At 47.9% G+C, this 70,871-nt stretch overlaps 3 protein-coding genes across 3 annotated transcripts in view; all 3 read left to right on the top strand.

Moving 5' to 3' along the window:
* Positions 1-17,046: 17,046 nt before the first annotated feature.
* Positions 17,047-39,026, top strand: EIF4E1B (eukaryotic translation initiation factor 4E family member 1B). The gene is made up of 7 exons (XM_075343425.1): positions 17,047-17,064; positions 19,865-19,959; positions 23,114-23,209; positions 25,018-25,081; positions 26,322-26,435; positions 27,723-27,862; positions 38,774-39,026. The coding sequence occupies exons 1-7, from the start codon at positions 17,047-17,049 to the stop codon at positions 38,886-38,888; spliced, it is 642 nt and encodes a 213-aa protein (XP_075199540.1). The 3' UTR covers positions 38,889-39,026.
* An 853-nt stretch (positions 39,027-39,879) lies between these two features.
* LOC142302367 (uncharacterized) lies at positions 39,880-47,612 on the top strand. The gene is made up of 3 exons (XM_075343424.1): positions 39,880-39,943; positions 46,272-46,428; positions 46,559-47,612. The coding sequence occupies exons 1-3, from the start codon at positions 39,880-39,882 to the stop codon at positions 47,610-47,612; spliced, it is 1,275 nt and encodes a 424-aa protein (XP_075199539.1).
* A 2,640-nt stretch (positions 47,613-50,252) lies between these two features.
* TSPAN17 (tetraspanin 17) overlaps positions 50,253-70,871 on the top strand; it is a 111,848-nt gene continuing 91,229 nt past the window's right edge. Inside the window, exon 1 of the mRNA XM_075344654.1 lies at positions 50,253-50,570. Coding sequence (XP_075200769.1) covers positions 50,484-50,570 — 87 coding nt within the window. The 5' untranslated portion in view covers positions 50,253-50,483. The remainder of the gene's footprint in view (positions 50,571-70,871) is intronic.

The following is a 70,871-nucleotide window of genomic DNA, read 5'->3' as shown; positions in this document are numbered from 1 at the left end:
CTGATGTGTATGCAAACCCATTGATTTTAATCGGTCTGTGTATGTCCGTGATTCTAGTACGTATAAAAACTGCAACACATGTACCAGAATCACTGACGTGTGAAAAAGGCCTAAGGTGGAGTTGTGCCGAATTCTGCAACTTTTTAAAAAAAAGTTGCAATTGATGAATCAGGCAAAAATATCTAAAGTCTCTAAACTGGGCCCACAAGGCGGAAAACAAAGCAAAATTAACAAAAAAAAAAAACCCCACACAGGTGAGCACATATAAAATAGACTTCACAAAATGTGAAAAAAGAATGATGAATTGGGTTGAAACAAGAACAAAAAAAACAAAACAAAAAAACAACACAAAACTAAAAAAACAGGCACATAGATAGTCATGAATCGGGCAGAACACATGAACAGCAAGTGTTTTTTCAATAGAAATTAATAGGAAAAATCTTACAAGCATTGTTTTAGAAATGTTTTTTACTATTTATGGAGTGGACCCACTTCAAAAGACTCCTCAAAATATTTGATTTGCACATATGACGCGCCCACGGGATCTCTGGGTTCACCACTCGTCACTGGGCCAGTGATGTTTGGGCTTGTCACGGCGTCCTGGCCCAGTTCTGTGACCCAGTCAGAGTCACTGAAGAGGATGGAGGGGTTGGGGATGACGGGAGTAGTTGTCTCATGACGCCACCTGTGGTATGTGGCTATGAGAGGAGCCGCCACTGCGGAAAGTCTCTCCCTTCTGGGGTGGATGGTAATGCAGCTCGGATGTTGCAGCTCTCCACAGGTCGAGCTAGGCCCCAGGGAGGATGATGGTGGTGGTGGTGGTAGTAGTAGCTGATTGCGCAAGGATGGCGACAACACCAAGAATTGCGGTTCAAGCTTTTACTCACTGTAATATCATCACCCTTGGAGTGCCGGTTTCCGCCATGATGGGCCCCAGTCGATCCCGGATAATTCGGAGGTCACCGCCAGCGTAGTGAAGATGAGCCTTTCTCCCAGAGTTTCCTCCATCCCAGGTTTAGAGGGCCCAGGCTGAGCTTCCAGCCGCAGGCACCCTAGTTAGCTTCCTTCCTCAGCGGTGTGATGTTGCCTGGACCGAGGTCCTGACATGACTCCTTGCCTGTCCTGAGCTGACTGACTATGTGTGAATGTTGCTCCTTCTTCCCCACCTGTGTAGCTCCACCTCTCAGGTGCTAACTAGTGAGTTGAAAGTCCCGTTCCCATGACTGCCACCTCCAATATCTACCCTAGCCAGCCCCAGTCGTTGGCTACTTAAGCTGTGTGTATGGATGAAATGGGATCATATCGGCAATTGACCTCCTCCTTAGGGCCGTTTCACATTTGCGCTATTTTAACGGATTCGGGCTCCGTTACAAATACAGTACAGATCATTTATTTACAGTGGAAGCGCGACATCGTGTGGACACAAGAGGGTACTGCATGACACACACACGCGCCATAGTAACGCGCTTCCAATGTAAATAAATGAATTGTACTACATTAGTGACGGATTCCGTTTACGTCAAAACACCGCAAGTGTGAAACTAGCTTTAGGCCTCTGTCACACGTTCGTACCTCTGTACGTGTTTTGCAGTTTTTTCACATACCGGAGACATGTACACACGTACACCAATGTTACCCTATGGTAACAGGCACATTAATGTAAATCCACACGGAACGTGTGTCCGTGTGGATTGTATGTTTGTACGTGTTTAAAAAACGCCGACATGTCCGTTTTTCTCCAGCATCACGGGTGTCACACGGCCCGCACCCGTACCACATGGATGTAGTGTGGATGCGGTCCCGTGTCATTATGAGCATGTTCAGGAGGTGGGCGTGATGTCACGGGCACTAATCTCCGCCCCTCCGCTCGGCCGGAAGCAGCATCAGTGGGGAGTGGGCGTGGCTGGAGCCGAAGATCAGTACCCTGGACAGCAGCAAGGATCATGTGAGTATGTAAATTACCGGTTCTCCATGTGTTATCACGGATAGCCAATGGAGAACACAAGTGGCCCGCACGTACCGGAGACATGTACTTACCTAACGCAACACGCAAGGAAAATATGTGTCTCTCGGCACGTGTGTGATTTTCACATGAGTGTGGCAGAGGCCTAAGGGCGCTCTCACGCATCCTGCTTTTCGCCGGTTTAACGGATGCGGCGCAAGCCAGCACAGTGTATACAGTAAACTGACAGCGCAACAACCGCCGGTCAGATGCTGTCATGTGACCGGAGCATGTGACCTGGAAGTTGCGGCACTGCCACTGTACTGTATCATACTGTACTGGCAAGCGCCGCATCCGTCAAATCAGGGAAAAGCCGGATATGTGTACCCAGCCTTACCCTGAATGAATACTGCACCTGAAGTGAGGCGCAGTACCCTGTGGCGACTGGAGCCTCTGGTGTGCCACACATACTCTCACAGTTGAAGCAAAGTCAATGGGATTTTATGAAAACTCATGCCCATAGTGCATTTAAAGCTGTTGAACTTTGCATTGTTTCTTCGTAGGTTTCAATGGGGCGATTAAAAAAAAAATCAATTTAAAAACGCAATGGCATTTTTTAAATGGGGAATCCCAGCTATTCTGCAGTAAAAAAAACCAAACACATTAAAACGCTGTGTTTAAATTTTATCAAATAAGCAGCAAAATGCATTAAAAGTGCATAAAACACACAATAATCACACCAGCTTGCTATACCTTTTTTTTGGATCTGACAATTGCAGAAAAAAGCCAGTGGAAAAAAAAATGCAGAAACATGGGCTTATGCTGGTTTCACATCAGTGTTTTTCTGCCGGTCGGCAAAAAAAATGCAAAACGCATGTTACCGGATCCGTTGACTGCTCAATGCAATGTCAATGTACTTGCGGCAACATGCGTTTGCATGCGGCTATGTCAGGATCCGGTGAGTTGCAGTTTTTTTACCTTTTATCAAAAACGCAACTTGTTGCGTTATTCACCTCCATTCAAAAACTGCATCTCACCGGATCCTGTACATTGCAGCAGTAGCTGCAATATATTTCAATGGACGTCTCTCTCTCTCTCCTCTCTCTCTTCTCTCTCCTCTCTCCCGTCTCTCTCTTCTCTCTCTCCTCTCTCTCTTCTCTCTCTCCTCTCCCCTCTCTCCCCTCTCTCTCCTCTCTCCTCTCTCTCCTCTCTCTCCCCTCTCTCCCCTCTCTCTCCCCTCTCTCCCCTCTCTCGCCCCTCCCTCCACTCTCATCTCTCTCCTCTCTCTCCACTCTTCTCTCTCTCTTCTCTCTCTCCTCTCCTCTCTCTCCTCTCTTCTCTCTCCCCTCTCCTCTCTCTCCTCTCTCCTCTCCTCTCTTTCTCTTTTTGAATCAGATTTCCATCAGCGTTTTGGATCAGATTTTCATCAGTGTTTTGGATCAGACCTGTAGTCTTGTATTGGCGAGTTTGCTCTGTGAATCGCATGGGTTTTTTTTTACTGACCATATGGTCAGCAAACCAAAGCAGGATATGTGAACAGCACCATAAACTATATTGGGTACGTGTTCTATCTAAAAAAAGAAAAAAAACTGATATAACATGTACAAGAAAAACATCCTACCATTAAAGCCTCTTAGACATCCATTTTTCATGTACATGTTGCATCTGTGTTTTTCACAAATAGGTCACTTATCCATTAAGGCTATGTGCCCATGGGAGTTTGTACCTGCGGATATATCCGCAGGTACGTTGGCAGGTTTCCCGCAGCTGCTCCCCGAAATCTGCAGCTATTTATAGCTGCGGTAGTACAGCGAAATAGCTGTGGTAAACCTGCGTGCAGTCGTGCGATTTACCTGTGGAAGTCCCAGCCTCTATCTCCATAGTGGAGGGCCGGGATTTCCACAGGCATTTCCGCAGAAAGAATTGACATGCAATTACATGCGGCTGCGGGACATCCGCAGCATGTTCCGCAGCCGCACATACCGCAGCATGGACACAGACACTCCCCATATCCCATAGGATAACATCGGGAGTGTCTGTACATGCTGAAACCTGCGGATTTATCTGGAAAATCCAGAAAATCCACGGATTTTTTGCAGATAAATCCGCAGGTTTAATCTCCCGTGGGCCTATAGCAGTTTTTCCTAAACTCCAGTCCTCATGGACTTCAGCAGACCTTGTTGTTTTCAGGATGTCCTTAGTATTGCTCAGGTGATGAAATTATTATCAAAGCAATTCCCACAGGGTCTCCCGCCTGTGCCATACTAAGGCTAGCTTCACATTAGCGTTTATCTGCCGGCAGAAAAACTGAAAGCGCATGTTGCCGGATCCGTTGACAGCACAATGCAATGTCAATGGACTTGCGGCAACATGCGTTTGCATCCGTTTGGATGCGCCATTTTCTGGCTCCTGTGAGATGCAGTTTTCTACCATGTTTCCAAAACGCAACATGCAGCGTTTTTTCCCTCCGATCAAAAACTGCAGCTCACCGGATCCTGCACTAGCTGCAATGTATTTCAATGGGCACCGTATTTATTTTTCCCATTTGCGGTTGCCTGCGGCTGGAATGATCCTTTTTGCCGTTGCAAACATAGTCTGAAGCAGATAGCTTTCTTTCTAGATGCTCAAAATCTTTATTTAAACATAATATATATATATATATATATATATATATTATGTTAAATATATCTATATTTATATTTAACATTAACATCTATCAATATTCATTCATCTATCTATAGCAGTGTATCTATCTTCTTTTTTTGTTTGTTTTTTAAAATTTAAATTCAACTTATCTATTTATCTATCTACCGATCTATATGTATTTCTTTCCATGATCTTGCTCACTTCCTATATATATATATATATATTTCTATGCATCTGTGGCGCCCTGGACTAGCCAGGTAGCCACAGACAAAACACACCCCCACCCCCACCCCCAGACAGTTACATTAGTCAGACAAAAACCCTTGTTGCCCCCCTCCAGGGTCTGATGTCCACACCAGGTGGGGCGGAGCCAGGCGGTTGGCCCCACCCACCGAGGAGTTCACAGGCCTGGAGTCGGGAAAAGGAGTAGATCAGTTTAGGAGGTGAAAGTGAGAGGTCACGAACTGCAAGTGTCTGGGTTGGAGCCCAGGCACTGACAGCAAGGTTGGCAGACGGTGGTGGCCGTCTGCAGGAGTGACGGATCTCTGCGGAACCGTAGGACCGGGGTTGGGCGGTGGCCCACCGGTACCGAATCGGGGACCGGAGTGAAGTTAAGCACACAGGCAGGGCCATCGGACCCTGACCAGGCTTGGAGCCGCCGACAATAGTCAAATCCGAGTGTGACAGGAACCCCAGGGGTTTCCTAACTACCCAAGTCCCGTCAGAAGGCAACCATCTGCACCGTGAGGATATACAGCCACCGCCACAGGCTAGAGATCCAAGGGCCAGCGCCTGCGGGCAAAACGGGCTCCTCCGGCACCTATACGCCGGGGAGTGGACTACCGTTGGGAAGCCATCGGAGTCAACACAGTACACAAAGGTGCAGGGAAAGACAGCCACCATCACCTGTCCGGGGAGAGACACTGCAGCCGGCTGCGGGACCCGTCCATCCAGCCGTTTGGTTTACCGGAGACTTTGTGCATCTGTTGCTGAGTGAGTACACCAGTGCCATCTGGCACCGCGCCGCGCTGTCCCTGCAACCCTGCACCTCACCAACCTTGCCTCCCCGTTACACCACCGGGCCCCGGGACCACCAACCCCTACCCACGGAGGGGGAAAACAACATCCCAGCTGCTCCCTACCATCGCTCCCGGGATCCCCGTCACCAGCAGCGGTGGTGCCCATCTTCACCACAACCCGTGGGTGGCGTCACGGACTAAATCCCCAAACAAACCACCCCTTTTTCACTCACGGGCGAGGAACGCCGCCCGAGTCCCTGGATCCGGCCCACCACTCGAGCCACCGAGCAGCAGCAGCAGCGCCGGACCCGAGCGTTAGCGAGCGCAGCGCCCTGCCGCCCGCGACAACTTGGCGTCACGAACAGGATAGAACCAGTCTACCTACCGGTAGAAGTGCGCCTTGCAGTCCCCGCCGGCGGCGTCCAGCCGAAAAATTTGAAGCGCCGCCATCTTTGGCGCGAAGATTTCCCGCTCGAGCGTCTTCCCCGAGCAGGGAAGGCGCGAAAGCGAAGCCCCGCCCCCAAAGAGGAAGTGCTCTAAAGAACCAAGGGGGGACGGGAAAAAGATGTCTGCACCCGACGGAGCCATTGGAGGAGTGGCGGTCGCAGCCGCAGCGTCGCCCGCAGATAGAAACGGGATAGCCCGTGCTCCGGCCGCAAGAGCGGGGGAGGACACGGGTCCAGCGGTCGCCCAGGTGATGCCGTTCTCTCTGCCCTAGGTGCCTGGTGCTACCTGGCTACCGCAGTACGACGGGAAGCTTGATGATTTGCAGGTGTTCCGGAAAAAGATTAGCCCGGTCCTCGATTTATATCCCTTGAGGACAGGCAACGGGCAGCGGTAGTGCTAGGGCAGCTAACCGGCAGGAGACGGAGACCTGGACCGACGCGGACCGGGCCTCAGTGACTATCATTTTTGAGAAACTCCAAACCGCTTTTGAGACCCGCACGGAAGCAGAGCTGCGAATGCAGTTTTATCAGTGCCGACAGCGGCCTGTGGATAATATAAGAGATTATGCCTTGCGCCTACAAACAGCCCTCTGCGCGCTGAAGTGAGTGGATACCATTAACGATGATGTGGACAGCAATAAGATGCTAATGGAACAATTCTTGCAAGGGTTGGTGTCCATGGAAGACTGCAAGCAGCTACGGCTGTGGGCCCTGGAGCACCCTAATCTGGACTTTGCAGTATTGAAAGAGCGGGCCATCAAGGCCCTGCAAGCTCCAACGCCAGACGCCCCTGAGGCGGCCCCATGGCTGGCTGAAATTGCTCCCATCACGGTGACCCCGCCTCTCCCGGCTGTACCGGCCCCTGCAGCACCCGTCGGGATGATGGAGGAGCTGGCTGCCCAGGTCCGCCGCATGGATGGAGACCTAGCCAAGATCCTCGCCGCACTCCAGCTTCTGGCGAGAGTCAAGCCCCCAGAGAGGATCCAGCTCGCCGACAGCCCGGAGGACGTCCCCTGGATGCAGCGGAGGACCAATGACTCACGGTATGGGCCTCCTATTTGTTACAGGTGCAGCAAGCCTGGCCACTACTCTAGGCGATGCCCGTTAAACGAGCAACCCCTGGGGCCAAGGGCCAATCCTCAGGAGTAGACATCAACGGCCCCCCCGACTGGCGAGACCGGTATGTCGGAGCTTGCCCCATCATCCCTCCGGCAGTTGACGGCATTCCGCTTATGGCCCTATTGGACACAGGATCACAGGTAACCACTATACCATATACACTGTACCAGCAGTATTGGGGTACTGATGAACTTGCCCCCTCTGATGATAGCCTGACCCTTGTTGCGGCCAATGGACTCCCTTTAACCCAAGTGGGATACAAACAAGTGACCCTGACTGTGGGACGTGCGGAGCTAAAACACCAAGGGATGATCGTGGTGATGAATGAACCCAGTGACCATAACCCAAAAGTGATCCTAGGGACCAATGTGATGGAGCATTGTATGAGTGAGGTGCTGAGTTTGTTACAGCAGTTGGCCGCCACAGCAGGAGGAGGCCGACAGAGGGCTGTGCAGCGTGAGATCCGGGCCCTCCTATATCGGCAACAAGTGAATTCAACGGGTGGAGAGATTGGTGGCGTAAGAGTGATGGACGTGGCCCCCTTGGTAGTGCCCCCCAGAAGCGAGATGATGATCTGGTGCAGGGCAGCAGTGGGCCCCCAGGGGCGCGACTACCCGGAGGTGGTGGAACCCACGCCTTCCGAACACTGGCCCATGGTGATGGCGGTCAGAGGGGTGGTTGACATCAAAAAGGGGAGAGTGCCTGTGAGAGTGCTGAATTGTGGAAAGGAAGAAGTTAGGCTTCCCCGTTACGCCACACTTGCCAAGTTGTTTACCCTAGACCCTCACACCATTCACGAAGCCGCCCCGCCTACCTCAGCACCCCCTGCCAGTAACTACCTAACCCCCGAACAGCTAGAGGAGTGGTGCCACTACTGTACATATATGCACCGAAGCCACACCCATGCATCACAAAGAGGGGGTACACCGGGTAGTACAGGAGTATGGACAGGTTTTCAGCAAGCACCCACTTGATTTCGGGAGGATTAAAGGGGTTCAACACCATATCCCTACAGGCCTACATCCACCCATCAAAGAAAGGTATAGGCCCATCCCGCCAGCATGTAAGGGGTGGACGGACCCCTGGTGTGCAATAGACAATTAATGGACAGATCTACCTATTGTCCTCTTTCTGCAAATCCTATTCAAGATTTTAAGAAATCTTTGGTGCGGTTGCTGGACAAATACGTGGGGCTGGGTTTTCTGTCTCGCTCACAGGCTGATAAACTAATTCCTCCTTTTCCTACAAAGCCCCACTGGTATTGCATACCAAAGATACATAAGAGCAGGGATAATCCACCTGGTCGCCCAATAGTGGCCGGCATCGGCTCTTTAACAGAGCCTTTGTCGCACTATTTGGACTGGCTGTTAAGACCAATTATGAGTCATATCCCCTCTTATGTCAAGGATAGCAGTGATTTTTTAACACTGCTAAAAGGTATGACATGGCAGGAGGGCTTTGCTTTAACCTCGATTGATGTGGAGAGTCTGTATACCCGCATTCCTCAGAATTTGGGTATACAGACTGTTAGGGATTTGGTGGCGCAGACTGGAAAAGATGCGTTGTTTTGCAGTTTCATTGAGGAAGCCCTTGATTTCGTTTTATCTAAAAACGCTTTCATGTTTTTGGACAGTTGGTACTTGCAGTGCAGGGGTACCGCTATGGGTACCCCTGTCTCTTGTGCCATGGCCAATATTTTTTTGGGCTCCTTTGAAAGCAAATATGTTTTTTCTGACACCAACCCTTTCTTGAAATATATTCGCCATTTTTTGAGGTATGTGGACGACATATTCATAGTGTGGGCTGGCACTGAGGTCCTTTTTGCAGATTTCGTGTCCTATCTCAACACTTGTAACACTATGAATATGTCCTTTACTTCCTCATATGGTGGCGATACTCTCAATTTTTTAGATATTGAGGTTTCTATCAAGGAGGGCGATATTTGTACAAGGTTGTTCAGAAAGCCGACGGCATCAAACTCCCTTCTTCATTATCAAAGTGCCCACCCCCTCCACATTAAGACGGGTTTGCCCTACAGTCAATTCCTGAGAGTACGTAGAGCAAACAGTTCAGAGGAATCTTTTTTTCAACAATCTCAGGAGTTGAAGATTAGATTGCATCAAAGAGGTTACCCAAAAAAACTGATTGATTCAGCCTGTGAGAGAGCTAGATCAGACGGCGCCACGTCTATCCGTAAAAACCGCACCAGAAAATGTGTTGACAATTTGGGTAGGTTTGTCTTTAATTTTAAATTTGGACCTCTGGAGCATGCCATTAGAACTGCTCTTTGCAGAAATTGGCACATCTTGAAGAATGATCCGGCTTTATCTGATAGGACAATGTCCAATCCTTTGGTATCGTTCAGACGATGCGGCAATTTGCGGGACAGACTTGTGAGGAACAGACTTACCAATTCGACAACCTGGCTAGACAAATGCTGCCCACCAGGGAATTACCGGTGCGGTCAGTGTCGTTTTTGCAGCCAGCATTTAAAAGGTCGCTCCGTACAAGTCGGCCCGCACTTGCACACTGTCCATCAATTCATCTCATGCAAAACCAAGTTTGTGGTCTATGTGGTGCTCTGCCCTTGTGGCAGGTTCTACATAGGCAAGACTATAAGATGCTTATATGTGCGATTCAGGGAACATTACAGTTCAATAACATCAGGGAAAGGTTCTCCCAGATTAATTTCCCATATCCAGGATTGTCATGATGGTGACCCCGACGTTTTGCGTTTTGCCGGCCTTAAAAAGGTCTCCCTCCCTTTGAAGGGGGGCGACCTGCACAAATTGTTGCTACAAGAGGAGGCTAGGTTAATTATTAATTATGGGGCACAGGGCCCCCAAGGGTTAAACGATCGTGTGGATCTATCTGTGTTCCTATGATAGTTCTGCCTGTCTATCACCCATTGCTTCATTTTATTCAAGTGTGTTCTTTTATATGTTTAAAATTTGTTGTAAATTCATGCATGGAAATGGATACATGTATTTTATATGCATACACAAATCTCCTATTTGTTTTTATGTGGTCTGGGGCAATCTGTGAGCACTCCTTTAAAAGGGGTGTAGCCGTAGCTCCACATGTGGACCTGTGGAAGCCCAATTTGGGCGAAACAGCTGTCGTCCATTCTTGAGGAGCCAGCTCACAGTGTGTCTCCAGCCCTCCACTCTGCACGTGTTTGAATAAAGAAATCCTTCACAGCGGATTGAGTGCGGTCTCTTTCTACTCTCACGCTTCATCAATGGATGATGTGATTGTATACTCCCAGATGTACGAGGCCCACCTGGAGCACCTGGCTGAAGTGTTCGCGTCCCTTGCCAAGTATGGGATGAAACTGAAGCCCTCTAAGTGCCACCTACTGAAGCCCAGGGTGCAGTACCTCGGACATGTGGTGGGCATGGAAGGCGTCACACCAGATCCCGAAAAGATCACTGCCATTCAGGACTGGCCGAGGCCGACCACGGTGAGAGAGGTGAGACAGTTCCTGGGCCTGGTGGGCTACTATCGCCGCTTCATTAAGGGATACACGAAGATGGCTGCACCTATGCAAGACCTCCTCGTGGGACAGACCAAAGGCGGCAGAGCCCCAGGATCCCCGTTGGTGTGAGAAGAGAAGCATGAAGAATCCTTCCGCTAGCTGAAGACGGCCTTGACCGAGAAAGAAATCCTGGCGTACCCCGACTACAGCCTCCCATTCATCCTCTACACCGATGCCAGTAATGTGGGCTTGGGAGCAGTCCTGTCCCAGGTCCAGAACGGAAGAGAAAAGGTGATCGCCTACGCCAGCAGAAAACTCCGGCCCACAGAAAGGAACCCTGAGAACTACAGCTCCTTCAAGCTTGAGTTCCTAGCCCTAGTGTGGGCCATTACCGAGCGGTTCCGCCATTACCTCGCAGCAGCAAAGTTCACCGCCTTTACGGACAATAATCCGTTAACCCATCTGGACACGGCCAAGCTGGGCACGTTGGAGCAGCGGTGGGTGGCCAGGCTGTCTAACTATGACTTCACTATCAAGTACCGAGCCGGCCGCAAGAACACCAACGCGGACGCGCTATCCCGGATGCCCCACCTGCCGGATGAGGGGTCGGAAGACGATGACCTTGAAGAAATCGAGTTGCCCGCGTTCCACCGGCCACCAGTCGAGAAGTTGCATGTCAAGCAGCAACAGGTGAGCTTGGACCCGCTACCCAGTCAGGGATGGCGAGAAGCCCCAGACCAAGCGCCTGCCATCCAATTGGTCAAGACCATGATTGAACAAGGCTCTGCTGGAATGGACCCTGCTCTCCTCCCGAGGCCCAACGGCTGTGGAAAGAACGAGCCTGGCTGCACCTGTGCCAGGGGAAACTGTATCGGGAACTGATCAACCCGAAGACTCATGAGAAGTTTTGCCAGCTGGTGGTTCCTCAGGCTAACGTGCCCACAGTTCTACAAGCTTACCATGACGGTGCCGGGCACTTTGGGTGGAAGAAGCTGGAGATGCTGTTGAGAGAGCTGTTCTATTGGAGTGGGATGCGGGAGTCTGTAGAGGCCTGGTGCCGAGAGTGTGGTCCCTGTGCACTGAGAAGAAGGGACGAAGCCAGCCAGAAGGCCCCTTTACGACCAATCATTACCCATCAACCGCTGGAGTTGGTCGCCCTGGACCACGTCAAGCTCACCCCTAGCCGAAGTGGGTACACCTACGCCCTGACCATCGTAGATCACTATTCAAGATTCATGGTGGTTGTCCCAGTCAAAGATCTGACCGGCCGTACCGCAGCTAGAGCATTCCAGGCCTACTTTTGCCGACCGCACGGGTACCCGGAGAGGGTGCTTACCGATCAGGGCCTGGCTTTCGAAGCGGAGGTGTTTCAAGAATTCTGCCAGTTATACGGCTGCAAGAAGATTCGGACCACGCCATACCATGCCCAGACTAATGGCATGTGTGAGAAGATGAACCATCTGGTCCTGGATCTCCTTAAGACGCTACCGTTAGAAGAGCGGAACCTGTGGCCAGAAAAGCTGCCTGACCTGGTAGACATGTACAAAAACATTCCCTGTAGCTCTACCAAATGCACACCAGCGTATCTGATGCAAGCCCGACCGGGCCGGTTGCCGGTGGACCTGGAAATGGACTTGGAAGTTCCAGAGGCCCTTCCTTCGACTGCTGACTGGGACACCTGGCGGAGAGCGCAGTACCGACAGGTCCAGGAGTACGTGGAAAGGAACCTGTGTCGGAGCCGGGAAAAGCAAGAACAGTGCTTCAACAGGTGGGCTCCAGCTGGTCCCTTTAAGCCTGGGGATGTATTGCTAAAACGGAAAAGAAGAACCCATAAGCTTGATAACCAGTGGGAGAAAACCCTGTATGTCATACAACTCACTGAATGGGAGAATGAGAAGGCCTACCAGATTAGTCGTGACCAGGGGAAGACTTCGGCCACAGTTTCCAGGGACCTTCTGAAGAGGTGCCCACCTCCATTGAGGGTGGCACCTGAAGTCCCGGCCCCCAGACCAACCGGGGAGAAAGAAAAAGAGGTGATCCACACAGTGATGGGTGATTTCCCAGTGGACTGGCCTACGCAGAACGGCGCGGTGATTATTCCGGTGATAATGTTCCCACAACCCGTGGAGGAAAAGGAGACGGAAGTAACCGCCAGTGAACCAGTGCCCAGGGCTGCACCTGTACCTAGTCCCCTTAGGTTTCCGCCTGCCCCACACGATATACGGGAAGAGGAACCGGTTGTCTCCTCTGTCCCCTCGCCTGTTACTACTGACATTGGGCCCCGAAGGTCCACACGCTCCAACCTAGGTAGGCCCCCGCTTAGGTATAGGGAAACCGACATTTAGGGGCGCAACCTGTTGATTGTGTAAATATGTGAGTGAATGAAAATTGATCAATCCGAAAAATCACCAGATTACCGTCCGAGAAGAGAACCGTCCCCATTGGGACTGGAGTTGCCCCTGTTGTTAAGTTAACTCCCCATACCCACATGAGAAACTCCTCATGGACATGGCCGAGAACTTGCAGGCCACCCACGAACTTGTGGGCTTGTAAATAATGTTGTGGGATGGATACCGTTGCCTCCTCCGGAGAGGCTGATTTGGAGGATGGGCCTGGAGGAAAGTGATGACCCAGGCCCACCACTACCGTAACCGGTGGCGATCCTCCGAGGGTCAGGGGTCCCCCCTTGGACGCGGGGCCCCCTGAAGTGACAGTCGGGTGCAAGTTACCGTACCCGTTCCCGCTCGGGCAGCCTGAACCTGGACTGGGGTAAAGTGGTGCTGCCACTTCTTAGGGGCAGCATCAGGGCTAGGTTGCTTGGGTGGGAAAGCGGAAGACATCCGTCCGTCCGTTATTAAAAAATGTTTATGTGTTGTAACGTTTAAGAGGACCTAAAGTATGCTTATGTTTCATGTTTTACCATTTTTCCCATGTTATTTATATTTTTGCAGTTTGAAAAATAAAATCGGTGATGGACGGGCAGCCCGCGGACGGTCTGCATTTTACCAAGGGGGAATGTGGCGCCCTGGACTAGCCAGGTAGCCACAGACAAAACACACACACACCCCCACCCCCAGACAGTTATATTAGTCAGACAAAAACCCTTGTTGCCTCCCTCCAGGGTCTGATGTCCACACCAGGTGGGGCGGAGCCAGGCGGTTGGCCCCACCCACCGAGGAGTTCACAGGCCTGGAGGCGGGAAAAGGAGTAGACCAGTTTTGGAGGTGAAAGTGAGAGGTCACGAACTGCAAGTGTCTGGGTTGGAGCCCAGGCACTGACAGCAAGGTTGGCAGACGGTGGTGGCCGTCTGCAGGAGTGACGGATCTCTGCGGAACCGTAGGACCGGGGTTGGGCGGTGGCCCATCGGTACCGAATCGGGGACCGGAGTGAAGTTAAGCACACAGGCAGGGCCATCGGACCCCGACCAGGCTTGGAGCCGCCGACAATAGTCAAATCCGAGTGTGACAGGAACCCCAGGGGTTTCCTAACTACCCAAGTCCTGTCAGAAGGCAACCGTCCGCACCGTGAGGATATACAGCCACCGCCACAGGCTAGAGATCCAAGGGCCAGCGCCAGCGGGCAAAACGGGCTCCTCCGGCACCTATACGCCGGGGAGCGGACTACCGTTGGAAGCCATCGGAGTCAACACAGTACACAAAGGTGCAGGGAAAGACAGCCACCATCACCTGTCCAGGGAGAGACACTGCAGCCGGCTGCGGGACCCGTCCATCCAGCCGTTTGGTTTACCGGAGACTTTGTGCATCTGTTGCTGAGTGAGTACACCAGTGCCATCTGGCACCGCGCCGCGCTGTCCCTGCAACCCTGCACCTCACCAACCTTGCCTCCCCGTCACACCACCAGGCCCCGGGACCACCAACCCCTACCCACGGAGGGGAAAACAACATCCTAGCTGCTCCCTACCATCGCTCCCGGGATCCCCATCACCAGCAGCGGTGGTGCCCATCTTCACCACAACCCGTTGGTGGCGTCACGGACTAAATCCCCAAACAAACCACCCCCTTTTCACTCACGGGCGAGGATCGCCGCTCGAGTCCCCGGATCCGGCCCACCACTCGAGCCACCGAGCAGCAGCAGCAGCGCCGGACCCGAGCATTAGCGAGCGCAGCGCCCCGCCGCCCGCGACACATCTATCTATCTGTCTATCTATATTTTTCTCTCTCTCCATCTATATATCTCTGTATCTCTTCATTAGCTAACTATTGGTTTAGCTAACTATTTTTTTTTGTTTTAATTTAAAGTCTCTATTCTCTCTCTGTCGGTCGGTCTCCCTCTCCGTCTCTATTCTCTCTCTGTCGGTCGGTCTCTCCCTCTCGGTCTCTATTCTCTCTCTGTCCATGTCGGTCTATTCCTTTCCCCCCCTCTCTCATACTCACCGATCCCCGATCACCGGCGCGGCGCTGCACGGCGTTCACACTGCTCCGGCGGCTTCTCCACTTTTGAAAATGCCGGCCGCTCATTATTATTATTATTATTATGGTATTCCCTGCTTTCTCCGCCCACCGGCGCGTATGATTGGTTGCAGTCAGACACGCCCCCACGATGAGTGACAGCTGTCTCACTGCAACCAATCACAGCCACCGGTGGGCGGGTCTATATCATGAAGTTAAATAAATAAATAATTAAAAAAAATGACGTGTGGTCCCCCCCAATTATGATACCAGCCAGGGTAAAGCCACACGGCTGAAGGCTGGTATTCTCAGGATGGGGAGACCCACGTTATGGGGAGACCCCCAGCCTAAAAATATCAGCCTGCAGCCGCTCAGAATAGCCGCATCCATGAGATGCGACTGTCCTGGAACTGTATCCGGCTCATCCCGAATTGCCCTGGTGCGGTGGCAATCAAGGTAATAAGGAGTTAATGGCAGCAGCCCATAGCTGCCACTAAGTCCTAGGTTAATCATGGCAGATGTCTCACCGAGATACCTTCCATGATTAACCTGTAAGTTAAAGAAAATAAAAACACACATCCAAAAAATCCTTTATTTGTAATAAATGACAAAAAAACCCAACCTCTTTCACCAATTCATTACAGTCCCCAAATACCGACGTAATCCAAAAAGGTCCCACGACGCTCTCAGATCTGCTACATCAGAAGCTGACAGAGAGTGGTCACAGACCACGACCGCTCTCTGTGAGATCCCCGCAGCGACTGAAGTGTGTCGCGCTATCAGCGGAGCTGTCACTGAGGTTACCCGCGGCCACAGATCTCAGCGGGAGGACTTCAGCTGTGGCCGCGGGTAACCTCAGTGACGGCACCGCTGATCGCGCGGCTCACTGCGGTCACTCAGGGGATTTGCGGTCACCGGTGAGACCTTCACCGGTGACCGAAAATCAGACCATGCCACACAGACTGAGCCGCGGGATGACAATGAAGTCGAGTGAAGTTCATCCGACTTCATTCTGATCGTGCGGCTCTGTCTGTGTCTGCTGTCAGCGGCCATTCAGCTCTGCTACATGGCTCTGTCTGTGGCTGCTGTCAGCGGCTATTCAGCTCTGCTACATGGCTCTGGCTGTGTCTGCTGTCACTGGCCATGTAGCAGAGCTGAATGGTAGATGACATAGAATAAACGGATCCATCAAAACTAAGCTGAAAAACAGCAGCCAAACGCATGTAAACTCAGGTGAACGGTCCGTTTTTTACTGGATCCAGTAGACGGATCCAGTAAAAAACCGTTCAGGTCACTAGCGGTGGCATGCGTTGGAATCTTAAAAAAAAGGATCCAGTCACATGCAGTTTGCGTTTTTTTGCCTTAAGGCAAAAAAACGCTGATGTGAAGCTAGTCTAAGGGGATCCTGAAAACATGATCGGTTGGGGCTGGAGCGTGAGGACTGGAGTTTTGAAAAGCCCTGGTCTATAGAGCATTTTTCATCCCAGTCACAAATTGTTTTTTTCTAATATTAGAAAGCCGCAATTTTGGTTGCAAATCACCATCACAGGCCACAATATTTTATTGCTGATTTAAACATCTAAAATCATGGCAGAATGGAAGGTTTCAGATGAATCCCAATTATTTAAAGGTTTCCGGATCCGGCGCTCTCCCGTACAGACAATACAGTATAGTGACAGCGCTGTAACTTCCGGGTCACATGCGCCGGTCACATGACAGCATGTGACCGGCGCTTGTTGCGCTGTCACTGTACTGTAGTCACTGTATGGGAGAGCGCCGGATCCGGCAAAACGGCGAAAAGCCGGATGTGTGAAACCGGCCTAATGGCAAAACTCATTATGGCTGGACAGACAAATGGCATTTTCTTCTCTGGTGATACACTGCTCTGAGTGTTGGAGGTAGAGGCCTGCAGCTTTAAGATGTAATTATACTCCCTATAAAAAGTGGGATGGAGGCCCTCATTCATGATAGCCCTTGTGAATCAAACATGGCTACAGCTGAAAGAGTAAGTGCTGGTGAAGAAACATGCACAATGGCTTACATTATATGTGTAAGATGGTGATTTACTCCTACAGAATATAATTTATGATATGTCCCTATGACAAGGCCTTCACACGGTGCTTCCTGCAGCTTTTTCAAATACACCTTGCAGTCTAAAGTGCATCTTAAATGCTAACTAGTTCAGTAGGTTTTATTATTTCTTTCTTTCTTTTTTTTAAAACTGATCTAGCAGTGTTTTTAAAGTTACCTTGAAAAGTGTATAGAAAAGCAAAAAAAAAAAAAATCTTAAATTCCAATGCAGTGTTTTAGCTGTGGTTTAGTTATCCAAAAGCTAGGTTTTTTTTTTTGTTTTTTTTTTTAAATTATAGGGTGTATATACGATACCAACAGAGTATTGGTGTGTGAAGGTTGTGTGGGGTGTGTGGTTTTTTTTTTTTTTTTGTTTTTTTTTTTTTGTTTTTCCCTCATGAATTTCTGATAGAGCTGCTTAGTTTGGTATTTTGCTTTGATACAATCCTATCTGGAGTACATGTATGTTTTGAAGCTTCTCTGCAGTGAAAATGCACTTGAGGCGTGTGTGTGTGTGTGTGTGTGTGTGTGTGTGTTTGTGTGTGTGTTTTTTTTTTTTGTTTTTGTTTTTTTGTTAAAATTACCTGAGGATAATAAAAGTATATTACCCCCTGAGGGTAGTAGGTCTATGGGGAAAATCTGCCCCTAAAAACTCAGTGACATGTACATGTTGAGAATTTTGAAATGTGCAACACAAGTCCGTTTTATGCTGGGTTAAAAAAAAATAAAATTGTTATGAGAGCGCTATAAATCCCATCCAATTTGTTGAAACCATAAGACCCTGTTATTTGCAAAAAAAACCCCACTGCATCAAAAACTCATTGTGGAAACTTGAAGGTGTATTCGCATCTCCAAGATGTTATCCCAATATGTAGTAGGTGTAATAATAATATTAGCAAATACCTCCATATAGAAATGTAGTATAGCACTGCTGATATAGCCATGTCTCTTACCTCATGTGCAGGGCATTGCAGAAATATGTATCCATGGTTACAACCACAAGCGACAAACTGTCAATATGAGTGGCTGTAACCATTGATACCTAAGCTTCTGTAATGCCCTGCACATGCGGTAAGAGACATGGCTATATAAGAACTATACTACATTTCTATATGGAGGTATTTGCTAATATTGCATCTACTAAATATTGGGATAGCATCTAGGAGATGTGAATACCACCTTAACCTTAGGTCTCGTTCAGATATCTGTTTTTCACAGATAAAGTGTGTGTGTGTGTGTGTGTGTGTGTGTGTGTGTGTATGTGTGTGTGTGTTTCTCCCTACATCTAGCTGTGGCTTTTGCTGAGTATAATCAGGTGTGAATTCCCCTGTGCACTCAAGTCTCATTGTTGTCCTCCTAGAACAGTTAGCTGATGCAGATATCTGCCTTGTCTTTGATTCTGAACACTGCTGTGCTATATACCGTGTGTGTATGTTATATTGTCATATATTATATTGTGACTTTTTTTTTTTTTTTTTTTTTCTTTGTTGCTTAGTGAATCCCAGCTGACATTAGCCTCTACCTTCTGCTATATAGTTAGGGGGTAAAACTGCATGCAAATCCTTATGCCAGCTAAGTCATTGAGAATCCTGACATTTTTGCACATGTTGAGCAGACCTAAATCTGTAGCACGTCAACTCTTTCAGTGTTTTTTTTCCACCCCAGAATGCATGAGACATGCAGATTTGGTGCCGAAATTTCTGCAACGAAATACTCGATCTGTGCACATCATCTCATTACTAGAGTTGAGCGAGTACCTAACTATTTGTACTCGCTATACTCATAACGAGTACTGCCTAATACTCGTGTATTTGTTCCGAATAGTGTGTGCAATGTAAGTCAATGGGGAATACTCGCAATGTAACGAGTAACCTGAATGCCGTACTATTCGTGCGAGTAGCGAATAGTGCAGAATTCAGGTTACTCGTTACATTGCGAGTATTCCCCATTGACTTGCATTGCCCATGCTATTCGGAATTATGAATATCGGGAATACGAATAGTTAGGCACTCGCTAAACTTTACTCTAAGTTATTGGAGAATTCAATTTCCGATCTGTTTTCCTTCCATGTGGAGGGCACACAGCTTCTTTGTACTAATTTTTTCCTATTGCAGTCTCCTTTTTGAACCCTGCAATAATTCTCATGAATGCTGTATGTATGTGGTTTGTTTTTTTTTTCTCCTCTAACATTTTGGAGGATATTTTCCTTTTTTGTTGCTCTTTTTATATTTAGTGTAGGGACCTACAAGCATGAGGTCCCATGACGAGGGTTGTAGGCTTATGTTTTATGGCCATAAAAACCAACAAAAACTATATATATATCAGCCTGCCTGATCTAATAGTATGGGCGTCACCTAATAGGCTGTGGGTTTGTGACTGTGTTATCTGCATGTGTGAACAGCGCTCTATGCAAGCCAATAGTGTGCAGTTTTATCATCTAGCAATTGTGTGTGTGTGTGTGTGTGTGTGTGTGTGTGTGTGTCCCTCCTGCACCTGTGATGCTTCCACTTTAGTGGGGGTTTAGCTGTATCCTGGTAGAGCACTAGTTTTTGCCCTGGGCGATGTACACTCTGCAGCCCATCTTGCTGTAAGTAATACTTAATTTTTGGAGGATATTTTCCTTTTTGTTGCTATTTTTATTTCCTCTAACATGGACTTTTATTGGAACTGCATGTTCTATTTCCGTATTGCGGTAGTCCTCTATATTAGTGCGTGTGGTTTTTTTTTTCTTCCAGTTAACCTTTAAAGGTATTCCTCGAAGGGATGAAAAGAAGAAAAAGAAAAAATTGGCTGCTCTTGAACCTGTGGAAATGCACCCTTTACAAAGCAGGTAATGGGATGCATACATGGTTTAGACTTAACTATATGCACCCAATGGTAACGGTCTACCACAAAGAGAAGACTGGATACAGCCTGGCAATTGCTAATTTTGGTTAGGGAAATGTAATCCTAGGGGAGGCTGGGGCCTCTGGAGGACATGCTTTTGATCTTTTGAATAGACATGAAATTAGAATTACTTGTCAGCATTTGAAGTAAATATTGGAATGGGATCTCTTTTTGTGTAAGGGTGCGCTCACACAAAAATATGACTTGCACGATTATCGGATCGCATCACCCGGTGCGGCTGGCTTCTCTCCTCTGACAGGAGTGGGTCTGCTGCATGTATTTCTATGCAGCTGAAATGCTCCTGTCCAGAGTGTGTGCGGCCATACCGGGTGATGCCAATGCAAGTGACAAGTGACTCGGCGAGTCACTCGCAAGTGTGACTCTGCCTTCATGAGACAGCTGGAGACTAAAGATGTTGATGCTTTCCAGCCAAATGCATAGACATACATCCTAACCTATGGTAGTTATTAGTGAGAACCCATTTTTTTTTAAAAAAATAATTATATATATATATATATATATATTTTTATTATATTTCTTAATTATACTATTTTTTATTTTTTTTTTTTTGGGTGGAGTGATCAAACAGTAAAATGTTCACATACCCTAATAGAAGCTACTCCTACAGTGATCAGCTTCTGTGTCAAGAGTCTCTTGTGGAACAAACCTTTTAACACTAGAACTACTGAGGTAGTCATTTTCACTACTTTGCACCATGTATTTCTATATTGGTGTCACGAGTCCAGTAGTTCTAGTGTTAAGGGTACGTTATGATGGAATGTATTTCCTGCGGACCTCATTCAGCAGTAGCACTCCTGGGGGAGCAGGGCGAAAGGTGAAACGTTCACATATGGACATGCCATGGATGTGGAATCAGGCGCTCTTGACAATTATGATTGTTTTATGGACTCTGTAACAGATGTTACACGTAGAAGTGGTGTTTTGTCCTGGAAGTGAAAGCTTTATACTACTCACAGCCTTGGCGGGTACATGTTCTTCTAGAAGATACACTCCAAAATAAATAAAATATTTTCTCCCCTTCAATCAGATAAAATATACTCTCCTCCTATGAACCTTCAACAACCATTTACAAGTCCTATTGAGGATCTGTTTATATTATGTTCACTTAGGAGGATAACACTAGAACACTCTTTGGGAACAATTGTGTAGCTTTCATCTAAATATGATGCTTTCCACTTAATTGGGCCAAAAATGGTATTCCGATATAGGTATTTTGACCGAAAACCTACTGGAATTGTAAGCGCATAATGTGATGGTTAATCCATTTTCTTTGGCTCACTTCTTTAACTGTCTTACTCAGGCCTTCCAAAAAAAGTCAGTAAACCTAATGCGTGTATGAAATAGACTTTGCATTGGCCAAAATCACAGGCAAGCTGGTTGGTTATCATAATGTATGTATTTTTATCTGATATTTTGTACTTGAGATGGAACGTCATGGATTATGTGTGACTAGGAATCGCATAAGCTTGAAAAATCATGTGAAAAACCAGTATTGGTGTCATCAGGGTTTTTTCCTGTACGGCTAAAGAAAGATATATTGAAGGTTCCTATAATTTCAATGTTAAATACATACAGCACACGGATGCCATCTGTGTGCTGTGCATGGTTTTCTTTTCATCGACTTGTATTGACCCTTCATAAAAGGATATGAGATCATGTGGTCAATATAGGTTAATACATAGTGTGGCAACATGACCTATTGTGTTAAACATTAAGAATGTAAGGTACTTATTGTGGTGGTTTGGATTGAATGCAAAGTTGCATGGTAAGGAGATATTGTACCGAGATAATACGTGGTAGTTTTGATTAACACCACCCTTCTGATGTGGTGTTCTACAGACCTGTAATATGGCACCCATAGATCTATGGTCCCATACCATAAACTGCTTTTATGTTGCTTCTCTGCAACAATGTGCATTTTAGACATTTAGGAAAGTGTTTCTTTTGTAAGTGTAAGCCTTCTGACTGTGGATACTGCTGAAACCGTTCCCATACCTTCGCCTCATCCTCCCAGCTGTGGAATTCATTCTTTACAAGGGTGGGAGCCTCACAACTAAAACAAAGGAGATCATACATTCTAGTTAATCAGATATTTCTTGGGAACAAACAAGAATAGGTTTTAGCCTTCAAAGCATGCAGTTTTATCATGAAATGTCCATTCACTATTCCATCAGTATTAAGGCCCCGTCACACTAAGCAACATCGCTAGCAACATCGCTGCTAACGAACAACTTTTGTGACGTTGCTAGCGATGTTGCTGTGTGTGACATCCAGCAACAACCTGGCCCCTGCTGTGAGGTCGTTGGTTGTTGCTGAATGTCCTGGGCCATTTTTTAGTTGTTGCTGTCCCGCTGTGAAGCACACATCGCTGTGTGTGACAGCGAGACAGCAACAACTAAATGTGCAGGCAGCAGGAGCCGGCTTCTGCGGAGGCTGGTAACCAATGTAAACATCGGGTAACCAAGAAGCCCTGTCCTTGGTTACCCGATATTTACCTTTGTTACCAGCCTCCGCCGCTCTCACTGTCAGTGCCGGCTCCTGCTCTGTGTACATGTAGCTGCAGGACACATCGGGTTAATTAACCCGATGTGTGCTGTAGCTAGGAGAGCAGGGAGCCAGCGCTAAGCAGTGTGCGCTGCTCCCTGCTCTGTGCACATTTAGCTGCAGCACACATCGGGTAATTAACCCGATGTGTGCTGTAACTAGGAGAGCAGGGAGCCAGCGCTCAGTGTGCGCTGCTCCCTGCTCTCTGCACGTGTAGCTCCGTGCGGTGGTAACCAAGGCAAATATCGGGTTGGTTACCCGATATTTACCTTAGTTACCAAGCGCAGCATCTTCCATGCGGCGCTGGGGGCTTGTCGCTGGTTGCTGGTGAGCTCACCAGCGACTCGTGTAGCGACGCTCCAGCGATCCCTGCCAGGTCAGGTTGCTGGTGGGATCGCTGGAGCGTCGCAGTATGACATCTCACCAGCAACCTCCTAGCAACTTACCAGCGATCCCTATCGTTGTTGGGATCGCTGGTAAGTTGCTTAGTGTGACTGGACCTTTTAATGTTTGCTATTTTATCACTTCTCTAGATGGGCACTCTGGTTCTTCAAAAATGTGAAAAGCCAACCCTGGCAGTGCAATCTGCGCCTTGTTACAACATTCAGCACTGTAGAAGATTTTTGGGCGTAAGTATGGTCCATCTAATTTAGTTCCTAAAAATAAATTGATTTAGGAATGGGAATATGGTCAGTAACATAAAAATAAACTCTCATCCATATAATGTTCACTTTGTGGATGCCTTCTGTTTCTGTATTCCTATTGGCAAGGGAGAATAAGTCTGTCGGCCCCTTCCCTGAACTTTGATATGTAAAGTCATGAACTGCCCTCTTGAACCCTGCAGAAGATGCTAGGACTACTTCTTTAAAGTCGAGCCCCTGCTCAGCCATGTGTCCCCAAATTTGGAAAAAGTTGTCTTTGGATTCTTGATGGGTTTGTTTACTGTTGGGATATTACATAACATACATTCTATGTTTGTGGGTAAAATATGGAAAAGTTTCCTGGGGTATGACTACTTTTTGAAGGCCCTACATGTGGCTTTTGATAATGGGGTAAAAAGCATGCCCACCTCAGTATATACTAATGCACGAGGTGGCACCATACTTTCAGACTCTTTCACACATCCGCACAAAACACACACTTTTTTCACGGTCCGTAATGTAGATGCGTGTGTGTGCTATCCATATGACATCCACATAGCACACTGACAGCTTCTGGCACTGCTTCTGCTTCTGGTCCTCGGTGCCGTGAATATTCATGAGCATAATGAGCTGTCTTGGAAGCAAGTGACATCAGCGGGGGGAGACAGGTGACTATAGAAAATCATCATTTTATTTCTCACATGTTTTTCTCTGGTACGTATCATACAGATCACATCAGTGTGCGGTCCGTGCTGTCAGGAAAAAAAAAACACCTGACATGTCTGTGTGGAGCACATAGACACACATGCTCCACACCAGGGTTCCCCAACTCCAGTCCTCGAGGGCCGCCAACAGTGCATGTTTTCAGGATTTCCTTAGCATTGCATGGGTGTTGGAATCATCAACCGTGCAGGTGATTAAATTATCACATGTGCAATACTAACGAAATCCTGAAAACATGCACTGTTGGCGGCCCTTGAGGACTGGAATTGGGGACCCATGCTCCACACGGTCCATGTGAAAACACGCAGGTATGCACAAACGCATTGATTTTATTGGGTGTAAGTGTCTCTGGTACGTGTGAAAAAAGACCTCACACATACTGGCCACATGGACGTGTGAAGGAGGCCTTATTGTGTATGACCATTTGTGAAGACACAAAAGTGGGTTATTCAACCTCCAATTTATGCTGCAATGTAGAAACTGGGTGCGTATTCCAAAGGAGCAGAACATATTACTCCCTTCCTCAGAAAATCATTGTATACAAAGTAGCAAACCAATGGGTACAAAAAGGCTAGAGTTCTTCTGAATGCTATTTATTTTTAGACCCGCATATCAAAAACCGATTACACCGCATAGTGAAATATAGCAACGTTTCAGGTATTGTAGCTTTCATCAGGCTTTGGATGGGGTATGTGTGAAATATCTATCTTAGATGGGAAAATGTAAAACGCCCACTTATACCAGTATATGAAGGCATGGAATCACTGCATTGCTCTATATCACCTGCATGTTGTTCCATCGGGTTCCTTCTCCCATGAGCAATAGTAATTTTTACTCTTTGGATCTCTAGACAGCCCAGTGACTCCATCCCTTCATATGTGTGTATAATTCCCTTTCCTCAGTCTGATGAAGGGTATTCGAAACGTTGCTATATATCCCTCTTTGTTGTAAATGTTTCTTTTGGGGATATGACGGTAGAAAAAAAATTAAAAGGCATTCATGGAAAAATGCTCCCCCTTGTACCTATTATTGGTATGGACATTTGCTGACAACAATTATGGTTTCTGTCTTAGACTGTATACACATATCCAGCTTGCAAGCAAGTTGTCATCTGGCTGTGACTACTCCATCTTTAAGGTAAGGTCATTTTTACAGCAGTGACTTATTTTAAAAGGGGATCCTCATGATCCATTGATGGGGTAAGGGGTTTATGCCAGGCCAGTGTAACACCCCGGGGTCGAGGGGTTTTAACCCGACACGTCATGGGTTGGCCTGGCCCGGTTTCATGACACCGAGACATACAGGAGGGAAAGAAGGTGGTGGACGGGAGGCATGGTGGAGGATGGGAGGTGGTAGTGACTGCTTAGCAAAGTCTTTTAAGATAGTGACGCAAACTGTGGTGCGCAGCCAGGGATGGGGGGCCGCCGCTGTGGGTGCTGCTCTCTGGGGCTGATGGTGAGGGTCGCAGCAGGGATGGTGTCGCTCCCCACAGGCGGAGGCGGGATTACCCCGGGGAGGATGGTGGAGGACGGAATGGGGTGGTTTCTGCCCCCCCCCATCCGATGGAGCTGGGCAACTGTTCCGGTAAAGGAGAGGCAGAGACAGGGGCTGCGGTTCCAGGTCTTCTACTCACAGGTAGTTCAGGCGCTGCCCCAGAGTACCGATCTCTGCCCGTAAAAGTCTTTCTGGTAAAGTGCCCCTCGGTTGCTACCCAGAACCCGGGCTGAGCCTCCAGCTCCAAGCCACGGGTCGCACAAAGAGACTGAAACATTAGACTTCAGTTGTCTGTGCGAGATGTTATTCCAAGCTGTGCCCGGGAAAGTCTGCTCTAGTGTGGTGGTTGTCTACTTCTGCCCCCAGTGGTTGTCCTAGCGACTGGGAAAGTCCCATGCTTCGTGATGGTTAACTATCCCGTCTGCCCTAGTCCACCCCCCCTATGGGAAACCACCTTGCTGTTGTATGTGTTTTTTGTGATGGCACTAGCAGTTAACCCCCTCCTAACCCAGGATGGATATTACCTCTTAAAAGTGGTGTAATACCCTGTGGTGCCTGAAGCCCAGGGGCACCACACCAGCAATGTTTAAGACCTTCATAACACACAGCTCTGGATGTGCCAGATATGTTCGCACACCACACATGTGTTGGCACAATCTCTACAACAGCCCAATTATGTTGAAGGGGTTTTGTTGACAGTATGCAGCAGAGACCACCTATATACAAGTACATGACTGATTTTCAGTATCTAAAATTTCCGAATGAAAGTATGTGCAATATAAATTTCCCATGTAATGACTCATCTTGTGAAACTCCCTTAATACTTTAACCTGTTTTTAAGAGTAAAAGTAATTTGAATTATTTGTCTTCTGCTCCCGTACAGGATGGGATTGAACCCATGTGGGAAGATAGTCGAAATAAGAGGGGTGGGAGGTGGCTAATCACCCTTTCCAAACAGCAACGGCACAGTGACCTGGACGCCCTATGGCTCGAAACTGTAAGTCACAGCTCCAGGAAAAAAACTGAACACACACTTTTGTGGTGCTCCACACCCTGCCCTTGGGTGAAGGCTAATCTCCCATGACCTGGGTGGGAAATGTGGTGTGTGTGTGTGTGTGTGTGTGTGTGTATTCGGTGTGTGTGTGTGTGTGTGTGTGTGTGTGTGTGTGTTTTTTTTTTTTTTTTTGTTTGTTTCTAGGACTTCCATTTTAGAATAGGGCCTTTTTAAAAGGACCGTCAGCACAGAATGACAAAGTGAAGGTGCATCATGGTAGGGGGGCAAGCATTTGCACCTACTTGTCTGGGAATCCTGTAGTTGTGTGTTTTTATACCCCTTGAAAATGGACACTGTGCAGGCATGAGGAGATATCTTAAAAATCTGATGTGCCCATGCCATGGGAGGGAGGGCCATAGTTGCCTCTTTCTGCACTTCCATCCATGCCTATAGTTTAGTAGCAGCTATTTTAGAAAAACTGGTCCCCAATCTACCATGGGCAGCAGAATGGAGGACCTTGGGTATGGTGACTATACACTAGACATGTAGCATTTAATATAGCTGCATAAACTACTTATTCCTTTTGGAAGTGATGTTTGCTGACCTTGTAACTAGTGTTGAGCGAGTAGTTTGCTATTCGTACTCGCTATGCTGTTAGTAAGTACTGGCCGCTACTAGTATATTCGTTACGAGTAGCGGGTACAATGTAAGTTAATGGGAAATACTCGCTAAGTAGCGAGTAACCTAAAAGCTGTAGTATTCATTACTAGCACGAAAAGTACGGTTTTCGGGTTACTCGCTACTTAGCAAGTATTTCCCATTGACTTACATTGTGCCTGCTACTCGTAACTAATATGCGATTAGTGGCCAGTACTTATTAACAGCATAGCAAATACAAGTAGTTGCAGCCGATCGGTGGGTTTCAGTGGCCAGATAACTGGTGGATGGAAAATCATTTCTTTTGGTGCTTCATATTTATAAAAATCCTTATCTTCTGTTAGACCTTGCACAATCAACATGGTTTATAAATGGATAACCTGCATTTAAACTCCATTAACATTTGCCTTTCCTAATTTCATTACTTCATATATGAAGGGACATAAAGGTCAATACTATGCTTGCCAGAAAATAAGACGGGTATTGTAAACAATAATAAAAAAAATATTTAGTGTGTGTGTGTGTGTGTGTTATATATATTCTTTTATATATTTTTTATGTTCAGGATTGTAGAGAAATCCTCTGCAAATGTATTCACCCAGAATAACCAGTTTCTCCATGTCCCGTATCCAGTTACTATGTCTGATTGGCGAGGCCTTTGATGAATACAGTGATGAAGTCTGTGGTGCAGTCATTAACATTCGGGCAAAAGGAGATAAGATTGCAATCTGGACCAAGGAGGCTGAAAACAGAGAGGCTGTCACTTATATTGGGTAAGGCAGACACAGCCGGCATTTATTCTACTGAATGCAGTAGAATGCATTATGGAGGGAAAATGCACTTTGTGTATAAAGTCCATGTTCACACACCAGTGGGCCCAGTGCAAAGGTTTTATGAAGGACTCCAGCCCCTTGAAATAAGTGAGCTTTTAAAGAAAAATATTATGAAAGTTGCCTTCTCTATTAATGACTGTAGTTTCCTGATGTCTTCTATTAAATGGAATGTCACCAGGTTTTTGCTATGTAATTTGAGGGCACCATGATGTAGGGGCTGAGACCCTGATTACAATATCACTTTTGGGGTATCTTTTGCTGTAAAAAAAAAAAACCAAAAAAAACACACAACCCCAAACAATTATCAGCAGATTAACACTGAGCGTGCAAGGTACTGAAGCAAAGTGCGAGGATTGAAGATAAGTGCGGCATAGTTTAAACACAATCTCATAGTTTGACACAAGAACATAGTTTGACTTTATCCTTATGTTTCCCATTGTTTTATTTATATATTTTTTTTTTTTTGTTTTTCTACTTTACTGTTTATCCCCATTTATTAGGTGCTCCATGGACAATGCTACAAAGTGTGTATCTTGTCAGATGTATGCATGCCTTGAGCAGCTGTTCGGGGGTGAATGTCTGCACTAGATGCAAGCATGTTGCGTATTTGGAAGCCAAGGTAACTGATCTAAATAAGCAGCTTGCAACACTCAGGGGCATTGCAAACCTGGAGAGGAGTTTCGAGCTCACTGAGCTTTCTCTGGCTGGGGCCAGTGATATGGAGGAGGGTGGAGGTGGAGAAGATCAGGACCCAGAGGTAGGTAGCTGGGTAACAGTTAGAAGAGGTAGGAGGAAAAGTGTCAGGGAGCCTAGTCCTGACCTGGCACAACCTAGTAAATATGCCTGTTTGGCTGATATTAGGAATGAAGGGCCCGGACTACAGCAGGACGTTGCTCCTAGCAACCAGGAAAACTTGTAGGAAGGCGGGATATAGGAGTGCAGCAAAGCCCAGACAGATGTTAGTGGTAGGGGTGTCGCGGGCGGAGGAGGGGACGCTGCGCTCTCCCACTGCTCGGGTCCGGCTGCTGCTGCTCGGCGGTGGCTCGAGCGGTGGGCCGGGTCCCGGGGACTCGAGCGGCGTTCCTCGCCAGTGAGTGAAAAGGGGTAGGGATTGGTTGGATGGTGGATTTGAGTATTGTCCGTGACGCCACCCACTGTTGTGGTGATATTGGTGACACCACCGCTGCTCTGGACGGGGATCCCGGGAGCGGTGACAGGGAGCAGCTTTGCTGTTAGTTCTCCCCTCCGTGGGTAGGGGGTTGGTTGGCCCGGTGATGGGGGAAGGGATGGATGGATGGCAGGCGGGTTACGGGGCCTGGTGAGGTGCAGGGGCAGCGCTGTGCCGCACGGCACGGTGGTACTCACTCAGCCAATGATGAGGACACAGTTCTCGGTAAAACACACGGCTGGATGGACAGGTCCCACAGACGGCTGCGGTGGTTTCTGCTCCTGGCAGGTTGATGGTGACTGCCTTTCCCTGCACCTATGTACGGTAGATGGTTACGATGGGTTCCCACCGGTAACCCGCTCCCCAGCTTGGATATGGGCTGGAGGAGCCCCTTTTTGCCCACAGGCTCTGGCCCTGGAAACCGGTTGCCGTGGTGGTGTCTCCCTCTCACGGTTGGGCTGTTGCCTTTTGTCGGGACTTGGCTGCTGGGGAACCCAGGAGGTTCCCTTCGCTGACGGATTCGACAAATTTACGGCGACTCCTAGCCTTGTCAGGGTCCGTAAACCCCTGCCAGATGGTGCTGACTTCACCTTGTGTACCGGTCCGGTACCGCCGGGCCACCGCCCGTCCACTGTCCTTACGGTAAACTCGATCGGTCACTCCTGCAGACGGTCACCACCGTCTGCCAACCTTGCTGTACCGCCCGGGCCACACACCTGGATGCTGTCAGTTAGTTGCTCCACTACCACTTCACCTCCTTCCACTTTCACCTCCAAAACTAATCTCTCTGCTTTTCCCGCCTCCAGGACTGTGGACTCCTCGGTGGGCGGGGCCAACCGCCTGGCCCACCCCATGGTGTGGACATCAGCCCCTGGAGGAAGGCAACAAGGGTTTTGTGTCTGACTTCGGTGTGCCTGACCGGGAGTGTGGAGTGTGGGGTGTGTGGGTGTTGTTCTCTGTGGCCCCTGGCTTGTCCAGGGCGCCACAGGGGACTCTATAATTAGGCGGACAGACAGGGTCATCTGTCGCCGAGACAGTTAATGCCGAACAGTGTGTTGTCTGCTGGATGCTTGGGTTCGGCATATTGCGGATCGGATAGACAGATTGCTGGGTGGGGCTGGGGAAAACCCAGCGGTCATGGTGCACATTGGTACTAATGACCAAGTTAGAGGCAGGTGGAAGGTCCTTTAAAAATGATTACAGGGAACTAGGAGAGAACCTGAAGTCTAGGACCTCCAAGGTGGTGTTTTCAGAAATACTACCGGTGCCACGAGCGTCACTAGAAAGACAGCGGGAGCTTAGGGAGATAAATACGTGGCTTAAAAATTGGTGAAGGAAGGGTTCGGGTTCATGGAGAACTGGACCGACTTCTCAGTCGGCTACAGGCTCTACGGTAGGGATGAGCTGCACCTCAATGGGGAGGATGCAGCTGTGCTGGGGGAGAAAATGGTCAGACGGATGGAGGAGCTTTTAAACTAGAATCTGGGGTGAAGGAAGGTAGTGAAGCAAAAAATGGGATAGAGCAGATGGAGACAGTGAGATGGTAGGGGTCAATGAAGGATTAGGGGGGGATGGGACATGCAAGGAACGTATGGAGACTAGTAGTAATAAATGTGTTAATAGTATTAAATGTCTACTGGCAAATGCAAGAAGTCTTGCAAACAAAATTAATGAATTGGAGACTCTTATGTCAACCATGGATTATGATGTGGTGGGCATTACGGAAACCTGGCTAGATGAAAGCCATGACTGGGTGACAAACATACAGGGTTATAGTACATTTAGGAGGGACAGGAAAGACAAAAAAGGTGGTGGGGTGTGTATATCAAATCTAACCTAAAACCTGTGTTCAATGATGATATTGGGGGGAACTGCAACAATGTAGAGTCAGTATGGCTAAATGTACATGGGGAGGGGAATAATGGAAAAATGCTAATTGGAGTTTGCTATAAGCCTCCTAACATACCTGAACAAATAGAGGGTGAAATGCTGGATCAAATTGAAAAGGCAGCTAATAATAATAATCGGGTTCTTATTATGGGGGATTACAACTATCCAGACACAGTGGGACATAAAAACTTACAGCTTTTAGCAGAATCAGAATCTTCTATCTACTTTTCAAGACCATTTCCTCTCAGATGATAGATGAACCGACAAGGGGAGATAATTTGCTAGATCTGGTCCTGTCAAATAGACCGGATACAATTTCAGATGTACAGGTCCGGGAGCACTTGGGCACCAGCGATCATAATATGGTAAGCTTCAACGTAATATTCAATAGAACATTTCAAAAAGGAAATGCTAAAACCTGGAATTTTAGGAAAGCTGATTTCAACAAATTAAGGGAAGAGCTTAAGGCTATGTGCGCACTAGAAATGAGAATTTTCTCAAGAAAATTTCTTGAGAAACTTCTGGGAGTGAAAGATTTCCGGACCTCCGGAAAAAATCTGCACCAAATCCGCATGCGGATTAGCCGCGGAATTGCCGCGATTTTCCCGCGGGTGGTTCCCTGCGGATTTTTGCAGGCTGTACTGCCGAAATCCGCAGGGTACCTGCGGAAATAATGGACATGTTCATTTTCTCAAGAAAGTTTCTCGAGAAATTCTTCTCAAGGAAATTTCTTGAGAAAAATCCGCACCAGTGCGCACAGCTTTTTTTTTTTTTTTTTTTTTTTTTTTTTTTTTTTTTTTTTTTTTTTTTTACCATAGGATTTGCTGGGAAATGTCTGCACAAAGATTGCAGACATTTCTCAAGAAATTTCCGCGGCAAATCCGCGGGTAAATCCGTGGGTAAAACGCACTAGTGCGCACATAGCCTTAATGTGTAGATTGGGACAAAGTCATGGTAACTGGGGATACTGAACATAAATGGGGAAAATTTAAGGATGTACTGCTAGAGTCCTGTAAAAAACTTATACCCTCTGGTAATATGTCCAGGAATAAAAAGAAACCACTATGGATAAATAAGACACTACTAAGTATAATAAAACAGAAACAAAGGGCATTTAAAATCTTAAAGGCTGAGAATACAGAAAAAGCATTTCAGAAGTATAAAGATATCAATAGGAAATGTAAAAAAGAAATCAAACAAGCAAAACTAGCTACTGAAACAAAAATTTGCCAATGACATTAATTTAAATCCCAAAATCTTTTATAAATTTAATGCCAAAAGGAAAACAAAGGATAGTAACTGCCCCTTAAAATATAATAAATGTTAGAGGACAAATAAAAGACTGATATATTAAATAGGCATTTCTCATCTGTGTTCACCAAGGAACCGACTGTACCAGGGATCATTCAACAAGTGAAAAATCAAAGTTCACCAGATTAAGTACGCCTACGTCTGAGTAAATTAAACATTGACAAATCCCCAGGGCCAGATGGCATTCATCCATGAATATTGAGGGAATTGAGCTCCGTAATCGACAGACTGCTGTATCTCATCTTTTTAGACTCACTTGTAACAGGGTTGGTGCCTCAGGATTGGAGGATTGCCATGTGGTACCGATGTTTAAGAAAGGTAAGAGGGTAGTTCCAGGCAACTACCGTCCAGTAAGCCTGACTTCAGTAGTATGCAAAGTTTTTTTTTTTTTTTTTTTTTTTTTGTTTTTTTTTTTTTTTAGGGCATTTTAAGGGATGACATGCAAAAATATATTGCAGAAAATAATATAATAACTGACACAGCATGGATTCATGAAAGATAAGTCGTGTCTAACCAACCTGTTGGGGTTCTATAAGGGGGTAAGTGCAAACCTGGATATTGGTAATGCCTTTGCAAAGTCCAAATAAATCAGATCAGCTGCATTTGATACTGTACCACATAATAGCCTTATACTAAAGCTCCAGAAGCAAGGACTAGGGAAAACTATATGCAACTGGGTAAGGAATTGGCTAAAAGATAGGAAACCAAGAGTAGTCCTAAATGGTACATTCTCTAAATGGGCTATAGTCGGCAGTGGGGTGCCTCAGGGATCTGTGCTAGGACCGATTATTATTTTTTTTTTTTTTTTTTTTTTTTTTTTTTTTTTTAAATCTCTTTATTAATGACCTTGTGGATGGGATTGATGGTAGTGTCAGTCTTTGCTGATGGTAGTGTCAGTCTTTGCTGATGACACCAAACTATGTAGGATATTAAAAACTGACCTTGATGGTAGAATATTACAAAAAGATCTGGCTAAGATGTCAGAATGGGCAGATACCTGGCAAATGAGATTTAATGTTGATAAATGTAAAGTAATGTACCTAGGACGGAGTAATCCTATAACTGCGTATACATTAAATGGAAATAAAATCGGGACTACAGAACAGGAGGACTTCTTATTACAAATAAGCTGAGCAGCAGCACTCAATGTCAAGCAGCAGCTGCTAAAGCAAACAAGATTCTAGGGTGTATAAAAAGAGAGATTAGATCCCGTGATCCCAACGTATTGTTACCCCTCTATAAATCACTTGTAAGGCCGCATCTGGAATATGGGATCCAGTTTTGGGCTCCACATTTTAAAAAGGACATTCAGAAGTTAAGACTTGGCCTTACTAAGCAACATCACTAGCAACATCGCTGCTGAGGCACCACTTTTGTGACGTAACAGCGATGTTGCTAGCGATGTTGCTGTGTGTGACATCCAGCAACAACCCGGCCCCTGCTGTGAGGTCGTTGGTTGTTGCTGAATGTCCTGGACCATTTTTTAGTTGTTGCTCTCCCGCTGTGAAGCACACATGGCTGTGTGTGACAGCGACAGAGCAACAACTAAATGTGCAGGCAGCAGGAGCCGGCTTCTGTGGACGCTGGTAACCAATGTAAATATCGGGTAACCAAGAAGCCCTTTCCTTGGTTACCCGATATTTACCGTCAGTGCCAGCTCCCTGCACACAGCCAGACTACACATCGGGTAATTAACCCGATGTGTACTCTGGCCAGGAGTGCAGGGAGCCAGCGCTAAGTGGTGTGCGCTGGTAACCAAGGTAAATATCGGGTTGGTTACCTTAGTTACCAAGCGCAGCATCGCTTCCACGCGTCGCTGGGGGCTGGTCACTGGTTGCTGGTGAGATCTGCCTGTGTGACAGCTCACCAGCAACCAGTGTAGCGACGCTCCAGCGATCCCTGCCAGGTCAGGTTGCTGGTGGGATCGCTGGAGCATCGCTTAGTGTGACTGTACCTTTTAGAGTCAGTTCAAAGGCGGGCAACTAGACTACAAGGAATGGAAGGCCTCCCATATGATGACAGGTTAAAAAAGTTAGATATGTTTGTCGGGCCCCAGGTACGCTGATGCAGTGTCGGTGCATTACCTTCAGGGACTCCGCTGTCAGTCTGGATCTTGTCACCGGTAGGAAATCTTCTGTTGATCGTGACGCCACTCTCAGTATTGCGGTCAGTGGGGACCGCCACTGCAGGTTGAGGGACGCCTGGGGCTGATGGTGAGTGCAGTTAGTTGGAAAAGCCTCCTGAGAGTGAGGCAAGCCCCAGGGCCTGTGTAGGATGTGTAGAACTACAAGGCGCAGAATGACTCCACACAAGCAGGATGTCTTTCAGGGTTTTTACTCACAGTTGATGGCAGGGTGAGTAACCCGGGCGTAGCTGGGATGAACCAAGTGGGAACCAGGTATCCTTCAGGCTGACTTCTGATGGTGACTACCAACTCGCCTTCCTTAGCCCTTGGTGGTTTGGAGTAACCCCGACTTTTAGTCCCTATGGGGGTCACCCAGGGAAGATGCTGAAGCCTCTCTCCCCTTCGTTGGTTTGCCGTTTGCTTGTCGCCTGGACCAGATCACTCCAGCTGCTTGCCTCCTGTGAACTATGGGCCCTAACTGTGGCTACGTGGCTGCGGCTTTTGGGTGTTGTGGTGTGGGCTTTGAGGGCCCCACACCGGCAGGTTTAGCAAGGAAAGTTGGATCTATCCCCGCTCCGGGATCTGCCGCCCGTTTGGGCCTGGTACTCCCTAGCAGTCTCCTTACTTCCCACTCTGTGCTCTCTCTCTCTAGCTGGAGATGGGTTTCGGGTAGCCCTCCTAGGTGACCGTTCTCCCCCGTCGGTAGCCACTGCGCGGACGCTGTCAGACTACAGCAGCCCACAGGATCTGCTCCTCTCTGAGCTCCCTGGACTCTGCACTGAGCTGGCTCACTGCTCCTCCTCTCCTGTTCTTGCCTACGCCACCTAGCAACCAGACTCTCTTACCACACCCCTTGAGAGGAGATGGAGGCTTTTGGCCCCCTCCACTATTCCAGTGGAGGTGAAGGCTTTTCCCCCTCCTGGGATCCCCAGGGGTCCTCTCAAAGGTACATGTGTGAGACCTGATCACTATGCGCCTGTGTAGTCACACCTCGGTCAGCCTTCTGGATTACCTGTATTGTACTGTCCCCAGCATGGGTGCAGTACTCAGTGGTGCCTGACCAGGTCAGGGGCGCCACATGTTTAGCTTAGAAAAAAGAAATCTCAGAGATCTCATATGTTTAAATACATGTGTGATCAATATAAAGGACTGGCACATGACTTATTTCTTCGAAAGACCATACTAAGGACCAGGGGACACTCACTGCGAGTGGAAGAAAAGCGATTCCGACAGCTAAATAGGAAAGGGTTCTTTACAAGTTAGAGCAGTCAGACTGTGGAATGTCCTACCACAAGAGGTAGTAATGGCAGACACTAACAGCTTTTAATAAAGGGCTTTCCTCAATAAATACAACATTGTTGGTTATAAATGACTTGGTGACCAAATATAGAACTGGTGGAAGAAGGTTGAACTAGATGGACCTAAGTCTTTTTTTTTTTCAACCTAAGTAACTATGTAACACTACAGGACAAGTTGTCTCGTGCCTCCTAGTCAAACTCTCCCCTAGCACTGATTAGCAGTGTAATGCCCCTGAAGCCATCAGGGAGCTACAAAGTTCTGCATCCCCACATGGATGCAGGGCCTACCCCCTAGGGACCCAGAGACCCAGTGCCGGTAACACCAAAAACCCAGGTAATCCCAGTTTTTTCCCAAACAATCCCCCATACAATGGTACTTGGCTCGGGTCAGACCAATGGATAGCTACCTAGAGGTGGAGCCAGTCCAGTCCACTAGTTGACCAGGTGGGAGGGGCAGACTGTGGAGAGTAGTTAGTGTCAGAGAAAAAGGATTGAAGGTGGAAGCGAAGCGACATCCTGACTGAGGTTAACTGTAACCTGGTACCCAGGAGAGTAGTTGCCGGTGGAGTATGGGGGAGTACTCCCAGAACTACGCACAGACTGGGTACAGGACCCTAGGACAGGAAACGCATTAAGCCAACCTGTTAACACCTGCACAGCGAGGGGACCATCAAGGACCTTGCTGGCTCTAAAAATCTGAAGACTCAGTAGCAAAGGGAAAACCCGGGACAGGACCAGAGACTACAACCCCACAGGGTTCACGGTACTGTCAGGCGGACAGAAGTGGGCAAACCACCGGACGGGGACCCCAGTTGCTTTATGCCACGGGGACCCAATTACCAGAGACAGGTGCAGGGGAAGAAGGCACCAGAGTACTGAACTGGCACTGGGATGAAGGGGATCTGAAGGTGAAACCAGCCGGCCTCGGGTAACCTGTTACCACCTACCAGCAGTGAGTAAAAACCAGTTGCACTATACCCCCGTGTGGACTCCCTTCATCCGACGCCCGTCACAGCCACCCATCCTCTGGGACCCAGCCCTGCTTGCGGAGGGCCTACCATCCAGGCTGCAGTTACCACCAGCCCCAATAGTGACATTTTGCAGCGGTGGCTCCATATATATAGCCGCAACACCGCAAGTGGCGTCATGTATGAACACTAACCTAAATCCCTTGTAAATACACCCCATTACAAAAAGGGCCCAGGGCTCTGAACCGGGCAACGGCCACCACAGTGACTTTCCCAGACATATACCACTCGGGACCAAGTACCCCACATCCCTGGGCGTGACCAGTAAGGTTATAAATCACTGGAATCAGGGTCTCTGTCCCTACATCCTGTTGCTCTCAGCTTACATAGCAAAAACCTGGTGACAGATTCTCTTTAACCACACAGGACACACTGCGCCATCAGCTCCCTGTACTCGGTGTGATCACGGATCTGCCATAGTCTTCCAGTATATATCCCACCCTCCAGAATACAGATACAGTGGTGTCTTTGCCAATGGGCCCTGTGCGGGATAAATATTTGTACTCAATGTAATTGTGTATCTCCTGTCTATGAATTAGGCATTGTTCTATTACTACTCCTACCATACAAAATTATGGCTAAATTGACAACAGGGTGTTAATACCCCCCCTTGTCACAGGGGGATTTCCATAGACAATTGGTCACTATGCGTGCTGTTCTCATTGCAGTGTAGACATGCAAAAATCTGATAGGGTGAATACAGTGACAATTGGGTGCTAATCATACATTTCTAGAGGAATTATCAGGCCATAAAGGATGATCCATAATTGTTGAAAAGACATGTGGGGCTTCGTGACAAATTGGAATACCTCTTGAGTACATTTGGGGATATTGGAAAAGTTGTGGCGTCTGCACAGACAAAGCTGATGGGTGTTTGTCTTTTGCAAGTCCAGAGAGGGCAGGGCATTTGGCGCACTTGGAGGTGGCCGATTTTGTTCCTCCTCCTACTATACAGGGTTTCCCCTAATGTACAGTGCTGTGATAGAATTGTACTTAATGTTGAGTTTGTATTTGTGCTGTTACCAGCAATGTAGCAGAGCTGGAGCAGCGCTGCAACTGGCTCCATCTAGTGGCCAATAAGTTAGTGGGTTTTTTTTGAATACGAAGTTTACTGGTAGTGTATGTTTTGAGTAATGTATAATGCGTGGACTCAACGAGCTGTGTCAGGCAGGAGGAGGCACAGTTTGGGGAGACATGGGAAGCATGTATAGACTGTAACATGTGTTAAATATGATTTTTATTAAAGGAATTATTGTATTGTGTAACATATAAGAATGATTTAGATAAGGTTTAGTGCAGCATAGGGACAAGTGTGCAGGAAGGGAAGTCAGTGGTTGGTAGAATGTGTTATAATAGGAAATACTAAGTGCAGGTTCAGCAGAGTAGAAATGGATACAGTGATAGATTAGGACCGAGCACAGTGAATGGAGTAAAGGGTGAGTTGGTAAGGCAGACAGGACAGATGAGTCCAATTAAGTTGAGTGAAGATGGAGTAGAGTAGCGTTCTGCACAGGAGGTCCTGTGACCACGAGCACTGAATCAGGCCTCATGAGGTATCCTCAATTGTGTCCTATGAGCATGGCTGCAAGAGACTGGGTCTATAGATGTCACTCGGCTGTTGGAGGAATAGTACCCAGGGACAGGAGGTACTCCATCGAGCAATGGCAGCAGAATGGTACCGCAGGAGAAAGTGGCATGTCTGTCCTAGGAAGGTTATTGTGAAATTACTTAAGAAGATCGAGAAAGTTTACTGTGAATGTTTCCTATGAAAAATGAATGCTGAATAAAGGAAGCTAGTTTACTTTCAAAAGAAACTGTTTTCTGTGATGTCTCTCAAGTACGATGTCTGACGGTGGTGGACGAGCCATTGAAGGCGCAAGTAAGTGTCAAACACCTCAAGCCGGGGCCAAACAAACACCCATTTGAAGTTGAGGAGCGCTGACGACAATCACATGGCTCCAACCCCCCCCCCCACACCACCTTAAAACTATTTAAAGATGTTCTTATTAACTTATTCCTTTCTTTCCGCAGTAGGGTGTATAAGGAGAGACTGGGCTTGTCATCCAAGGTGGTCATCGGCTATCAAGCGCACGCAGACACCGCTACGAAGAGCAGCTCCCTCACCAAGAATAAGTTTGTGGTGTAAGAGATAAAAACAAAAAAAACAACTTTAATTTTGTTCTCCTTCATGATTACTATGTCCAAAAAGCCATTAGACATGTAAGAAAATAAGATATATCCATTTTGTTTCAGATCACATATGTAGTGCAGAATTAAAGTAAAAATTTTCCACAAATATAACAGATAAATGTTTGTTTTTCTTTGATAGAAAATATTTTTTTTTTTTTTTTTTAATTTTTTTCCCCCATTCCCCCTCAAGGCGTCACTGCCGGGTATTGGCAGGTCGCACAATGATATAGGAAGCATGTTAGTTGGCTGATAGCGCTCTACAAAAAAAATCCTAATCTTCAGTGTTTAAAACCACACCCAACATCAAAGTGTACAGCCTGCCCTCCTAAAATACCATCCTAAGGCTCTGCAATGTATGTTTTTTTTTTTCCTGGAAATAATATCTTTTAGTAATTTATTCACCTGATGGGAGTGTACCATGTTTGGGTGGGAAATTTTCTGCACATTACACTAGTGGAGAGGGAAAAAAAATGCCTAATTTACTAGTGCTGCCAATATAAAATCTGTACGCTGCAGATTTTTCCCTTTGCAATGAGTACTATTTCTCACAAATTGCTACTTTTTTTTTTTTTTTTTTTTTCCCCAAGGTAGTGTCCTGTAGCAATGCACACTTCCAAGGCAGCTCCGCAAGTGAGTGATTGCACTCCCACTCCATTCTGTGGATAAGTGCTCTTGTAGCGCCCCTGAGCCAGTCGGGACACTACTAGGAACTGCATCCTCACAAGGATGCAGGGCCTACCCCCAGGGACCTGGAACACCAGTGCCAGCAACACCTACTGTAGACACACCAAAATCCTAGTTAACACTCCACACCAGGGGTAACTGGCTAGTCTGATACAAGGGAATGGCCACCTAGAGGTTAGAGCCAGACCAGGGACTAGACAACCTGGTGGTAGGGGACAGCGGTTAGTCTACAGAAGTCGGTGGTAGTGAGTGAAAGTGGAAAGATGTGCCTAGAGCTGGGTCGTGTAACAATGACCTGGGGACACAGGAGAGTGGTCGGCAGGGCAGGTACACCTGAGTACCGCTGGGACCAGAGCACGCACAGGGCCTTAGGTTAGGCGACAGTTTCAGATGGCCTGGCAAATACATGCACAGTGAGGGGACCTTCATGGACCTCACTGACCCATAGATCCGGGGGCACCAGCAGTAAAGCAAGGATCAGGGTTCGGGACACAGACCAGCCCTACAGTGTCCACACTGCCTGCCGTACTAACAAGGAGACTGCCACAAAAAGGGGCAGTCGGGCCCCAAATGTTCCATGCTACGGGGACCCAACCACACTGACTGTGTAGGGACAGAGCAACAGAGTCATCAACTAGCACTGGAACTACGGGGGACCTGAACCAGCTGTCCAAGGGTGCACAAGTGAGTAGAGACTGTTAAGGGAGACCACACCGTGGGTTGTAGTTATTACTCCATCATACATCTCGGAGGGCCTACCACTACAGCTGCCATTACCACCAGCCCTAGAGATAATCAACTCAGCAACGGTGGTACCACCATCTTAAACTCAACCCGCAGGTGGCGTCACACAAATGACTTAAATCTCCCCTGTAAATACCCCCCATTAAAAAGCACCCAGGGAACGGGACTGGGCAGCGGCCACCAAAGTGACATTCCCGTTACACACTGCCCGGGACCGAGTACTCCATTCCCTGGGTGACACACTCTAAAATGCTGATCTGTGGGGTCCCAGCAGCTGCCCCCTCCCACTGATCTACAAGTTGTCATACTTCTTTTTGCCTCCTCATCACCAGACAACCACTTTCTGTCATACCTGTTCTTCTAAATTTTGATAACCTGCTAGGGCAATTGTAGAATGCTACAGACTGGTCTCATCCTCTCGATGGGGTTTGAAGAAATCTTATGCATATGCCTCAAATGGATGAAATGGGTGCTGATAAGGGGATCAAAGTGCCTAGTCCTGTTAATTGCTTGGCTCCTCAATCTGTACATATTGCCTGTCCCGTGGATAACTTCTTCACCGACAACCTCTTTACTATACAATAATACATATTGCATGCAAGGCAGGTCTCAATTCCAACATTCATGGTTTGAGTACGGCCCATGATACCTGGGCTGGTTAGAAGTTTCCTGATCTAAACTCCATAGGCATGTATGAGGATATGGAACCTGAGAGAATCACCTGGCATGGACACTGTAGACAGCACTTAGGCTGGTTTCATGCTTCCACTATTAAATCCACAAGGCCAATTGTGTTTTTTTTTTTTTTTTTTTTTGTTTTTTTTTTAAGTGTTACGCCACCAGAATCTGCAGGGAAGTGGGATTTCACGTCCCATGGCCTACCACAAAGATTCCGGGGCACAGCAGCATATAGAGACAGGCGTCGGGCCCATAATTGTTACGCGCTGCCTGCAAACGGGATGGGAACTAAAACCAAGGACACTGGGGTCCCAAGTAGCTTCACTCCACCGTGATCCACACTACAAAGCACAAGGAGGAGAGGTCTCACATGCTCCACAACATCGGTGGTGGCCCCTGAATTATACGGGATCGGCTAAGGCCCATCATGGTGGTGACCTATGCATAGTGAGTGAAAGACCTTGAACCGCAACTGCTGTGTCAGCCCTTTCCTTGCCTCCGCCCCACTTTTCAGAGCAAACTGCCCTTTCCCCCCTCCCTCACCACCATCCTCCCTGGGGCTTGCACCATCTGTGGGAAGCTGGATTATCTGAGCTGTGTGAACATCAGCCCTGGAGGAGAGCAACATCTCGCAGCGGCGGCCAATACCTGGCCACATACCACAGGTTGCGCTAGTGTGGCGCCCCTGAGGCTTCCGTCGCCACAGGAACATTGCACCCCATCCAACGGTGTGATGTCCCATCTTGGGTAAGGAAAGGAGTGAACGCCGGTCCACAGGCAAATCTGCACTACACCCATTGTTAGGTGCACACAGGGACCAGGGACAGTGGCAGCAACCCTCCCATGCTGGGAGGGGCCATAAGACCCATCCCTCCTCCCATAGGGTGGTAGCTTAGCAACTGGGGGGTGGGAGGAGCCACCCAAGAGAAGAGTAGTAAGGAAGGTCAAGAGAGAGTTTCAGTTTACCTCAGGGAGGAGGGGAGAGAGAGTCTGCGGGAGGCAGAGAAGGGAGCTGAGGATAGAACTCTAGTCAGACAGGAGCAAGGAAAGAAAGACACTTCCTGGTGAAGACCCTGGGACTCAGAGGGTCCAGGTGACACCAAGCAGAGAAAAGAAGGGATTCCAGGGCCACTGCAAGGCTTACGAGCGCAGGGCCTGTTCCACAAAGTCATTCGGTGGAGGGATCAAGCTGCGCACAGGGGACGGTCCCTAGAAACCAGAGGCGGAGACGTCATCTCCGAAAGTAAAAACTGAGGCCCAGGGAAAGTTGCAAACTCCCCGGGCCACAGCCCACAGCAAGAACCTCTGGAAAAGGGGCAAATAACCGACAGGCGAGCCCCTGGCCCGGAGGCTGTAGTGGAGGCCGAGCCAGGTTCATCCAACAAGGGCAAGGCTTAAGGAGACAGCTGAAGACAGAGACACAATAGAGGGGTGCACCGGCTTTCATTTCAGGATCTACCCAGGATTGGCGGAGGTCCCTGACGGTGGGTTCCAGCCGCCCAAAGGCACCAGTGTGCTTAAGCCCAGGAAATGTGAGTAAAGATCTTGGAATTGCACCCTCTGGTGTTGTCTCCGTTATTTCGCCTGCACTATTCCATCACTACATAGACACTTACAAGTTCCAACTGTGCCCCGGGGTACCGCTCCACCTGTGGGGAGCAGGACCATCCAAGCTGCCATTCCATCACCCCGGAGGCCTCATACAGCAGCGGCGGCTTAATAGCCGCAAACCACAGGTGGCGTCACGAAAATATAAACTTTAATTACCCCCAAGTCACCAGCCATATTAATTGACCCCACCAGGGCCACGGAGCCAGGCCCCGCCACCACTGACGACCCCCGGACTAGTCTGGTCCGGCACCAGGTGTGCCATAGCCCTGGGGTGGGCGAGTCACTGCAAAGCAAACCAAACCCCCATACCCTATTACCAGTCACAGTGCACCCTCTTTTATGTAGCCCACAGGGCCATGGATGCGGGTCAGGCCATTCACAGCAACTCCAAATACCACTTGCCTGGTGACGAGTAGCCCTGCAGGTCCCGTGGGGCACAACACGAGACCGGAGCATGGTAGTGCTCACTCAGTACAAGTACTGAGCACCAGAGAATGGTAGTGCTCGCTCATCACTAGTTATGAGTACCGAGCACTGGAGCATGTAGTTCTCACTCATCACTAAGTACAAGTACCGAGCATGGTAGTGCTCGCTCATCACTAATTACGAGTATCCAGCACTGGAGCATGGTAGTGCTCGCTCATCACTAGTTACGAGTATCCAGCACTGGAGCATGGTAGTGCTCGCTCATCACTAATTACGAGTATCCAGCACTGGAGCATGGTAGTGCTCGCTCATCAGTAGTTACGAGTATCCAGCACTGGAGCATGGTAGTGTCGCTCATCACTAATTACGAGTATCCAGCACTGGAGCATGGTAGTGCTCGCTCATCACTAGTTACGAGTATCCAGCACTGGAGCATGGTAGTGCTCGCTTATCACTAGTTACGAGTATCCAGCACTGGAGCATGGTAGTGCTCGCTCATCACTAGTTACGAGTATCCAGCACTGGAGCATGGTAGTGCTCGCTCATCACTAGTTACGAGTATCCAGCACTGGAGCATGGTAGTGCTCGCTCATCACTAATTACGAGTATCCAGCACTGGAGCATGGTAGTGCTCGCTCATCACTAGTTACGAGTATCCAGCACTGGAGCATGGTAGTGCTCGCTCATCACTAGTTACGAGTATCCAGCACTGGAGCATGGTAGTGCTCGCTCATCACTAGTTACGAGTATCCAGCACTGGAGCATGGTAGTGCTCGCTCATCACTAGTTACGAGTATCCAGCACTGGAGCATGGTAGTGCTCGCTCATCACTAGTTACGAGTATCCAGCACTGGAGCATGGTAGTGCTCGCTCATCACTAGTTACGAGTATCCAGCACTGGAGCATGGTAGTGCTCGCTCATTACTAGAAGTTGCGAGTATCCAGCACTGGAGCATGGTAGTGCTCGCTCATCACTAATTACGAGTATCCAGCACTGGCGCATGGTAGTGCTCGCTCATCACTAGTTACGAGTATCCAGCACTGGAGCATGGCAGTGCTCGCTCATCACTAGTTACGAGTATCCAGCACTGGAGCATGGCAGTGCTCGCTCATCACTAGTTACGAGTATCCAGCACTGGAGCATGGTAGTGCTCGCTCATCACTAGTTACGAGTATCCAGCACTGGAGCATGGTAGTGCTCGCTCATCACTAGTTACGAGTATCCAGCACTGGAGCATGGTAGTGCTCGCTCATCACTAGTTACGAGTATCCAGCACTGGAGCATGGTAGTGCTCGCTCATCTCTAGTTACGAGTATCCAGCACTGGAGCATGGTAGTGCTCGCTCATCACTAGTTACGAGTATCCAGCACTGGAGCATGGTAGTGCTCGCTCATCACTAGTTACGAGTATCCAGCACTGGAGCATGGTAGTGCTCGCTCATCACTAGTTACGAGTATCCAGCACTGGAGCATGGTAGTGCTCGCTCATCACTAGTGATTATATATAATGTGGACTGTGGACATTTCATTGGTGCAGCTGCACTGGGGTTCAGGTGTGAGGGGTACATCACCTCTAAAGCTGCTTTCACACATCTGCTTTTTGCCGACAGGCACAATCCGGTGTTAAAACTGATGTAACGGATTCGGCGAAAAAACTGATCAGTTGCATTAGGCTACTTTCACACATCAGTTTTTTGCCATCAGGTTCAATCCGGAAAAAAACGGGTAAAACGGATCCGGTACCGCATCCGGTTTTTCCCCATAGACTTGCATTGTTGCCGGATTGTACCGGATGGCTTTGCGTTGCATCCGTTTTTTTCCGGATGCGGCAAAATAATTGAATGCGGCGGCCGGATAGAACGTATCATGTAACGTTTTTTGTCCCCTTAAAAAAACCGCATTCTGCCGGATCCGGCGCAATACGGCATTGTATACAATGGGTGTCTATGCATGCCGGATCCGGCGCAATGCGGTTTAAACCGGATGCGGTGACCGCATCCGGTTTGGTAAACAGAGCATGCGCAAATTTTTTTTTTCATCATCACAAAACTTATAAAAGGATCCAGCACATTCTACACACTTCCTGCCGGATCCTGACTTCAACTTCTGCTGTCCTCCAGTCCAGTGCTCCAGGGAAGAGGTAATGTCCACAGTACTGTCCACAGATCACTGCTGTGAGCTGCGTACATGTACTTAGACATTTTTTTTCCTTTTTTTGCAGGTGCAGTGTTGCCGTTAACGTTTGGCCCATCAAGTTGTTGTGCGTGGTCTATTGAGTACAAGTGCGGATTTGGAGAAGAGAGTGTTCCTGAGGTAATGTCCACAGTACTGTCCACAGATCACTGCTGTGAGCTGCGTACATGTACTTAGACATTTTTTTTTCTTTTTTTGCAGGTGCAGTGTTGCCGTTAACGTTTGGCCCATCAAGTTGTTGTGCGTGGTCTATAATAAAAAAAATATGTCGTCTTCTGGTAGCCCGTCCTTCGGTTCACAAACTGAGGTATTTTATTTTTTTTGGTGTTATATTTTTAAAAAAAAAAAAAAAAATTTTTTAAATAAACGACATTTACACAGGTGGCCGAAACATCACAGGAGATGCTGCCAGAAGACGATGGAAGGGGTGGAGAAATACACGGAGCGGGCGGTCAGAGTGTAAGTTTCATACAGGAATTGTTTACCACAGCACACCAAACACATAAGTAAATAATGTTTTTTTTTTTTTCTTCACTAAAGGCTTCAACTTCTAGGGCTCACGATAGAGCTCCCCCAAGACCGTCCCAGGGTCGTCGTCGAGGTGGCGGTGGTCATAGTGTAAGTAATTTTTTTTTTTTTTTTTTTGGTCATGTCAGTGTGAATTTTTGTCTATTTTTTTTTATAATTTCTTTTTTCTTTCTTTGAACAGGCATCACAGCGTGCTCCCGATTCTGACGGTGAGGAGGCCGGATTTATCAACATCGACCTCCTCATCGATGAAGTTAGAGAAAGGGAGCCGCTGTGGAACATGGCTGACCGCCGCCACGCTGATTCGATCGTAACCCGTCGACTCTGGGACGAGGTATGCCACGCAGCGATAGAAGGTTGGGAGGAGCTCAATTCTCGGGCCCAGAAGAAAGCGCGTAAGTATTCACAGTTCAGTAGGTTATGCTGCAGGATGTAATGTGTTGTATACTAACCACTTTGTTCTTTCCACTTTCAGGTGACAAACTACAAAAGCGGTGGCGGTCTATCAGGGATCGCTTCAAAAAGGAGTTGAATCAAGAGATGCAGGCCCCGAGTGGATCCGGAGGACGCAGATCGAAGTACCGTTACTTTCGAGCGTTGTCGTTCCTCCGGACAACTATGGTGTGCAGAAGGTAAATATTCCCCACAATATGTACAAAGTATAATATTTTATGTCTGATTTTTTTTGCCTTTTTTTTTTTAGTCAGTGCCAATGTATAGCAATTAAATTAATTATTGTTTTGTTTTTCCTCTTTTTAACAGCACCGTCTGCAGCACTCAGGAGCCTGCATCGAACCCGACAGGAGCGATCCCTGAACAGTCCGCCACTGGGGAACACAGGCACAGACCCCACCCATCTGAACCTTCCCTTCCATCTACATCTGTCCCATCCACCTGCGCTGGAGCTTCCCGTGAGACTTCATTACCTGAAGCTGCTGGTGATGAGATAGCTTTTCCCCTACCCCACCCCTCTGACACTGCTGCCCTCAGTAGAACACCTTTGGGTTCTGGGCGTCAGCGTCATAGGGGTCAGGAAAAGAGCTATGCGCCCGAGTTCTTGCATCTAAATGCAGCCTTCCAGAACGCCATTCAATTATTAGCCGAACAAAATCGTTCATCTTTTAGCTTAATAAATGCCAATATGGAAAAAAATACGCACGAATTGTGCACGCGTCTGGACAGGCTGCATTTAGATGCAAGTAAATCACCCAATCATTGTTTTTTTCAAGCCGTACTAGAGCGCATGGAAAAGCTATCTCTTGACCATCAGATGCATGTAATGCAAGCCACACGGCAGGCTCTGGCGCAGGTTGACTCCCAACCACCTCCACCCACCCCTCCAAGACCACCTGCCCCCCCTCCAGCCATTGTCCCTACTCCCCCTACTGCCCAGTACCAGCCTGCTGCCCAGTACCAGCCTGCTGCCCAGTACCAGCCTGCAGCCCAGTACCAGCCTGCAGCCCAGTACCAGCCTGCGGCCCAGTACCAGCTCCCAACCACATCTGCCCCTACACTTCCTACCCACTACCACATCTCGCCTTCCACACCCATCATGACCACAACTCAAACCACTAATTCACCCGCCACCTCTTCTGTCTCCCAATCCCTCCACTCCACCCCTCAATCCTTACCAAATCCCATCCCATCTCCTGGTTTCCCTCTTGGTTTCTCAAGCACACCTTCACCTTCTGTTACTTCCCCACCACCACCACCAACACCACTTTCCACCCTCAATACTCCAACTGTGCGTGTGTTCCCACCTGTCAGCCCCTCCAGTACTATCTCCACCCCAAGCCCAAGATATACCAATTTATAATTTATGTTTGTAATAAAAATAAAAGTTTTTTGTTGAAAAGTATTTATTTGTTCTTGTTTTTTTTGGGGGGGAATATTATTTTGCAAGTTAAGTAAATAAAAAGGTAATACAAAAACATAACATGTTGTAATTTGACGGTGTAAAAATTACAAATTTTTAAAGCGAGTGAAAGCTTAAAATTAACAAGGTTAACAAGATATTTTTTAATTTATTTTTAACTATTTTTATTTGTTATAAAACTAAACAAAAATCTTACACCATTTGATCTTGCCAATCTACTCTACCTTCTGGGGACACAAAATAGTCAGCATATTTGTCACGGATTGTTGAACAGGCAACACTACTCCTAAATCCAGGACTGGTGTAGTCAGACAAAGCGGTGGATTCCAAACTCTGGTCATCCAAGGACAAAGGTTCCTTTGTTAAAACAAAATTGTGCAGTACCACACATGCTTTCACTATTTCATCAACAGTTTCAATGTTTAAATTAATGGCTGTTAACAACACTCGCCATTTGCTGGTTAGTATCCCAAAGGAGCATTCCACCATTCTTCTGGCTCTGGATAATCTGTAATTATATATTTTTTGTGTTTGCGTCAATCCACAGCTTGCATATGGCTTCAATAGATGTTGGGAGAGTTGAAAGGCTTCGTCGGCCACAAAAACAAAGGGCATTGGGGGCTCACATGTGCCAGGAAGAGGTCTTGCAGGAGGGAAATCAAAAGTATTCCCATAGATTCGCCGCCCCATTGGGGACATTTTAAAGACCTGAGAGTCATTGGATCTCCCATATGCGCCAATGTCCACTGAGATGAATTTGTAGTCCGCATCCGTTATTGCCATTAGGACAATTGAGAAATATTTTTTATAATTGTAGTATTCTGACCCCGAAGCAGCTGGTTTCACAATTCTTATATGTTTGCCGTCCACTGAGCCAAGGCAATTTGGAAACTGACAAATGTTATAGTATTGTTCAGCAATTGCAAGCCATCTGTCCCTGGTGGGCTGGGGGATGAAATCATCATGGAGGCAATCCCACAAGGCTTGGCAAGTGTCTCTAATGATTCCCGAGATGGTGGAAATTCCTAGTCGAAACTGGTAGTGGAGGGACGAAAGCGACTCTCCAGTTGCAAGGAATCTGTAAAGGAAAGACAATAATTATAAAAAAATAATAGCAAACACATTACAGTTAAAACTCAATTTAACAGGAGGATACAATTAAAAAAAAAAAAACTTACCTAAGCGTAACCAGCAAACGCTCCTCGGGTGTTATAGAGAACCGGCTGTAGGTGTCCGTTTTACGGATGTTGTCCGCAACAAGGCCAAGGAGGACGTCAAAATTAATCACTGACATCCGGACATAGCTTGTGAATTTTTCATGGTTTCCACGGAGCTCCAGGTATAGGGTTGAAAACACCCCACGTGTCAGTCTCTGGGCAGTCAGGGGATGGATCCAAAAGCGTCGATGTCGCTGACGCCTCAGTCGCTGTCGCTCCTTTTCTCTGACGATGATAGCCAAGCGATTTGCCTCAAATATAAAATCTGCAGCGATCTTTGTGTAATTTGCAAGAATAGCATCCATGGTTTCTGCTTGCCTCTGTCTTCATTCTGTCATATATGCTTAAATACTGTATATATACTATATGTTCCCAATAGCCAATCAGAATACGGAACTCGTTAATTGTTTGTTTAGTGTTTAAAAAACGGATCCGTCAAAAAACGGACATAACGGATGCAAAACGGATGCAAACCGGACCTACCGGATCCGTTTTTTAACGGATCCGTCCTAAACGGATCCGCTTAAAAACGGATCCGGTAGGTCCGGTTTGCTCCGGTTTGCACAACAAAAACGGAAACGTTGGATACGGCAAAAAAAAGGACTGTGCCTGAATACAGAAAACTGATGTGTGAAAGTAGCCTTACTTTTTTTCCATCAGTTCCTTCGGTTTTTGGATGGATCCATTGCGCTATTGAGCATGCTCAGTAGCAAAAAAACGAAATCAATGGCTGTAATGCGTTGTATGTATGCCGCATTATGACCGATTTGACGCCCATGGGCTTACATTGTACATGATGCTGGACGTCGCGGTCAGTTTTTTTTAGCCGCATCCAAAAAACGTTGCGTGCTGCATCCTTTCCGGCAGCCGGACAGAAATGTTGCTGGATCGGGCGCACAATGGATGCAACGCAAGGGCATCAGGCACAATCCGGCGCTAATACAATTCGATGAGGAAAAAATGCATCCGGCGCTGGATCTGTTTATCCGGTATTCGCCGGATTGTGCCTGAAACCAGATGTGTGAAAGCAGCCAGATATAATTGTACAGTATCATGAGCTATTGGGCTGCAAAGGGCCCAATTACTGTCCTCGCACAGGGGCCATCTTTCTTCTGTGGCCACCAGTGGCCTATATCATGTACCATGTATGGCAGACAGCGCTACACTGGCTTCTTCCTGTCTGGGGCTCTGTGCACCGAGTGTTTGGCGCAGACGCTATCCATCCTCTGTACACTGCACATACAGTGCCGGAATGTGAGGAGATCCGCCCGGCACCGCAGGCTCCGGCACAGGTGAGCGCTGTCATACCGCATCCACAGCACGAGGTGGCGCTGCTCAGCACAACAATGACAGCCCCGCCCCCGCGTGGGAGGAGCCGTGCGGTCACCGCATCCAGCAGGACGAGGCGGCAGCAGCAGCCATGGCCATCCCGTGCCCGGGACTCCAGGAAGCGCCGGAACAATAGCCGCTGCCCTGCGCTCCGATGCCAGCGCGAAGCCCTCCTCCACCACCGCACCTTCCCCGAGCACTGCCAGCCTCCCCTGCATTCGTGACTAGCGCTCCCCGTGCGTGATCCCGGCCGGCGGTACAAGCCATGTCTGGCAAACACCAGCATTTCAAGGGACCCGAAGTCAGCTGCTGCGTCAAGTATTTCTTGTTCGGCTTCAACATAGTGTTCTGGGTGAGTGCCCCGAGGCTGTGCCCGCCGGAGCCACTGGAGCTGGCCTGACCCACTGGCCGCACTTGCCACTTTCCATTGTTTGTGTGTGCCGCGGCTAATGATCTGTGAGGAGCTATTATCCGGCTGTGCTGACGAGCCTGCTCCGGGGCCGGGCGGGGAAGGGGTTAACTGTTGTGTGGGCGACAATGTTTTCCTTCCCAGCCGTAAATCGATCCCGAGAGAAGCACAGTGCAGCTGTACCCCAGGTGCCAGCCAGTGACAGCAGCCCCTCTGTATGGGGGGGGGTGCCCTGCGTGTATAGGGAGGACCCCTTTGTATGGGGGGGGGTGCCCTGCGTGTATAGGGAGGACCCCCTGTGTATGGTGGGGACTCTGCGTGTATAGGGAGGACCCCCTGTGTATGGTGGGGACTCTGCGTGTATAGGGAGGACCCCCTGTGTATGGTGGGGACTCTGCGTGTATAGGGAGGACCCCCTGTGTATGGTGGGGACTCTGCGTGTATAGGGAGGACCCCCTGTGTATGGTGGGGACCCTGCGTGTATAGGGAGGACCCCCTGTGTATGGTGGGGACCCTGCGTGTATAGTGAGAACCCTCTGTGTATGGAGGGACCCTGCGTGTATAGGGAGGACCCCCTGTGTATGGGGGGGTGCCCTGCGTGTATATAGTGAGGACCCCCTGTGTATGGGGGGTGCCCTGCGTGTATATAGTGAGGACCCCCTGTGTATGGGGGGGTGCCCTGCGTGTATATAGTGAGGACCCCCTGTGTATGGGGGGGTGGCCTGCGTGTATATAGTGAGGACCCGCTGTGTATGGGGGGGTGCCCTGCGTGTATATAGTGAGGACCCCCTGTGTATGGGGGGGTGCCCTGCGTGTATATAGTGAGGACCCCCTGTGTATGGGGGGGTGCCCTGCGTGTATATAGTGAGGACCCCCTGTGTATGGGGGGGTGCCCTGCGTGTATATAGTGAGGACCCCCTGTGTATGGGGGGGTGCCCTGCGTGTATATAGTGAGGACCCCCTGTGTATGGGGGGGTGCCCTGCGTGTATATAGTGAGGACCCCCTGTGTATGGGGGGGTGCCCTGCGTGTATATAGTGAGGACCCCCTGTGTATGGGGGGGGTGCCCTGCGTGTATATAGTGAGGACCCCCTGTGTATGGGGGGGTGCCCTGCGTGTATATAGTGAGGACCCCCTGTGTATGGGGGGGTGCCCTGCGTGTATATAGTGAGGACCCCCTGTGTATGGGGGGGTGCCCTGCGTGTATATAGTGAGGACCCCCTGTGTATGGGGGGGTGCCCTGCGTGTATATAGTGAGGACCCCCTGTGTATGGGGGGGTGCCCTGCGTGTATATAGTGAGGACCCCCTGTGTATGGGGGGGTGCCCTGCGTGTATATAGTGAGGACCCCCTGTGTATGGGGGGGTGCCCTGCGTGTATATAGTGAGGACCCCCTGTGTATGGGGGGGTGCCCTGCGTGTATATAGTGAGGACCCCCTGTGTATGGGGGGGTGCCCTGCGTGTATATAGTGAGGACCCCCTGTGTATGGGGGGGTGCCCTGCGTGTATATAGTGAGGACCCCCTGTGTATGGGGGGGTGCCCTGCGTGTATATAGTGAGGACCCCCTGTGTATGGGGGGGTGCCCTGCGTGTATATAGTGAGGACCCCCTGTGTATGGGGGGGTGCCCTGCGTGTATATAGTGAGGACCCCCTGTGTATGGGGGGGTGCCCTGCGTGTATATAGTGAGGACCCCCTGTGTATGGGGGGGTGCCCTGCGTGTATATAGTGAGGACCCCCTGTGTATGGGGGGGTGCCCTGCGTGTATATAGTGAGGACCCCCTGTGTATGGTGAGGATGACAACGGGACTCCGTGTGTTATGGGAACCCTGCATGTATGGAGTGGATGCTATTTGGACCCATGGTGTATAGTGAGGACCCCCTGTGTATGGGGGTACCCTGCGTGCATAGTGAGGACCCCCTGTGTATGGGGGGGACTCTGCGTGCATAGTGAGAACCCCCTGTGTATGGTGAGGATGACAACGGGACTCCGTGTGTTATGGGAACCCTGCATGTATGGAGGGGATGCTATTTAGACCCATGGTGTATGGTGGGGACCCCACATGAGGTTGAGAGAACGTTTGTGGCATTCTCGGGTCCCAGTATTATGGGGGGGAGGGGTTACTGGGGTTATGTATCATTGCCGTTACCCACTGCTTCTTATGTTACGGTCATCTGATCAGGTTATGTGGCACTCTACATGGTCTCAGAGCCGTGGAGGAAAGTTGTAGTGATCTGGATGAAATCCCCACATAAGTGCGTGTGCTAGGAATGGCCCATGTGCGCAGAGCAGACTGTTGGTAGGCTTAATGGCCACTGGCCGGAGCCTCCTGTCAGCATAGAGTACAAGGTTTTATCTTGGGGGTATGAACTAAATGCCCAGTTAGCTTTCAGATGACAGACCAATCTTCTGTATATAGCAGGTATGTGATTGTGTCAAGTCTCACACAACACTTCCATGGTATAGCTGCCCTGCCTGTGCATTCCACAGGTTTAGATGTCTTTGGATGGTATGGAGTAGCGCAGCTGTCTATAGTGTGTGGTATTTACACGATACCTTCTCTATTGCCCCAGTGAAGAAACAAATGAACCCCTCCGTACCCCCTTGTACGTGCCTGATGTACACAGAGCCTAGAACCCCTCCACACCCCCTCGTACGTGTCTGACGTGCCGAGAGCCTAGAACCCTTCCATACCCCCTCGTACGTGTCTGATGTGCACAGAGCCTAGAACCCCCTCCGTACTCTCTCGTACGTGTCTGATGTGCACAGAGCCTAGAACCCCCTCCGTACTCCCTCGTACGTGTCTGATGTGCACAGAGCCTAGAACCCCCTCCGTACTCCCTCGTACGTGTCTGATGTGCACAGAGCTTAGAACCCCCTCCGTACTCCCTCGTACGTGTCTGATGTGCACAGAGCCTAGAACCCCCTCCGTACTCCCTCGTACGTGTCTGATGTGCACAGAGCCTAGAACCCCCTCCGTACTCCCTCGTACGTGTCTGATGTGCACAGAGCCTAGAACCCCCTCCGTACTCCCTCGTACGTGTCTGATGTGCACAGAGCTTAGAACCCCCTCCGTACTCCCTCGTACGTGTCTGATGTGCACAGAGCCTAGAACCCCTCCATACCCCCCTCGTACGTGTCTGACGTGCAGAGAGCCTAGAACCCCTCCATACCCCCTTGTACATATCTGATGTGCAGAGAGCATAGAACCCCTCCATACCCCCTCATACGTGTCTGACGTGCCGAGAGCCTAGAACCCTTCCATACCCCCTCGTACGTGTCTGATGTGCACAGAGCCTAGAACCCCCTCCGTACTCTCTCGTACGTGTCTGATGTGCACAGAGCCTAGAACCCCCTCCGTACTCCCTCGTACGTGTCTGATGTGCACAGAGCCTAGAACCCCCTCCGTACTCCCTCGTACGTGTCTGATGTGCACAGAGCCTAGAACCCCCTCCGTACTCCCTCGTACGTGTCTGATGTGCACAGAGCCTAGAACCCCCTCCGTACTCCCTCGTACGTGTCTGATGTGCACAGAGCTTAGAACCCCCTCCGTACTCCCTCGTACGTGTCTGATGTGCACAGAGCCTAGAACCCCTCCATACCCCCCTCGTACGTGTCTGACGTGCAGAGAGCCTAGAACCCCTCCATACCCCCTTGTACATATCTGATGTGCAGAGAGCATAGAACCCCTCCATACCCCCTCATACGTGTCTGACGTGCAGAGAGCCTAGAACCCCTCCATACCCCCTTGTACATATCTGATGTGCAGAGAGCCTAGAACCCCTCCGTACCCCCTCGTACGTGTCTGATGTGCAGAGAGCCTAGAACCCCTCCGTACCCCCTCGTACATGTACACATGCTGAGCCTCAGTGTACAGTGTTGCAGACTTCTCCCTTCTCATGTATGATTTTATCACTAGAGTGATTGTTGCATAAATGAAGCTGCAGGGATTCCCATCAGATAGTGGTGTCATAGCTTGTCATCACTGTATGAATGGTGAGGGGTCTCCCAGTGATCTTGATAAACAATGCCCTTTCCCTGTATTAGTGCTATATAGTGGCCCTTTGCTTGTATTAGTGCTATATAGTGGCCCTTTGCTTGTATTAGTGCTATATAGTGGCTCTTTCCCTGTATTAGTGCTATATAGTGGACCTTTGCTTGTATTAGTGCTATATAGTGGCCCTTTGGCTCTATTAGTGCTATATAGTGGCCCTTTGCTTGTATTAGTGCTATATAGTGGCCCTTTGGCTGTATTAGTGCTATATAGTGGCCCTTTGGCTCTATTAGTGCTATATAGTGGCCCTTTGGCTCTATTAGTGCTATATAGTGGCCCTTTGGCTCTATTAGTGCTATATAGTGGCCCTTTGGCTCTATTAGTGCTATATAGTGGCTCTTTCCCTTTATTAGTGCTATATAGTGGCCCTTTAATTGTATTAGTGCTATATAGTGGCCCTTTGCTTGTATTAGTGCTATATAGTGGCCCTTTGCTTGTATTAGTGCTATATAGTGGCCCTTTGGCTCTATTAGTGCTATATAGTGGCCCTTTGGCTCTTAGTGCTATATAGTGGCCCTTTGGCTCTATTAGTGCTATTTAGTGGCCCTTTGCTTGTATTAGTGCTATATAGTGGACCTTTGCTTGTATTAGTGCTATATAGTGGCCCTTTGCTTGTATTAGTGCTATATAGTGGCCCTTTGCTTGTATTAGTGCTATATAGTGGCCCTTTGGCTCTATTAGTGCTATATAGTGGCCTTTTGGCTCTATTAGTGCTATATAGTGGCCCTTTGCTTGTATTAGTGCTATATAGTGGCCCTTTGCTTGTATTAGTGCTATATAGTGGCCCTTTGCTTGTATTAGTGCTATATAGTGGCTCTTTCCCTGTATTAGTGCTATATAGTGGCCCTTTGCTTGTATTAGTGCTATATAGTGGCTCTTTGGCTCTATTAGTGCTATATAGTGGCCCTTTGCTTGTATTAGTGCTATATAGTGGCCCTTTGCTTGTATTAGTGCTATATAGTGGCCCTTTGCTTGTGTTAGTGCTATATAGTGGCCCTTTGCTTGTATTAGTGCTATATAGTGGCTCTTTGGCTCTATTAGTGCTATATAGTGGCTCTTTGGCTCTATTAGTGCTATATAGTGGCCCTTTGGCTCTATTAGTGCTATATAGTGGCCCTTTGGCTCTATTAGTGCTATATAGTGGCCCTTTGCTTGTATTAGTGCTATATAGTGGACCTTTGCTTGTATTAGTGCTATATAGTGGCTCTTTGGCTCTATTAGTGCTATATAGTGGCCCTTTGCTTGTATTAGTGCTATATAGTGGACCTTTGCTTGTATTAGTGCTATATAGTGGCTCTTTGGCTCTATTAGTGCTATATAGTGGCCCTTTGCTTGTATTAGTGCTATATAGTGGCTCTTTGGCTCTATTAGTGCTATATAGTGGCTCTTTGGCTCTATTAGTGCTATATAGTGGCTCTTTCCCTGTATTAGTGCTATATAGTGGCCATTTGGCTCTATTAGTGCTATATAGTGGCCTTTTGGCTCTATTAGTGCTATATAGTGGCCCTTTGGCTCTATTAGTGCTATATAGTGGCCCTTTGCTTGTATTAGTGCTATATAGTGGACCTTTGCTTGTATTAGTGCTATATAGTGGCTCTTTGGCTCTATTAGTGCTATATAGTGGCCCTTTGCTTGTATTAGTGCTATATAGTGGCTCTTTGGCTCTATTAGTGCTATATAGTTGCCCTTTGGCTCTATTAGTGCTATATAGTTGCCCTTTGGCTCTATTAGTGCTATATAGTGGCCCTTTGCTTGTATTAGTGCTATATAGTGGCCCTTTGGCTCTATTAGTGCTATATAGTTGCCCTTTGGCTCTATTAGTGCTATATAGTTGCCCTTTGGCTCTATTAGTGCTATATAGTTGCCCTTTGGCTCTATTAGTGCTATATAGTGGACCTTTGGCTCTATTAGTGCTATATAGTGGCTCTTTGGCTCTATTAGTGCTATATAGTGGCTCTTTGGCTCTATTAGTGCTATATAGTGGCCCTTTGGCTCTATTAGTGCTATATAGTGGCCCTTTGCTTGTATTAGTGCTATATAGTGGACCTTTGCTTGTATTAGTGCTATATAGTGGCTCTTTGGCTCTATTAGTGCTATATAGTGGCCCTTTGCTTGTATTAGTGCTATATAGTGGCTCTTTGGCTCTATTAGTGCTATATAGTTGCCCTTTGGCTCTATTAGTGCTATATAGTTGCCCTTTGGCTCTATTAGTGCTATATAGTGGCCCTTTGCTTGTATTAGTGCTATATAGTGGCCCTTTGGCTCTATTAGTGCTATATAGTTGCCCTTTGGCTCTATTAGTGCTATATAGTGGTCCTTTGGCTCTATTAGTGCTATATAGTGGCCCTTTGCTTGTATTAGTGCTATATAGTGGCCCTTTGCTTGTATTAGTGCTATATAGTGGCCCTTTGCTTGTATTAGTGCTATATAGTGGCCCTTTGCTTGTATTAGTGCTATATAGTGGCCCTTTGCTTGTATTAGTGCTATATAGTGGCCCTTTGCTTGTATTAGTGCTATATAGTGGCCCTTTGCTTGTATTAGTGCTATATAGTGGCTCTTTCCCTGTATTAGTGCTATATAGTGGACCTTTGCTTGTATTAGTGCTATATAGTGGCCCTTTGGCTCTATTAGTGCTATATAGTGGCCCTTTGCTTGTATTAGTGCTATATAGTGGCCCTTTGCTTGTATTAGTGCTATATAGTGGCCCTTTGGCTCTATTAGTGCTATATAGTGGCCCTTTGGCTCTATTAGTGCTATATAGTGGCCCTTTGGCTCTATTAGTGCTATATAGTGGCTCTTTCCCTGTATTAGTGCTATATAGTGGCCCTTTGCTTGTATTAGTGCTATATAGTGGCCCTTTGCTTGTATTAGTGCTATATAGTGGCCCTTTGCTTGTATTAGTGCTATATAGTGGCCCTTTGGCTCTATTAGTGCTATATAGTGGCCCTTTGCTTGTATTAGTGCTATATAGTGGCCCTTTGCTTGTATTAGTGCTATATAGTGGCCCTTTGCTTGTATTAGTGCTATATAGTGGCCCTTTGCTTGTATTAGTGCTATATAGTGGCCCTTTGCTTGTATTAGTGCTATATAGTGGCCCTTTGGCTCTATTAGTGCTATATAGTGGCCCTTTGCTTGTATTAGTGCTATATAGTGGCCCTTTGCTTGTATTAGTGCTATATAGTGTCCCTTTGCTTGTATTAGTGCTATATAGTGGCCCTTTGGCTCTATTAGTGCTATATAGTGGTCCTTTGGCTCTATTAGTGCTATATAGTGGCCCTTTGCTTGTATTTGTGCTATATAGTGGTCCTTTGGCTCTATTAGTGCTATATAGTGGCCCTTTGCTTGTATTAGTGCTATATAGTGGTCCTTTGGCTCTATTAGTGCTATATAGTGGCGCCTCGGCCATCTGACTGTGTAAGTAACTTTCGTATGGGATCATTCAATGAAAGGAGATGCAGCACTCCAGCAAGCTGCGGTCCCTGTAGGATCGGTGGAGATTGTAGAGGCACCTAGTGATAGGGCATGTAATATGGTCCTCGCTACCTCTGGTTTCCTACTTTGGCTTGGTGGCCCATGTGCCTATATGGAGAATCTGGTTACATTGGGCAGATCTTCTCCCCAGGAAAGCCCTTAGGTCCCTCGCAGACAGATGTGATGAGGCAGTGCTGCACACAGATGTTTTGCTGGAATGAGAATACTTTACAGGATGTATAGTTTCCATTGAAGCCAGATACTATCCTGCGGTTCCTCCGGTTTTGGTCCTGTTCTCCTGCCTCTCCTTACAGTAGAGAATCTTCTGCTTTCTCAGCCCTTTCTGATCATGGTTCACACATTACTGTAGTTTGTTTCCCAGCCTGTGGCTTTTTTGCCGTTTTAACACTAAGTTCCCTGCGTGTTTCTCCCAGGACATGATTAGAGTTTTGGTTCTGTAGCAACTAAAAGCCGTGGGTCGGAGATACTTGTAATTTCTACGTCATTCTTTTTCCTCTCGCTTATACCTGTGCCCATAATTCTTTTATCATATGAGCCATTGGGTCATCAAACTTTCAGAGAAATTGTGACAGATTGTGGTGGACTGGTGCTTATCTGGGTATTTCTACAGCACAAATGCTGGCTGCTCATATTGTAGGTGACAAGTAGGTTTAATATAACGTACCAAGGCATTACAAGTCCGGTGTAACTCCATAGTGGTCCAGCCCTGGGATTCCCTTCTGGTTGGCATAACCAGGCACTTTAATCCTCGTTAGAATGGAATGAATGTGGAGGCAGGTCATAGGAAGCAAAATAAAATACTTTGCGATCCAATGTCTTAGGGTGCGTACCCACAATCCGGAAACATTGCGTTGTAGACACAGTATCATCCCTCCTGCAGAGATGTGAGTGTTTTCCGAAAGAGAAGGCTGTCCATGCCCACAATTGGGGTTCTGGGGGCTGCAAACTTTCACTGTTTTCCCCACTGCGAATACTCACATCTCCGCAATCATAAATTGACATCCTTTGGCTCGGAAAGCCGCACCTCAGGTCAGTTTACGTAGCGGAAAAAAACATAATAGGCAGGGGACTTCTATACATCCCATCCACTGTGCTTGTACTGTACAACACAGGATTTTGTGTGCAGCAAAAACACTCTGCGTTCAAAAATGCTGCAGACAGTGATTGTGACATTGACTCCTGGAAGAAGCACTGTAGGTGCGAAACGTGCGTTGGGTGCTGGGATGCCATTCATGTCTGTCTGCCGATCTCCTTGTTGCTAAACTATGCATTATTATGGGACTATTGTGGTTTGTTGTGATGTTCTATAACCTTATAAGCACATTTTGAGTTGGTAACTGTTATATTCTTACTATAATTACATTGTTCCCATGGATTTCCAAGTTTATTATTCATACCACATAGTTGATTAGTTGACCTGGTGTTCCCAACATAATGTAATATCTACCCTCATGAGGGGTTTCTGTTTTTGATACATCCTATTATGTTTGAGTATTTTAACAATTTTATCTAATATTTATTGTTATGCTGAGGAAATTGTTAGTGGTTTACATTATATTTAGTGGTTTACACATTCCCACTGTTTGGATTGTGTTTTTGGTGCTTAGACAGTGATTGTAGGAACGTTCCCTTATTCAAAAGGAATACACGTTTTTCTTATATGTAAATGAGCTATTAAGAGCTATGGAATTCTCCCTGAGAATCTGCCTCCAGAGCATTTTTATAAATGAAAGGGGGCATTACTATCGTAGTGTGAGACATGTAGTGACTGACACTTTGCTCTCATAATCACAGCTCACCTAACAGTGCAATAAAGCTGAACCTTGTCTCTTTCCAAACACTTTTATCAACAGTTATCTTCTCATTGTGCTGCAGAGCTGTGCCTGATTATAACCAGCACATTACAGCCTAGCTGAACCATGTCTCATTACAAATATAACAAACATGGCGGCAGTTGTCGTCTCAGAGCTGTCAGCTTTCTGGACTGCGCTTCCCCTACACTGGCTGTCTATGAGCTGAGAGGACTGCATCTGAAAATGTTTGTAGAGAGACAAAGTAAACTTCTGCTGTCACTGCAGAGCTGTGTGTGTGTGATTGAGATCAGACGTCAGTCATTACATGTCTCACTAATAATGCCCCCTTTCATTTTAAATAAGTTTTTATGCAGATTCTGAGCGAAATCTATGTCTGACCCATAGATCTTAACATCTTTTACATATTTCAGAGAAATCTACATTTTTCTTAAGACACTGGATTTCAAATATGAAGATATCATTTTTTCAGCATTTACTGACAAGCATGCCAATATTGGACAGCTTAGGATTGTTGATCCTACTAATAGATTCCCTTTCTTCACTAGATTTTGGAATAAGTCCCACAATTGGATGTGTTCCTTTGCTGAAATAATCTTATATACTGTATGTGCCCCTGCTATGTACTGTGTAATGGCCGTGTCTGACCGTACAAGAACATGGTCTGATCATATTACATGTCCTGGACCAGGGAGGAAGAAAAAACAGTGTGCAGACATTATGGCTTGGGATCTCGGCTGATTCTTTCTGTGAGGTAAAACATTGTTTTTTTAAACAGACAGGGAAATGTTTTACCTAACAGAAGGCATCAACTGTGAACTCGCCCTTTCTGTCTTGACATATTTCTATTAGGTTTACTCTAAATTTATATACCTAGCAGACGTCCCATTTTTTTGTTTTTTCTTTTTATGTAATACGAGGTTGACAAAAGAGAGCCACAAATATTACATTTCACATTAAACCAATCTGAGTACTTAAGCCCCCCTCTGTTTCCTTGACATTTTATCACATTTTTGTAGTTGAGCAAAATTTTTGCATCTTTTTGGAGTTATGCCAGGCCCTGCCAGCTTTGTTACAGTGGGCAGAGCTTGGATGGGGATTGGCAAAGCCCACCCAGCGTATTCATATTTCAGTCCATGCCAGTTGTAAAAGCGCTTAGGTCATCAAGTGGTATGCGCCTTTTAATGGATTGGGCGCAACTCACTCCTCTGGTGCGTTCATTAAGACTGGTGTGCAATATGTGAGTCTTAGTGCATTGGGCCCTTAAAGGGAACCTGTCATCAGAAATTTTGCTTTAAACCTAAATGTTTCCCCCTCTGCAGCTCCTGGGCTGCATTCTAGCAGGTTCCTGTACTTTTTGTGGCCCCTTTTAAACCAAATTAAATACTTTATAAACTTGTACCTTTTGCTATGTAAATTTTGTAAATCGGCTCTCTGCTGACCGTTCCTGTTCCTCCAGCAGATTTACGCCGCCCCCCAACGCTGAATTTCATATCTCAGGATGCCGCCCGTGGTCCCGTGCATGCGCTCTGCGACTGTAGCGGGACTGTGCACTGCGTGCACGTGTGACCGCTGGTGATATTTTGCGCAGGCACGAGGTTATGGGCGGCGCTGTGAGTGTCATAAGCAAGTGCCGCCCATAACCTCGTGACCGCACTTTCCCCTCTTCCTCCAGCGTTCTGTGCAAGCGCTTGCTGGCCAGATGACCCGACGTCACCTCTTTCCCATCTTGCCCTGCTGCAGGGTAAGATGGGAAGGAGGTGACATCAGGTCATTTGGCCGGCGAGCGCTTGCGCAGAATTCTGGAGGCAGTGGGGGAAAGTGCGTCCACGAGATGATGGGCGGGCACTTGCGATGCAATCACAGCGCCGCCCATAATCTCGTGCTTGTGACACATGTCACCAGCGATCCTGGCGTGGGCGGCACCTCGGGCGCAGTGGGCGACGTCCTGATGGATGATATGGAGCGTGGGGGGAGGGCGTCAATGTGCTGGAGGAACAGCAACGGTCAGCAGAGAGCCCGCCCCCATGGACGATTTACAGAATTTACATAGCAAAAGGTACAAGTTTATAAAGTATTTAATTTGGTTTAAAAGGGGCCACAAAAAGTACAGGAACCTGCTAGAATGCAGCCCAGGAGCTGCAGAGGGGGACACTTTTAGGTTTCAAGCTAAATTTCGGATGACGGGTTCCCTTTAATGATAGTTATGCTGGAATGCAGGCATGTTGTTTTTGTATTGTAGCATCTTTTGTGGGTGAAGTCGCTCTCTGCTCCTGGTGCAGTTAGTGGAGGTGTTCAGCCCGTTGTTGTTTTTGTATTGTAGCATCTTTTGTGGGTGAGTCGCTCTCTGCTCCTGGTGCAGTTAGTGGAGGTGTTCAGCCCGTTGTTGTTTTTGTATTGTAGCATCTTTTGTGGGTGAAGTCGCTCTCTGCTCCTGGTGCAGTTAGTGGAGGTGTTCAGCCCGTTGTTGTTTTTGTATTGTAGTGTCTTTTGTGGGTGAGTCGCTCTCTGCTCCTGGTGCAGTTAGTGGAGGTGTTCAGCCCGTTGTTGTTTTTGTATTGTAGCATCTTTTGTGGGTGAGTCGCTCTCTGCTCCTGGTGCAGTTAGTGGAGGTGTTCAGCCTGTTGTTGTTTTTGTATTGTAGCATCTTTTGTGGGTGAGTCGCTCTCTGCTCCTGGTGCAGTTAGTGGAGGTGTTCAGCCCGTTGTTGTGTTTGTATTGTAGCATGTTTTGTGGGTGAGTCGCTCTCTGCTCCTGGTGCAGTTAGTGGAGGTGTTCAGCCCGGTGTTGTTTTTGTATTGTAGCATGTTTTGTGGGTGAAGTCGCTCTCTGCTCCTGGTGCAGTTAGTGGAGGTGTTCAGCCTGTTGTTGTTTTTGTATTGTAGCATCTTTTGTGGGTGAGTCGCTCTCTGCTCCTGGTGCAGTTAGTGGAGGTGTTCAGCCCGTTGTTGTGTTTGTATTGTAGTATCTTTTGTGGGTGAGTCGCTCTCTGCTCCTGGTGCAGTTAGTGGAGGTGTTCAGCCCGTTGTTGTTTTTGTATTGTAGTGTCTTTTGTGGGTGAGTCGCTCTCTGCTCCTGGTGCAGTTAGTGGAGGTGTTCAGCCCGTTGTTGTTTTTGTATTGTAGCATGTTTTGTGGGTGAAGTCGCTCTCTGCTCCTGGTGCAGTTAGTGGAGGTGTTCAGCCCGTTGTTGTTTTTGTATTGTAGCATGTTTTGTGGGTGAGTCGCTCTCTGCTCCTGGTGCAGTTAGTGGAGGTGTTCAGCCCGTTGTTGTTTTTGTATTGTAGCATGTTTTGTGGGTGAAGTCGCTCTCTGCTCCTGGTGCAGTTAGTGGAGGTGTTCAGCCCGTTGTTGTGTTTGTATTGTAGCATCTTTTGTGGGTGAGTCGCTCTCTGCTCCTGGTGCAGTTAGTGGAGGTGTTCAGCCCGTTGTTGTTTTTGTATTGTAGCATCTTTTGTGGGTGAGTCGCTCTCTGCTCCTGGTGCAGTTAGTGGAGGTGTTCAGCCTGGTGTTGTTTTTGTATTGTAGCATGTTTTGTGGGTGAAGTCGCTCTCTGCTCCTGGTGCAGTTAGTGGAGGTGTTCAGCCCGGTGTTGTTTTTGTATTGTAGCATGTTTTGTGGGTGAAGTCGCTCTCTGCTCCTGGAGCAGTTAGTGGAGGTGTTCAGCCCGTTGTTGTTTTTGTATTGTAGCATGTTTTGTGGGTGAAGTCGCTCTCTGCTCCTGGTGCAGTTAGTGGAGGTGTTCAGCCCGGTGTTGTTTTTGTATTGTAGTATCTTTTGTGGGTGAAGTCGCTCTCTGCTCCTGGTGCAGTTAGTGGAGGTGTTCAGCCCGGTGTTATTTTTGTATTGTAGCATGTTTTGTGGGTGAAGTCGCTCTCTGCTCCTGGTGCAGTTAGTGGAGGTGTTCAGCCCGTTGTTGTTGTTTGTATTGTAGCATCTTTTGTGGGTGAAGTCGCTCTCTGCTCCTGGTGCAGTTAGTGGAGGTGTTCAGCCCGGTGTTGTTTTTGTATTGTAGTATCTTTTGTGGGTGAAGTCGCTCTCTGCTCCTGGTGCAGTTAGTGGAGGTGTTCAGCCCGTTGTTGTGTTTGTATTGTGGCGTCTTTTGTGGGTGAAGTCGCTCTCTGCTCCTGGTGCAGTTGGTGGAGGTGTTCAGCCCGTTGTTGTGTTTGTATTGTAGCATGTTTTGTGGGTGAAGTCGCTCTCTGCTCCTGGTGCAGTTAGTGGAGTTGTTCAGCCCGTGTTGTGTTTGTATTGTAGCATGTTTTGTGGGTGAAGTCGCTCTCTGCTCCTGGTGCAGTTGGTGGAGGTGTTCAGCCCGTTGTTGTGTTTGTATTGTGGCGTCTTTTGTGGGTGAAGTCGCTCTCTGCTCCTGGTGCAGTTGGTGGAGGTGTTCAGCCCGTTGTTGTGTTTGTATTGTAGCATGTTTTGTGGGTGAAGTCGCTCTCTGCTCCTGGTGCAGTTAGTGGAGGTGTTCAGCCCGGTGTTGTGTTTGTATTGTAGCATGTTTTGTGGGTGAAGTCGCTCTCTGCTCCTGGTGCAGTTAGTGGAGGTGTTCAGCCCGTTGTTGTGTTTGTATTGTAGCATGTTTTGTGGGTGAAGTCGCTCTCTGCTCCTGGTGCAGTTAGTGGAGGTGTTCAGCCCGTTGTTATTTTTGTATTGTGGCGTCTTTTGTGGGTGAAGTCGCTCTCTGCTCCTGGTGCAGTTAGTGGAGGTGTTCAGCCCGTTGTTGTTTTTGTATTGTAGCATGTTTTGTGGGTGAAGTCGCTCTCTGTTCCTGGTGCAGTTAGTGGAGGTGTTCAGCCCGTTGTTGTTTTTGTATTGTAGTATCTTTTGTGGGTGAAGTCGCTCTCTGCTCCTGGTGCAGTTAGTGGAGGTGTTCAGCCCATTGTTGTTTTTGTATTGTAGCATGTTTTGTGGGTGAAGTCGCTCTCTGCTCCTGGTGCAGTTAGTGGAGGTGTTCAGCCCGGTGTTGTTTTTGTATTGTAGTATCTTTTGTGGGTGAAGTCGCTCTCTGCTCCTGGTGCAGTTAGTGGAGGTGTTCAGCCCGTTATTGTGTTTGTATTGTAGCATGTTTTCTGGGTGAAGTCGCTCTCTGCTCCTGGTGCAGTTAGTGGAGGTGTTCAGCCCGTTGTTGTTTTTGTATTGTAGCATGTTTTGTGGGTGAAGTCGCTCTCTGCTCCTGGTGCAGTTATTGGAGGTGTTCAGCCCGTTGTTGTTTGTATTGTAGCATCTTTTGTGGGTGAAGTCGCTCTCTGCTCCTGGTGCAGTTAGTGGAGGTGTTCAGCCCGTTGTTGTTTTTGTATTGTAGTATCTTTTGTGGGTGAAGTCGCTCTCTGCTCCTGGTGCAGTTAGTGGAGGTGTTCAGCCCGTTGTTGTGTTTGTATTGTGGCGTCTTTTGTGGGTGAAGTCGCTCTCTGCTCCTGGTGCAGTTGGTGGAGGTGTTCAGCCCGTTGTTGTGTTTGTATTGTAGCATGTTTTGTGGGTGAAGTCGCTCTCTGCTCCTGGTGCAGTTAGTGGAGGTGTTCAGCCCGTTGTTGTGTTTGTATTGTAGCATGTTTTGTGGGTGAGTCGCTCTCTGCTCCTGGTGCAGTTAGTGGAGGTGTTCAGCCCGGTGTTGTTTTTGTATTGTAGCATGTTTTGTGGGTGAAGTCGCTCTCTGCTCCTGGTGCAGTTAGTGGAGGTGTTCAGCCTGTTGTTGTTTTTGTATTGTAGCATCTTTTGTGGGTGAGTCGCTCTCTGCTCCTGGTGCAGTTAGTGGAGGTGTTCAGCCCGTTGTTGTGTTTGTATTGTAGTATCTTTTGTGGGTGAGTCGCTCTCTGCTCCTGGTGCAGTTAGTGGAGGTGTTCAGCCCGTTGTTGTTTTTGTATTGTAGTGTCTTTTGTGGGTGAGTCGCTCTCTGCTCCTGGTGCAGTTAGTGGAGGTGTTCAGCCCGTTGTTGTTTTTGTATTGTAGCATGTTTTGTGGGTGAAGTCGCTCTCTGCTCCTGGTGCAGTTAGTGGAGGTGTTCAGCCCGTTGTTGTTTTTGTATTGTAGCATGTTTTGTGGGTGAGTCGCTCTCTGCTCCTGGTGCAGTTAGTGGAGGTGTTCAGCCCGTTGTTGTTTTTGTATTGTAGCATGTTTTGTGGGTGAAGTCGCTCTCTGCTCCTGGTGCAGTTAGTGGAGGTGTTCAGCCCGTTGTTGTGTTTGTATTGTAGCATCTTTTGTGGGTGAGTCGCTCTCTGCTCCTGGTGCAGTTAGTGGAGGTGTTCAGCCCGTTGTTGTTTTTGTATTGTAGCATCTTTTGTGGGTGAGTCGCTCTCTGCTCCTGGTGCAGTTAGTGGAGGTGTTCAGCCTGGTGTTGTTTTTGTATTGTAGCATGTTTTGTGGGTGAAGTCGCTCTCTGCTCCTGGTGCAGTTAGTGGAGGTGTTCAGCCCGGTGTTGTTTTTGTATTGTAGCATGTTTTGTGGGTGAAGTCGCTCTCTGCTCCTGGAGCAGTTAGTGGAGGTGTTCAGCCCGTTGTTGTTTTTGTATTGTAGCATGTTTTGTGGGTGAAGTCGCTCTCTGCTCCTGGTGCAGTTAGTGGAGGTGTTCAGCCCGGTGTTGTTTTTGTATTGTAGTATCTTTTGTGGGTGAAGTCGCTCTCTGCTCCTGGTGCAGTTAGTGGAGGTGTTCAGCCCGGTGTTATTTTTGTATTGTAGCATGTTTTGTGGGTGAAGTCGCTCTCTGCTCCTGGTGCAGTTAGTGGAGGTGTTCAGCCCGTTGTTGTTGTTTGTATTGTAGCATCTTTTGTGGGTGAAGTCGCTCTCTGCTCCTGGTGCAGTTAGTGGAGGTGTTCAGCCCGGTGTTGTTTTTGTATTGTAGTATCTTTTGTGGGTGAAGTCGCTCTCTGCTCCTGGTGCAGTTAGTGGAGGTGTTCAGCCCGTTGTTGTGTTTGTATTGTGGCGTCTTTTGTGGGTGAAGTCGCTCTCTGCTCCTGGTGCAGTTGGTGGAGGTGTTCAGCCCGTTGTTGTGTTTGTATTGTAGCATGTTTTGTGGGTGAAGTCGCTCTCTGCTCCTGGTGCAGTTAGTGGAGTTGTTCAGCCCGTGTTGTGTTTGTATTGTAGCATGTTTTGTGGGTGAAGTCGCTCTCTGCTCCTGGTGCAGTTGGTGGAGGTGTTCAGCCCGTTGTTGTGTTTGTATTGTGGCGTCTTTTGTGGGTGAAGTCGCTCTCTGCTCCTGGTGCAGTTGGTGGAGGTGTTCAGCCCGTTGTTGTGTTTGTATTGTAGCATGTTTTGTGGGTGAAGTCGCTCTCTGCTCCTGGTGCAGTTAGTGGAGGTGTTCAGCCCGGTGTTGTGTTTGTATTGTAGCATGTTTTGTGGGTGAAGTCGCTCTCTGCTCCTGGTGCAGTTAGTGGAGGTGTTCAGCCCGTTGTTGTGTTTGTATTGTAGCATGTTTTGTGGGTGAAGTCGCTCTCTGCTCCTGGTGCAGTTAGTGGAGGTGTTCAGCCCGTTGTTATTTTTGTATTGTGGCGTCTTTTGTGGGTGAAGTCGCTCTCTGCTCCTGGTGCAGTTAGTGGAGGTGTTCAGCCCGTTGTTGTTTTTGTATTGTAGCATGTTTTGTGGGTGAAGTCGCTCTCTGTTCCTGGTGCAGTTAGTGGAGGTGTTCAGCCCGTTGTTGTTTTTGTATTGTAGTATCTTTTGTGGGTGAAGTCGCTCTCTGCTCCTGGTGCAGTTAGTGGAGGTGTTCAGCCCATTGTTGTTTTTGTATTGTAGCATGTTTTGTGGGTGAAGTCGCTCTCTGCTCCTGGTGCAGTTAGTGGAGGTGTTCAGCCCGGTGTTGTTTTTGTATTGTAGTATCTTTTGTGGGTGAAGTCGCTCTCTGCTCCTGGTGCAGTTAGTGGAGGTGTTCAGCCCGTTATTGTGTTTGTATTGTAGCATGTTTTCTGGGTGAAGTCGCTCTCTGCTCCTGGTGCAGTTAGTGGAGGTGTTCAGCCCGTTGTTGTTTTTGTATTGTAGCATGTTTTGTGGGTGAAGTCGCTCTCTGCTCCTGGTGCAGTTATTGGAGGTGTTCAGCCCGTTGTTGTTTGTATTGTAGCATCTTTTGTGGGTGAAGTCGCTCTCTGCTCCTGGTGCAGTTAGTGGAGGTGTTCAGCCCGTTGTTGTTTTTGTATTGTAGTATCTTTTGTGGGTGAAGTCGCTCTCTGCTCCTGGTGCAGTTAGTGGAGGTGTTCAGCCCGTTGTTGTGTTTGTATTGTGGCGTCTTTTGTGGGTGAAGTCGCTCTCTGCTCCTGGTGCAGTTGGTGGAGGTGTTCAGCCCGTTGTTGTGTTTGTATTGTAGCATGTTTTGTGGGTGAAGTCGCTCTCTGCTCCTGGTGCAGTTAGTGGAGGTGTTCAGCCCGTTGTTGTGTTTGTATTGTGGCGTCTTTTGTGGGTGAAGTCGCTCTCTGCTCCTGGTGCAGTTGGTGGAGGTGTTCAGCCCGTTATTGTGTTTGTATTGTAGCATGTTTTCTGGGTGAAGTCGCTCTCTGCTCCTGGTGCAGTTAGTGGAGGTGTTCAGCCCGTTGTTGTTTTTGTATTGTAGCATCTTTTGTGGGTGAAGTCGCTCTCTGCTCCTGGTGCAGTTAGTGGAGGTGTTCAGCCCGTTGTTGTTTTTGTATTGTAGCATCTTTTGTGGGTGAAGTCGCTCTCTGCTCCTGGTGCAGTTAATGGAGGTGTTCAGCCCGGTGTTGTTTTTGTATTGTAGCATGTTTTGTGGGTGAAGTCGCTCTCTGCTCCTGGTGCAGTTAGTGGAGGTGTTCAGCCCGTAGTTGTTTTTGTATTGTAGCATGTTTTGTGGGTGAAGTCGCTCTCTGCTCCTGGTGCAGTTAGTGGAGGTGTTCAGCCCGTAGTTGTTTTTGTATTGTAGCATGTTTTGTGGGTGAAGTCGCTCTCTGCTCCTGGTGCAGTTAGTGGAGGTGTTCAGCCCGTTGTTGTTTTTGTAGTGTAGCATGTTTTGTGGGTGATGTGGCTCTCTGCTCCTGGTGCAGTTAGTGGAGGTGTTCAGCCCGTTGTTGTTTTTGTATTGTAGCATGTTTTGTGGGTGAAGTCGCTCTCTGCTCCTGGTGCAGTTAGTGGAGGTGTTCAGCCCGTTGTTGTTTTTGTATTGTAGCGTCTTTTGTGGGTGAAGTCGCTCTCTGCTCCTGGTGCAGTTAGTGGAGGTGTTCAGCCCGTTGTTGTTTTTGTATTGTAGCGTCTTTTGTGGGTGAAGTCGCTCTCTGCTCCTGGTGCAGTTAGTGGAGGTGTTCAGCCCGTTGTTGTTTTTGTATTGTAGCATGTTTTGTGGGTGAAGTCGCTCTCTGCTCCTGGTGCAGTTAGTGGAGGTGTTCAGCCCGTTGTTGTTTTTGTATTGTAGCGTCTTTTGTGGGTGAAGTCGCTCTCTGCTCCTGGTGCAGTTAGTGGAGGTGTTCAGCCCGTTGTTGTTTTTGTATTGTAGCATGTTTTGTGGGTGAAGTCGCTCTCTGCTCCTGGTGCAGTTAGTGGAGGTGTTCAGCCCGTTGTTGTTTTTGTATTGTAGCGTCTTTTGTGGGTGAAGTCGCTCTCTGCTCCTGGTGCAGTTAGTGGACGTGTTCAGCCCGTTGTTGTTTTTGTATTGTAGCATGTTTTGTGGGTGAAGTCGCTCTCTGCTCCTGGTGCAGTTAGTGGAGGTGTTCAGCCCGTTGTTGTTTTTGTTTTGTAGCATGTTTTGTGGGTGAAGTCGCTCTCTGCTCCTGGTGCAGTTAGTGGAGGTGTTCAGCCCGTTGTTGTTTTTGTAGTGTAGCATCTTTTGTGGGTGAAGTCGCTCTCTGCTCCTGGTGCAGTTAGTGGAGGTGTTCAGCCCGTTGTTGTTTTTTGTAGTGTAGCATCTTTTGTGGGTGAAGTCGCTCTCTGCTCCTGGTGCAGTTAGTGGGAGGTGTTCAGCCGTTGTTGTTTTTGTATTGTAGCATCTTTTGTGGGTGAAGTCGCTCTCTGCTCCTGGTGCAGTTAGTGGAGGTGTTCAGCCCGTTGTTGTTTTTGTATTGCAGCATCTTTTGTGGGTGAAGTCGCTCTCTGCTCCTGGTGCAGTTAGTGGAGGTGTTCAGCCCGTTGTTGTTTTTGTATTGTAGCATCTTTTGTGGGTGAAGTCGCTCTCTGCTCCTGGTGCAGTTATGGAGTGAGGTGTTCAGCCCGTTGTTGTTTTTGTAGTGTAGCATCTTTTGTGGGTGAAGTCGCTCTCTGCTTCCTGGTGCAGTTAGTGGAGGTGTTCAGCCCGTTGTTGTTTTTGTATTGTAGCATCTTTTGTGGGTGAAGTCGCTCTCTGCTCCTGGTGCAGTTAGTGGAGGTGTTCAGCCCGTTGTTGTTTTTGTATTGTAGCATGTTTTGTGGGTGAGTCGCTCTCTGCTCCTGGTGCAGTTAGTGGAGGTGTTCAGCCGTTGTTGTTTTTGTATTGTAGCATCTTTTGTGGGTGAAGTCGCTCTCTGCTCCTGGTGCAGTTAGTGGAGGTGTTCAGCCCCGTTGTTGTGTTTTGTATTGCAGCATCTTTTGTGGGTGAGTCGCTCTCTGCTCCTGGTGCAGTTAGTGGAGGTGTTCAGCCCGTTGTTGTTTTTGTATTGTAGCATCTTTTGTGGGTGAAGTCGCTCTCTGCTCCTGGTGCAGTTAGTGGAGGGTGTTCAGCCCGTTGTTGTTTTTGTATTGTAGTGTCTTTTGTGGGTGAGTCGCTCTCTGCTCCTGGTGCAGTTAGTGGAGGTGTTCAGCCCGTTGTTGTTTTTGTATTGTAGCATGTTTTGTGGGTGAAGTCGCTCTCTGCTCCTGGTGCAGTTAGTGGAGGTGTTCAGCCCGTTGTTGTTTTTGTATTGTAGCATCTTTTGTGGGTGAAGTCGCTCTCTGCTCCTGGTGCAGTTAGTGGAGGTGTTCAGCCGTTGTTGTTTTTGTATTGTA

The sequence above is a fragment of the Anomaloglossus baeobatrachus genome, chromosome 4 (assembly GCF_048569485.1).
Source record: "Anomaloglossus baeobatrachus isolate aAnoBae1 chromosome 4, aAnoBae1.hap1, whole genome shotgun sequence".
NCBI classification, from domain to species: Eukaryota; Metazoa; Chordata; class Amphibia; order Anura; family Aromobatidae; genus Anomaloglossus; species Anomaloglossus baeobatrachus.
The sequence above is the reverse complement of the archived record's forward strand: the minus strand, read 5'-3'. Positions and strand labels throughout refer to the sequence as shown.

Coding starts and splice junctions, on each gene's coding strand:
- EIF4E1B (XM_075343425.1), top strand. Junction 25,082..26,321: donor GTGACTACTCCATCTTTAAG/GTAAGGTCATTT, acceptor GCTCCCGTACAG/GATGGGATTGAACCCATGTG. Junction 27,863..38,773: donor GAGGCTGTCACTTATATTGG/GTAAGGCAGACA, acceptor TTCTTTCCGCAG/TAGGGTGTATAAGGAGAGAC.
- LOC142302367 (XM_075343424.1), top strand. CDS start 39,880: ATGTGCCTAGAGCTGGGTCGTGTAACAATGACCTGGGGACACAGGAGA. Junction 39,944..46,271: donor GAGAGTGGTCGGCAGGGCAG/GTACACCTGAGT, acceptor TTCCACTTTCAG/GTGACAAACTACAAAAGCGG. Junction 46,429..46,558: donor ACAACTATGGTGTGCAGAAG/GTAAATATTCCC, acceptor TCTTTTTAACAG/CACCGTCTGCAGCACTCAGG.